Here is a 72,089-nt window from a genome sequence, read left to right as displayed (position 1 = left end):
CAAAAGTTGAAGATTTTGGTGTTTGAATCAATTGTTGTTGTAAAAGGAGTGATTAATTTTTGTAGTGAGGAAGTTTGGATTTGATTTTGTTGAATTTGGTTGAGGAAATTTGGTTTTGTTCATGTAGAGGAGGACGGTTTTGGGGGGTTTTCGGTTTTGGCTAGTGTTTGAATGTAGAAGAAATGAAAATGAATGAGGGAAAAGGGTTTAAGAGACCCGTTATATTTGAAATAGCATCAGGGGACGAGCGGACCAAGGACTGGGACGCTCGGATTCTTCGTGTTTTGTCTCAGGAAACGACGCCACAGGACGAGCGTCTTTCGGCAAAGACGAGCGGATTCTTCAATTTGAGACGAGCGTCTTCCTGGACGGACGCTCGGATTCTGTTACAGGGAGATACCTTAAAAGTCAATAGCAGAAAGACGAGCGTCTTCTCTGTAAGACGAGCGTCCTGAGTTAGACGAGCGGATTCTCAATTGAGATGCTCGGATTCTGTGACAGACCATTTTTTTGAATTCTGCAGCTCTGCCAGCCGTGTGGATTGTATCTTGGACGCTCGGATTCCTTGACGATGAGCGGATTCACTTTTGGCTGCTCGGATTCCTCCTTGTCCACACGTATTCAAGTCCATCCGTGGGCGCTGCATAACCCGTAACATTTTCATTCTTCAATTCTCGTGTTCTTCATTGTAGGGGCACTACAAAGGCATGAATAGCTTAGGCAATTGCTATCCCCACACTAAGTCAAAGCACTACACATTAATGAAATCATAAGTCCCTCCCTCACTTCTCTCAAAATGATGAATATCTTGATCAAGGCACAAAAATATAAGTCCAAAAATGACAAAAATGCAATGTAAAAATTAAAATGCAAGTTAGGGACTTAGAATATTTACAAATGGTGGTTTAGGGAGGACTCCACCAAACTCTCATCCAATGTGAGATGTCAAGGGGGCATGTTCAAGGTGTTATTGATGTTACTCAACACCTTGAAGAAGTAGTCAAAAGCTTGTTCATTGTCATGATAAAGGTTCCCAATAGATCTTTGCACTTGTTGTTCTCCGTGATGGTCTTGGTTCATAGCATTACCAATGTAGGGATTGAATATCCCTTCGAACTCATCATCCCAAAGACCACAAACTTCGTCTACTTGATCATTAAAAATTTCTTGAGTTGATAGAGACAACTCTCTTTCTTTCTTGTTTTGGCCAATGAGGCCATCCTCTTCACTTGTCATGGGTGAGATTTTCAAGCTCTCTTTGTTGCTATTCCCTTGCTCTTTTGATGGAGCATTATCAACTTTCTTTTTCCATTGGAATTCCGACTTCTTCTTATCATCCTTCCGGCTATAGTGATCAACCATAAAGCATGGTTCATGCAAACGGGGAGCTCTCATGGTCTTGTCAAGATTGAAAGTTATGGTCTCGTCTCCCACTTCTAGAGTAAGCTCTTCGTGCTTCACATCTATCACCGCACCCGCGGTGTGCAATAAAGATCTACCTAGGATGATCGGAATATTGGAGTCTTCTTCCATGTCAACAATGACAAAGTCCACCGGGATGAAGAATTTGCCGATTCTCACGGGAACATCTTCCCATATCCCTAACGGTGTCTTCGTCGATCTATCGGCCATTTGGAGTGTGATGTTGGTACATTTAAGCCCTCCCGTCCCTAGCCTTTTACTAATCGAATATGGCATAACACTCACGCTTGCTCCTAGATCACACAAAGCCTTGTTTATCGTGGTGTCGCCAATGGTACACGGTATTGAGAAGCTTCCCGGGTGTTTAAGTTTCAGAGGTGAACTCCCTTGAAGGATTGCACTACTCACCTTAGTGAAGGCGATAGTTTCAAGCTTCCGGATCGAATTCTTTTTCGTAAGGATGTCCTTCATGTACTTTGCATAGGCCGGCACGTGATTGATTAATTCCGTAAAAGGAATCGAGACTTCCAAATTCTTCACAATTTCCATGAATTTTCCAAGTTTGTCATCAAACTTAGGCTTAGCTTGACGGCTTAGGAATGGAAGTCTAATCACAATGGGCTCCTTCTCCTTGGCCTTTTCTTGACTTTTCCTTGAAACTTCTTCTTTTGTTGGTTCATCTTCCTTAGAGTTTTGCACAACTTCTTCTTTGTCACTAGCTTTCACAACTTCATCCTCAACTTGCTTCTTTGGTCCTTCATATCTCGTACCACTCCTCAAGTGAATGGCACTAACCGTTTCATGTTTTGGGGGATTATCTTGAGGTGGTAATTGCCCCTTTTGTCTTTGAGAGTTTGAAGATGCTAGTTGGGTCAATTAAGTTTCCAACATTTTTGTGTGGGCAAGGATTTGTTGATGGTGATGTCCTTTGCTTGGCTATCTTTTTGCATTTGAGTGGAAAATTCTTGTTGACTCTTTTGCATTTGGAGGACCGCTTTTTGAACTTCAAAACCTTGGTCATTTAGTTGATTGTATGGAGTTTGATTTTGGTAACCTTGGTTTTGGTTGAAAATGGGTTTTTGATTTTGGTTTCTCATGGGAGGTGGGGTGTATGTTTGTTGAGGTTTTTGAACATTTTGGATTTTGTATGAGAGATTTGGGTGGAATTTGGTGCTTTCATTGTAATAGTTGGAATAAGGGGTACCACTCGTGTATGCTTGAAAAGCATTCACTTGTTCATTTGTTCCCCTACATTCACTTTGGTCATGTCCCAAAGTTCCACAATTCTCACATATCCCACGTGGGATTGATGAAGATGCTACCATGGCATTAACATGATGCTTTGGTGATTTTGAGGCTTCTTCAAGTTTAGCCATAGCCTTCTCAAACGTTAAGTTGATGGTATCAATATGAGCACTAAGTTGAGCACCCAATTGAGTAATAGAGTCCACTTCATGCTTTCCTCCTCTAGTAGCCTTGGGAGATCTACTATATTGTGAATTATGGACCGCCATTTCCTCAATCTTGTTCCAAGTTTGATTATCGTCAGCTTCGCTGAACATACCATTTGATCCCATGTTGAGAATGTTTCTTGAGTCTTCATAAAGACCATTCCAAAATTGTTGTACCAAGAACCACTCGCTAAGTCCATGATGAGGATATGAGCGACAAATTCCTTTGAACCGCTCCCAAGCTTCATACAAAGATTCTTCATCCCTTTGCTTAAAACCCGTAATTTGAGCTCTTAGCATGTTAGTCTTTTCCGAAGGGTAGAATTTTTTGTAGAAAGCTAGAGCCAACTTCTTCCAAGAGTCAATTCCAAGAGTAGCCTTATCAAGGCTTTTCAACCATTGTTTTGCTGTGCCGATTAGAGAAAAAGGAAATAAGACCCATCGAATTTGGTCTTGAGTCACACCGGTTTGTGAAATCGCATCACAATAGTCACAAAAAGTTTCCATGTGAGAGTGAGGGTCTTCACTAGGCATCCCCCCAAATTGGCTTCTCTCGACTAATTGGATAAATGCGGATTTAGCAATGAAATTTCCGGTTAAGTGTTGTGGTGTGGGAGTACCATTGGGTAGGTTCTCCTCGGTTGGTACGGAATGTGATGAAAATTTAGGCATTGTGGGTTTATTTTGTGATTGATTTGGTGTTGGGTTCTCCTCACCTTCTCTTGCAAAAGGGTTGATGAACTCAATAGTATTTGGTTGAATATCTACAACCTCACCAATACCTCTCAAAGTACCTCTAACAAGTCTTCTATTGGTTGTTAAAGTCCTTTTAATTTCGTGATCAATGGGTAACAAGTTACCTTGTGATCTTCTAGACATGCAAAATATCAAACAACTTGAAAACAATTAGAATAAACCTTGAGGATTTTTACTTCCCCAAGGCAAAGAAAGACACAACTAATAACAATCTAAGAAAATTAAATCAAGTTAACACCATCCCCGGCAACGGCGCCATTTTTGGTCGGACTCACTTGGAGCTTAATTTTCGGTTACTTGTCGTTAGGAGCACCTAGACCAAAACAATATTTATAACTTCACAAACAACTCTTACTATTAGTAAAGAGGTTTGTAAAGGTCGGATCCCAAGGGACGGGTATTGATGTAAGATTTTCGATTGCAAGTAGCGGTGTCTAGGGGTGTCACGATTTAGGTTGAGATAAGAAGATCACTAAACTAAATAGCAATAAAAGTAAACAAGCAAGAGATTAAAATGAGATGTAAACAATTGATTAAAAGCACTAGGGTGTCATGGGGTCATAGGGGATTCATGGGAATTGATCATACAAACATATTCTCAAATTATAAGCAAGCAATTATTGTTGTGATGGATCGAGTTGGTTTATATCTTACAATCCTATGAAGGTTTGAGTCCCGGAGCTGAATCGATTAGATTGTACAATACCTACAAGTCGACTTAATCCTCCCTACTCAACTATATGCATGGTCTAATGAGACTCGAGTTGGTTTATGTCTTACAAGTCTCATTGAAAAGGTAAGTGATGGGTAAAAAATGCAAGGATTCATAAGCTCGCATTTCATCAAACATAACATATGCATAAGTTGAGATCACAACAAACAAGCAAGTAAATTATGAAAACATATTAAATTAAGCATGAATCATCCCCCAAGTTGGTTTCCCCTAATTACCCATTAACCCTAGTTAAGGAAACTACACACTCATTGTCAAGTTTAGCATGTTAACAAGGTTGTCAATCATATTAACAAAGCAAAACATGATGAATAAATGAAGATGATTAACAATAATTAAAAAGGGATTAAGAGAATTATACTTACTAATAATTCCAAAATAAAGCTAAGAATAATAGAAGTACTTGATGAATGATTGGAAGGTTGTCAATCTCCCAACAATAACCCAAATAATCTTCAATTACCCAAAATAAAAGATGAACAAAAGAGAAATTAAGGAAATGAGATTTGTATTAATATTTGATTAGAAGTTGATTACAAGATTAAGAAGAGATTAGAATGATATAAACTATACTAAAGATTGATAAGAATAACATGATTAATCAAATTAGACTAATGGGGTATTTATTGTGGGGATTCGGTACACAAATTAGGGTTTACTAAGGGCTTAAATGACGATTAAGTCCTTGAGGAATCGCTCCTCTCAGAAAAAGATTCGGGTCTCCTTTTTGCCGGTCTTTCAAAAATATGTGCATCTTTCATGGAGCAAGAAGAGGACGTATGGGCCTGTAAGATAATCCGGGCGTCAAAGGGTCAGGACGAGCGGATTCTGGGGTGGCTGGACGGGCGGATTGATGCTTGAACGAGTGGATTGGGGCGTGGTTAGACGGGCGTCCCTATGGCAAAGACGCTCGGATCTTTGCAGTCTTGGGCGGGCGTCTTTATGGTTGGACGAGCGGATTGGGTTCCACCCTTCCTTTTCTTCTTTTCTTCCTCTCTTCTTCCAATAATCCTCCGGGATTTAGTCGGGGATGAAAGGATTTCTTCATCATTGCCCATCTACTATTATATGTACAAAGGCCTTCTAGTCTTGTCTTCTCTTTGATGCTTGGTCATTAGATTCGATCAATTTAGCTCTATTTTGCCATGAAAATGCAAGGTTTGCACTCCTCTCCTACCAAGGAAACAAAACCTCAAAGAATATGCAAAAGAAAGGACTAAAGATAGTAAATGACCCAAATATGCACTAAAAAGCATAGAAACGAGGCTAATTCAGGGACTAAATATGCTCAAATGATGGTCACATCAACCGTACTGATGGCTGATCTTACTGTATCACGGCCTTTAGGTGTCTTAGAGGACATACCTGTTAAGTTCAGGAAATTCTTTATTCCCGTCGACTTTGTAGTCTTAGATATCCCCGAAGACTCATATACTCTTATAATTTTGGGACGACCATTTCTATATACCGCTCGTGCAGTAATGGATGTCGGGGGGCAGACTTTGAATTTTCAGGTAGGTGATGAGGAATTGACCTTTTACCAGTCTAGTTTTCGTAGGGCGCATATGCAAGTCAAGCCTTGCAATACTATTCCCTCTATAGACCCTAATACGGAACCTCCAAATGACAATATTGAAACATGTGCGGCCATGTTAACACCTCCGCCCCAGATTGGGAGCAATATGGAGGACCATCCTGTCATTTCTGTTGTTACAGGTCTTGGCGGATTGGACATTGGAGATCCCGGTGGTGAGAGTACATTGCAATTTGAGCTTATTGCTAAAGACGGTGTCGAAGATAAAGGCATTCAAGCAGAAGAGAAGGACAAGCCCGACAAAGTAAAGAAGAGAGTAAAGGCATATGTAGATGCAGACTACTCTCCTTAGATCAATTCAAGTACATGGAGGACTAACGGGACGGTCCGTGATGTTGAAGGGACCTCTTCCAGTCAGAAGCCCTTATTCGGGTTGTTCAAGTATTTCGGAAGATGAGCCGTAGTGCTATTCGGCTTATAAAAATAATTTGTAAATTTGAATTTGTTAGACATTTTTATTGCATCTAGACATTAGGAATAGACGTTAGTTTAATTAGCTTAGGACGAATTTTGACTGCGTAATGTTATTTTGGTATTTTTGCGGGAAGTATTTTTGCGTAATGTGCAGGTTTTGGGAGATTTTTTATCATCGGGAAGCGTGCCCAAAAGAAAAGCCCTCGATCGAACACTTTATGTGCTCGATCGAGCAAAATGCCAAGAGAAAGCCTTCGATCGAACTGTTCAACGTTCTCGATCGAAATGGCTTACTTCAGGGGTTCTCGATCGAGTTGTCCTGTACTCGATCGAGCAGAATTGAAGTGGAAAGGTTCTCGATCGAATAACTTCAAGGCCCTCGTTCGAGCAAAGTCTCAAGTGAGAAGAAACGTTCTCGATCGAGTATGTTACAGCCACTCGATCGAGCAAAAGGAGGAATAGAGTTCTCGATTGAGTAGTTTAAAACCACTCGATCGAGCAATTTCTGCGCATATACACGAGGGAGTACCTTCTTTTCCCTTATTCTATTTTCAATTTATTCTCTTTTGTTCTTCCCCAATTCCTCGACACCCCCTTAATCCCCAACTTAAATCTCCATTTTCTTCCCCAAATTTACCAAATTAATTGCCCAAATACTTTCCTAGTGTCAATTAAACCATTTCCCCCTTGTTTGCATCAAAAATTTTCGATTTAAATTGCGATTTACAAGCTAGGGTTTGCGAAAATCGAATTTTTTTCGATTAATTTGAATTGCATCAGTTTTAATTGCTTATTATTGTTGGGTAATAATTCAAGTAAGTTCCTTCCCCTTATCTTTATTGTTTAATTGCGATTTTACCTTAGTTTTATTCGAATTAGGGTTCTAGAAATAGATTTGGGAAAAAATTTGAATTGGTTGATTATTGATTAGGAACTTGCTTTTGTTGTAGTATGGATAGTACTAAAGAAACCGGACCCAAGAAACCTGTTTCCGACACCACTCTATCTACTTCGCACACAGTGGCCCCTGTTGCCGCCACTGTCGTTGTCACTGCCGCTACTTCCGTTTCTACTGCGGTCGTTACTGTTTCTCCTATGGTGTCGACCCCTGCTGTGTCAACACCAGCCATGACTAATGCCCTTGTTCCTGCTGTTGCTGTTACTGTTCTTCTCAGAGCTACTGGTTCGCGCTCTGGGATGAGTACGGGGTTTCGTGCTGCTGCTTTACGTGCCCCTGCTAGGCATAATGCTGACATTTCCACGGAGACTTTACCTGAGTTTCCGCAGGTACGTTTTATATCCCCGTCCCATCGCACTCGATTTTTAAATTTGATGGAATGTGACATGACATCGGCCCGTTTCCTGTGTCGACCTTCCTTAGAGAAATTGGGAATCTTAGAGCCCGTTTTTGAGCTGTTTAACAGGACGGTAATGTCGGGGTTGGCCACCATGAAAGAGCTCACATATCGATAGTCGACCTTAGAATTTTTCAGCTCTTTCGAGTTTCACCCTGCGGCCTATGCGACCGACCGTGGGAGCAAGTGCATTACTTTCAGACTGTTTAACACCACCTTTACTTGGACATTAGCTGAGTTTGGGGACAGGTTAGGTTTAGTTAGTGATGGTTTTCTTAAGCCTCCTAGGAAGCTCGTGTCTCAGATTTGGCCTACACTTCTACACACTCCCTTCGGTCAGCGACGTGATACTCACGTCCACTTACACTCAGCCCGTTACTTTCTCCGTCTACTAGGAGAAACCATTTTCGGTGGTCATGAGCCTAACAACGTTAATAACATTGAGCTGTCCATTTTAGCCGGGTACCTGAACATTGATAGCGGTGCCTCATTTGTTTTTAACATTGCATATCTGACAGCTCAGCATTTTAACGTTGTCGGGTTAAAATCATCGGGCACGATAGCTAGTGATGGGTTAGTGACTCGCATTGCCCGCGGCCTATTCCCCGATTTTCCCCGTGGTCTTAAATTTATAGATAAGGATAATTTCATCGACATTCTAGTTATGTCTTTTATGAACTGGTTAGCAGCTGACCATCGGACGTGGAAGATAGGCACTTCCCCGTCCATGACTTTACCTTCACCCTCTCTACCCCCTCTTTTACCTTTGACTACTGTGACGGGTAGACTACCACCACCTCCACCTTCTTACCTCCTTGACTTCACTCCTACCGTTTCTACGAAATGGAAGAGGACTTCCCCTGCTATTCGGGAAGTTGGAGAGGGGTCTCGACCTACACATGCTGGGTATACGTCCAAGTCCACGCCTACGCCTACGCCTACACCTACACCCTCTGTCGCTCAGCCGGCTTTACCGGCTAATTTTGTTGCACCTCCTACTTTTGAGGCGCCCGAGGTCATGGACCAGGGGCGTAGTGATGGTTTGTTGTTGGATATGTACAGGAGGGTGGCTCGTATGGAGCGGGATCAGCCTCTTGCCGTATTCCCTCTTTACGAGTACCACATGATGCGAGGTTGTCCTGTTCCAGCTGGCTGGCCACACCCTTCCTTCTACCAGTACCCGGTGTAGGGGTACCCACAGCCTGAGAGCGAGGAGGACTCGGAAGAGAGAGAGGAGAGGCTTCGAGCTGAGTTAGACGCGGGAGATCGTCAGAGGAGGAGAGGAGAGGAAGAGGAGGACCCCACCTACCAGGTGGTTGACGAGGAGGGTGGTGACAAGTAGCAGCTGGCTACTCACTTCCCCAGTTTGCTGAATGGTTTGGGGAATTTCATCTTGTAAGTATTTCTTGCTTTCATTCTTTTTATCTCCTTTTTCGTTTATTTCATTTGTTTGCATTTGGTTGTATTTTTTCATTTCCTCTATTATTCTGCTGGTGTATGATGGAGGACAATGAGGGCATTGTCCGTTTTGGTTTGGGGAGGGTAATGCATCCTTTGAGTCTGCATTTGCATTTGTTTTGCATTCACTTTTATTGCATTTTTGTTTGCATTGTCTTTTATTTTCAAAAAAAAATGAAAATGAAAAATTAGAAAAATCAAAAAATTTCACGTTTATTTTTGCATATAGGTTGAGTCGGAACGGTATATTTTGATGATGAAATTGCACTATAATTTGTCATTTTGATTAAGCCTTGCGATAAATTAATATTCTTTTAGCATTGTCTTATTGCATAATCTACGAGTTAATGTTAAAATTTAGCTGTTAACGAATAGACTTGACCTGAAATTTTGGCGACCTACTCATATTTTCTAAGTTTTAGAGCCTTAAAACTCGTGTCATTCATGACCAGTTCATGTAGGATTGTGAGTAGTTATTCCTTACATAACATGTATCATTGATTTGCACAAGTATGAAATTCAATTTCTTATTGTCTGCATACATTCGGGTTAGTGGTTGGTGTCACATGCAGGGAGGTGCTTATTTTCCCTTTTCTTCCATTTTTACCCATGAGCTTCACATAGCCAAATTGACTTGTTTTGACCCTCTTAACTACAGTCCAAATTTAGCCTGCCTTGTCAAGCTAATTTAGATTGTTTTTGCGGTATATATTTATCATGCCAATTTGGTTTGTATTAATAATCGGAGTTGGTAATATGGAAAAAGAAGGACGATGAAATGAAAAAGAAGTAGAAGAAAAAAAAAACCGAGAAAGAAGAAAGAAAAGAAAAAAATGAAAAAAAAAAAGAATTTGATGAAACGGTTTTTGCTCCTATATTCTTACTCTAAATTTTATGAGGAGTTATTTGATATTCAGTTTGGTTAGTTTGTATGCGGAATAGAGGGCATAGTGCTTATTTTTGATGGATTAAGTGGATTTGTTTAATTTGGTTTTGTGTAGGTAGCTAGCTTGGCTATTACCCTCACATTCCCTTAAATGTTTTGCCTTTCTTACCCATTACCTCACTTTTCCATACTTTTATAAGCCCTCGGCTGTGACAGGACCTTGTTGGTTGGAATGTATGTGTACAGTAGCTAGAATTGTCTACCATACTATATTGCATGCATGTTTATGTCGGTCGTATTTTAGGTGAGCGGCTATATTTCTTGCTCTCTTACAGTTAATTGCTTACCGTTTTCTTCATGAGAGAAGAGTGACCCGTGAGAGTCCATTATCAAAGGTCTTGCAAGGTCGACGGTTTAGCTTTATTATAAACATCCTACAACTTGTTTGCATTTGACAGTTTTTGCTATAAGTATTAGTTTGCTTGCATTAAATCGGTTTGAGTAGACTATTTCTAGCTAGCTCTGAGTTTTTATTCCGCTCCATTAGTTAGTTTCATGCAATTTGCTTGGTGATACGTGCATTTTGTATAGTCTTTTTAGCCAATTTTAGCACGTATTTCTATGTACTTTCGTACTGTCTATATTGCATTTTGCCCCGAATTGGCTACTTTGGTTCGTTTTGTCCGTTTTGTAGGAATGAACGTAAAATTAGTGGAATCGTACCATTTTCGTCCTTTTTGCATGCATTTTGAGGTGACCGGATTTTCCAGAGTGAGATCTTGCATTGGGATGCGTGAAGGAACGGTCTACAAGGCAGTCAGTCATGAGTTTGAGCTGTTTTTGAGGAAGAATACTCGATCGAGCTGTTTTATCACTCGATCGAGTGGTTTCTATGGCATTGGTTGGTCGATCGAGTAGTATTATGCTCAATCAAGAAGCGCTGGAATTAGAGGTTACTCGATCGAGTAACAATTCTACTCGATCGAGTAGATTATTTGGAGAAATGCTCGATCGAGTGGTTTCAGACTACTCGATCGAGTGGTTTTGGCTTTCATGGGCTTTAATTAGTCCGTGAACGTGTTTTAGCTTATGGACTTAGTAGTTTTTCTATTTAAGCGCATAATAACTAGGTCATTAGTATCTAATCTATCCAAGTTTTATCTTATCATTCATCTTCACAGTAAAAATACTGCGTTACTTTTCTTCCTTCCACTGTAACTTTTGCTTTCGTATTTTCTCGCTCGGATTTGTTTGTTCTTTACGCAAGATTCATGCGATTGTAATCTCTTTCTCCCGTTTAATATTAATCTTTCTTTCATTCATCTTAATTGTTTGTTTTGCTTCATTTAATTCTCTGCCCTAATTACCTTTTATGCAATTTTATTATTGTCTCATCATGTTTAATATTAGTTTATTCATCGTTATTAGTTTTGACGATACTGATAGCATGAGTAGCTAATCTGTTTCATGTTAGGATTAGGGAATCTGCGATAGAAATGTGATGATGTAGTAAATAAGTTGGATGAATTATTTGTGAGATTCTGTCCCCATAGCAATATAACTGTATTTACCGACTTAGTTGAGTGCACGCTTCTGAGTCACCTTTTTAATCTGGTTAAATTTAATCCTGGATCGGAAGATTGGACTAAATAGACCTTCTATGAACAGTAGACTACCCTGACTAGGACGGAAGTTAAGTTAGTGGGAGTCTAGGGTAGAAAGTGGACCGGAAGGACCTTTCCATATCCGTCTCGCAGTAATTTATCTAAGTTGTTTACAGTTGAGTCACTGGACTACCGTAGTGAACCGAAATCCTGACATGTCCCCTCTTGATTGATAGTTTATTTCTATTTTCTGCCTTAATTGCTCTTTCCTTATTTCTCTTGCCTTAAAGCTTTTAGTTTAGGAAATCAAACTACAACGCCCCCCCCCCCTCCCCATTTGTAACCAAATAGACTGACTCTTACAGATATCTTGCCTCCCTGAGGAGATCGACCTGACTTCCCTAGCTATATAGTTAGTTTAGTTAGTTATTTTTGATAGGTACACGACAGCCCTGTCAAATTTTGGCGCCGTTTTCGGGAAGGCAATTGCCCTATCTGTCTTTGTTTTGTTTATTATATCCGTCTCAGGGAATTTTTATTCCTTGAGGCAGTTCTTATTCATTTTCTTTCAGTGTTGTGTATTCCCAGGTCACATAGGTTGGAGTTAGTTTCAGTTGATTCTGAACCAGAGAGGCTGTTCAGGCATAGACTCCGTCGCAAAGAGAATCACGAAAGGAAGCCTTGAGTACTTTCGAACCCGAACTTCAGCATTTCCTTTTTACATAAAATCCATCTTTTGAAGAAGACACTTTCAGTTCTGTAAACCAACCAGTAAAAATGCCGAACATTGCCAGTCATTCGGAGCCTAAAGCATCATCAATTCCAAAGGGTTTCAATCTCCAGACTGAGGATGAGAATACATTTGACATCCGTCCGTCCTATATCAATCTGGGGAGAGAAATCTCTTTAGAGGTGTGGCAGGTGAAGACCCGAGGAAGCCTATGGAGGTATTTACGGACTACTGTTCTACTATCCCCTCCACAAAGGGGGTAACTCAAGACAAGATTAAGGAGGTTCTGTTTCCTTTTTCTTTGACTGACTCAGCCAGGGAGTGGCTGACTGATTTGGACCGCACGGCCGCGGGGGTCACAGACTGGGAGACCCTTGCTCTTGCTTTTTATAAGAGATATTTCCCTCCGCAGCGCACTAATCAGCTGAGGGCCAAGATCACAAGTTTCAAAAAGGCACCGGATGAAACTTTATATGAAGCTTGGTGCCGTTTTAAGAGATTGGTGAGGTCTATTCCTCACCATGGTTTTAATCCGTGGTTCCTGTCCGATCAGTTCTACAATGGGCTATACGATGATCATAGAGCCATACTTGATGCATCATCCAAAGGAAGATTCCAAAAGAACACTGACAATGATTAGGGATGGGCTCTTATTGAAGAGATGGCAACCCACTGTGCTGAGTATGGAAACCCGAGGGATGGTATTAGAACAGTTCATGCAGTCGATAAGCAAGTTGTGGCTCAGCTGGAAGCCATGAATGCTAAGTTTGATAAGCTGGAGCTGCATTCTGCTGGGGAGCCTCAGACTGTTCATTTGCTTACTAGAGGGGAGACTGTCACATGTGAGAGGTGTGGGAGCAACGACGGTCACACTGCTGTTGGTTGTCTTACGGAGAAGGAACAGGTCCTTGCTTTTCAACAATACAGACAAGGAGGGGGTTCCTACTATAATAACCAAGGGGCAGTCCATCCCAATTTGAGGTGCACAAGTCAAAATGTGCTCAATCCTACTCCTCGTCTGTAGCAGCAGCAGCCATATGTCCCTCCGTATAAGGCTCAACAAGGCTTTCAGAAGCCTCATTCCTTTCCTACACCTAATCAAGGTGCATCATCTTCTGGTGGGGTAAGTGAGATAGGTGAGTTGAAGACGATGTTGCAGTCTTTTACAAAGCAGTGGCAGCTAAGTGATCAACAAAAAGATGCATCTATCAAGGCACTTGAAACTCAAGTTGCCCAGTTAGCCGCGAACCAGTCTACAAGGAAACCGGGACATTTGCCGTCACAAGCCGATAAGAATCCACATGAGACGGTGAATTTAGTTAATTTGAGGAGCGGTTATTCATATGAAGGACCGAAATCAGACAGGGTCAAAATTACTGCTGATGAACAGTATTCTGTTGAAGAAAAAGAGCTGACGACAAAGAAAGTACTCGATCGACTAATTTCTGGAGGTCGACCGAGTAAAACTGCTGAAGAAAGGACTCGATCGAGTGAACAGGAAAAAGAAGTGCTCGATCGAGTAAATAAAACTACTCGATCGAGTGAATTTGCTGAAGAATCTGCTCGATCGAATGATATTTCTGGTCGATCGGGTAGTGCTGATAAAGAATAACTCGATTGAGAGCCTGCTAGTGCTCGATCGAGTGAAACATCGCCTGAAAGACCTCATTCGAGAGGAAAGAAGCGTTCGAAGGATTTAGAGCTTGATCCGGCTGACACGTTAGAAGAAGGGAACAAGGGACTCGAGATACCCATCACGGTGCCCTTCCCGAGGCGTTTGCAGAATACTAAGGCTAATCAACAATTCGGCAAATTTGCCGAACTCCTGAAAAGCTTGCAAGTCACTGTGCCATTCACCGAACTGCTGACACAGGTACCCTCTTACCTTAAATTTATGAAAGAAATTTTATCGCGTAAGAGACACATTAACGACCATGAGACGGTAGCTTTGACCGAGGTAGGGACGGCCCTAGTTCAGAATAAGTTACCTCCCAAACAGTCAGATCCGGGTAGTTTTTCGATTCCGTGTCATATTGGTACCCATTTGATTGATAACGCGTTATGCGATCTTGGCGCTAGCGTGAGTGTCTTACCGCTGTCTCTGGCTAAGAGACTTGGTTTGACCAAGTTCAATTGCACAAATATGACTGTTCAGATGGCCGACCGTAGCATATCACGGCCACTAGGTGTCATAGAAGACATACCTGTTAAGATCGGGAGGTTCTTTATTCCCGTTGACTTCGTTGTACTTGACATCCCCGAAGATACCCATACCCCTATTATTTTAGGGAGGCTATTTTTATTCACTGCCCGTGCAGTGATAGACATCGGGGGCAAGACATTGACCTTTCAGGTTGGGGACGAGGAATTAATATTCCATCAGTCTAAGTTCCGAAGGGCTCCCATGCAAGCTCGGCCTTGCAATGCCCTCTCTTCTATTGACCCTCCTACTGACACTCCAACTGAAGATTTGGAACATTGTGATGCTATCGTGACCCCTCCGCCTCAGGTTGAGAGCAAAAAGGAGGAAAGTTCGTCTGTTTTCCTTGCTGCAGGTACAAATGAAAATAATGAAGGAGCTGTCAATGGTTTTTGTGCAATTAATGTCAGTCAAGGTGGGAGCGATGATGCTAAAGCTGGTGAGAAAGGAGTAAGGACGAGAAAATTTCGCGCGTATGTGGACGTCAACTATTCTCCTCCTAACAATTCAAGTTCAAGCTCCTGGAAATTGAAGAGGACGATTAATGTTGCTGAGATGACGTCCTCCAGTCAGGAGCCCTCCAAGGGGCTACTGAATTGCTTTGAGAAATGAGCGGGGAAATGCCCCGTGTACCAATTTGTATAAACAATTTTTAATTTCCGTCGGACTTGTTTATTGCTTTTATTTAGGACAATTAGAATTTAGACAATTTTTAGCGTAGATTAAGGACTATAGACTGTTACTTTTCGTATTTGGTATTTTGGGATATTTTTGCAAGTGTTTTTATGCAGGTTTGGGGAATTTTACGTAAATTCAAGAGCTTCCACGAGGAAAAGAGCTCGATCGAGTACTAAAGTACTCGATCGAGTGGAATTTGTTTGATCGAATGGTTTCCAGTTACTCGATCGACAAAAGCTGAAAAGGGGAGTTCTCGATCGAGTAACTTTTTACTCGATCGAGTAGATGAATACAAGAAGTTCTCGATCGAGCAGTTCTAAACCACTCGATCGAGTAAAATTGCAAAGACCACGCAGGGAGTCTCCTTAACTTCCCTCTTTTTCACTTCTAATTCATTTTATCCCCAATTTTTCGACCTCTTTCCTTATTTGCGATCAAAATTACCCTCAACATCCTCCATTTTCTTGCCCATTTGCCAAATCTGCCACCTACATTTTGTTTATTGTTAATTAGTCGTCATTTGCCCTCTATTTTCCCTTTGATTTACGCTATTTTACACGGTCAAATAAGAGAATTAGGGTTCCGCGGTTTTTCGACCAAAAATCACCCAATTTGCTTGTTAGTCGATTAATTGCTCAATTTGTAGATTCCTAATCATCAAATAAGTAATTCCTATACTTCGTTGCATTTTAATTTCATTAATTCTTGTTTTTATGAAGTGAATTAGGAATTAGGTTTTGGTGTTCATACTAAGTCGAAATTTTCGACTACAATTTTGATTTAATGCTTAGTTTGTCTTACTTGATGCTTAATTCTTATACCTCATTGATGATTCACATGTTTAATTCGAATTTTTGCGAGAAATTTGCGATTAGGGCTAATTACAGTCGAAATTTTCGACTGTAAACTGGTTTTTGCTGCTGGTTAGGCTTAATTTGTCTCATTTGTTGCTTAAATGGCTACTTCTGTCATCTGCCACCCCGCCCCTATCGCTGTTTACCCGCTATCATTCGAATTTTTTTGAGGTAATTTGGGAATTTTTGGGCTGTAGTCGAATTCGACTGTTTAGGGGAAGCTTCATGCTGTTTTCACGCTGATTTCTAATCGCTTTTCCCCTGCCTTTTTTATTAGGATGGATTCTAGCTCTGTGCCCTCCACTAGCTCGACTTCTAGTCCGTCTTTGTCTGAGACGGTGGTCCCTGCTGTCACCACCGCCTCCACTTCTGTTTGTACCGCAGCTCCCGTGTTCTTAGTCTCTCGCCGGTACTTTTTTACGCCCGCTAGCATCGCTTCTAGCCCTGTTTCACCTGCCACCTCGATCCACAACCACACTACTATCGCTAAGACCGCCGCTAGCCTTTCTTCCTCGTGGCGGTCACACTGCGGCCACGCCTCTACTTCACCCACGGTGAGCACACGTGGCGGACTCACCCGATCGCACTGCTCTACGGGCGGCTCTAGTTCCTCGTACCGTCAGTGGACGGTCTTCTACTTCAGGTTCTAGAGGTCGGGGTCGCGGTCGTGGTCGTGCTACACCTGCTGCTGGCTGTGTTACGATCCGAGTGGACGACACTCTTGACTCACACCCTGAGTACCCGCAGGTAACTTTTATTAATGGTATTCATCGTGAGAGGTTTTATAACTTGGTTGACTGTGACTTTCTCCCTACGCACTTTCTTTGTCGTACGTCACTTCAGAGGCTCGGCTTCTACGAGCCAGTTTGTGAGCTTTTACGGGGCACGGGGATGGTCGAACTCATCACTATGAGCGGCCACACTTTTAGGGAGCTGAGCCTTGAGTTCTTCAGCTCCTTTATCTTCTCCTCAGGGGCATAGGACGCTGTCCCTACTAGTCTTTCTGTGTCCTTCCAGTTGTATAACCGGACCTTTTCTTTGACACTTGAGGAGTTTGGTACCCGACTCGGCCTTTCCTTTACGAGCACCACTGTTGTCCCTAGGAAGGTCAGTAGTCTTCTTTGGCGGGCTTTGGCACAGACCCCTTTTCACGAGCGGAAGCTCACTCAGGTCCACCTACCCCCCGCCCGTTACTTTCTTAGACTGATGGGGAGCACTATTTTTGGCCGAAAGGAGTCAAACAACAACAACAACAACAACGAGCTCTCCATCTTAGGCGATTACCTGAACATCGACGGTGAGGGTCCCTTTACCCTCAACATCGCTTACTTGACCGCCAAGTACTTCCAGGCTCAGGGAGAGAAGCTTATGGGCACTATTGTCTGCGGTGGCATAGCCACCTTTCTTGCCCGTTCTCTCCTCACTGTCTTGCCTCGTGACTTACCTTACATAGACGGTGATAGGTATCTGAGCCTAGCTGCCATGCACTCTCAAACTTGGCTGACCACAGACTACCGGACATGGAAGATAGACGGTTCCCTATCCGTCGACCTTCCTTGTGACACCTTACCTCGTCTATCCCCTTTGCCCACTGTTGCATGGGGCGCCCAACCACCGACTCTACCTCGGTACCACCTCCAGGTCCGCCCACCTACTACCTTACCCGCCGCTAAGAAGCGGCGTAGACTTGAGACCGGAGAGGGATCCGCACCTTCCACGGGTGGCCAGACTTCCACGGCCACACCTACCCCGATCCCTACTCCTACTCCTACTCCCGCGCCTGCTGACCAGACACAGCCGGTCCTACCGGCTAATTTTGTACCTCCACCACCCTTTGAGGTGTCCTCGGTCTTGGACCAAGGGCACAGCGACGGTTTGTTAGTTGAGATTGCAGAGAGATAGGCTCGTATGGAGCGGGGCATAGCTTTGACTTTGTTCCCTCTATACGAGTATCACATGAGGCGACACTGTCCGATCCCAGAGGGTTGGCCACACCCTTCATTTTACCGGTACCCAGCTGAGGGGTACCCGGAGTCTGCTAGTGAGGAGGAGGAGGACGAGGACCCGGCGGCGTCGGCGGAGAGAGCTCGAGCTGAGAAGAGGAGGAGGAGAGAGCAGGAGGTAGATCCGGACTTCACGGTGACGGTGGAGGACGTGCGTGACAGTGACGAGGAGGCTGACGAGTAGCTGCTGCTCTACTTACTTCCCCAGTTTTCTGGCTGGTTTGGGGAAGTTCGTGTTTTGTATGTTTATTCTCGCTCTTTTATTTATTTTGTCTCCTTTTTATTTTATTGTTTTTCATTCTTTATTGGTTGTATATTCCCGTTCCCCTGTATATATCTCGGGTGGTGTATCTTTGGAGGACAACGAGGGCGTTGTCTGTTTTGGTTTGGGGAGGGTATTTCATCCTTTTGAGTCTGCATTTGCATTTGTTTTGCATTCACGTTTATTTATTTCAGCTTGCATTGTTTATTTATTTCATTGAATATCCAAAAAAAACCAAAAAATTAGAAAAATTCAAAAAATTCAAAAATATTCACGTTTATTTTTGCATATAGGTTGAGTCGGAACGGTTGACTTCCGTGATGATATTGCACTATAACTTGTCATTTTACATGAGCCTTGCACTTCTGTTGATGGTTATTAGCTTTGTCATACGCATAATCTACGAGTTTTTGTTCAAATATAGCTGACTGTCTTGACCTGATAAATTGGCAACCTACTTTACAATTTCTGAGGTTTAGAGCCCGTAACTGGTGACATTCATGACCAGTTCATTAGGAATTGAGAGTAGTACTCTTTGCATAGCATGTTCATCATTTTTGCACTTTTATGACATTCGATTCCTTGTCAAATGCACACATTCGGGTTTGTGGTCGGTGTCACATGCAGGGAGGTGCTTGCAAATTTTTCCCTTTTCTTATATTTTTCACCCATTTAGCTCCACTTAAGCCAAAACTTGCCTTTTTGACCCACTAGCTACATCCCAAACTGAGCCTGCCTAGTCAAGCTAGTTTAGCATGTCTTTTGTGGTATATTTTTCCGTCTGCAGTTTGGCCCGTGTGTATATGATTGGAGTTGGTGGAAATTAAAGAAAGAAGAAAAAGAAAAAAAAAAGAAAAAAAATTGAAATTGAAAAAAGAAGAAGAGAAGAAAAACGAGAAAAATGAAAGAAAAAAAAATGAAAAATGAAAAAAAATCACGTTTGTACAGTGAAGAACCAGGAACAGAAGGTTTGAAAAATTTTGAGCTGGTTTGCTTTTTGAGTCCGTCTGTATTCACTTTTATCTCGTGACGGTCTCACTCCTCCGTTTTATTCCATATTTTTGAGGAGATTGTGTATGTGATTAGTGAGTTGTGTGCCAAATGAAGGGCACTTGTACTTTATTTTTCAGTAAGTTGAGATTGGACGGTCTTATATGGTCCTGTTTAAGAGCTAGCTTGGCGCTTTTACCTCCACATAACCATAACTTGTTTTGCCTTTTCTCACCGGAACCTCACTATTCCCATATCATTTGTAAGCCCTCGGCTGTGACGAACATTAACGGTTGGAGTGTGTGCATTAGTACTTGAATCGTCTTTCATTTTTGTTGCATGCATGCTATGTAGGTCGCAGTTAGATGAGTGACTGTTTCTCTTTCTCTCTTTCACATATATTATTCACCCTTTGCTTCATGAGAGAAGAGTGACCACGTGAGAGTCCGATTTTGTTGGTATTGCAAGGTCGATAGGTCGGCTATATTTCTAAACAACTTATAACTCGTTTGCATATTGACTGCTTAGCTATGACTGTTAATTTTTGTTGCATTAAATTGGTTCAAGTAGACAAGTTAAGCTAGCTCTGAGTTTTCATTTCCGTTCCATTAGTTGCATTTTAGTTTACTCGAGGACGAGTAAAGGTTCGGTTTGCGGAGATTTGATACGTGCATTTTGTATAGTCTTTTTAGCCTATTTTAGCACGTATTTCTATGTACTTTCGTACTGTCTATATTGAATTTTGCCCCGAATTGGCTATTTTGGTTCGTTTTGTCCGTTTTGTAGGAATGAACGTAAAAGTAGTGGAATCGTACCATTTTCGTCCTTTTTGCATGCATTTTGAGGAGACGGGATTTTTCAGAGTGAGATCTTGCATTGGGATGCGTGAAAGAACGATCTACGAGGCAGTCGGTAACGAGTTTGAGCTGTTTTGGAGGAAGAATACTCGATCGAGCTGTTTTACCACTCGATCGAGCTGTTTTACAACTCGATCGAGTGGTTTCTATGGCATTGGTTGGTCGATCGAGTAGTATTATGCTCGATCAAGAAGCGCTGGAATTAGAGGTTACTCGATCGAGTAATAATTCTACTCGATCGAGTAGATTATTTGGAGAAATGCTTGATCGAGTGGTTTTGGCTTTCATGGGCTTTAATTAGTCCGTGAACGTGTTTTAGCTTATGGACTTAGTAGTTTTTCTATTTAAGCGCATAATAACTAGGTCATTAGTATCTAATCTATCCAAGTTTTATCTTATCATTCATCTTCACAGTAAAAAGACTGCGTTACTTTTCTTCCTTCCACTGTAACTTTTGCTTTCGGATTTTCTCGCTCGGATTTGTTTGTTCTTTACGCCGGATTCTTGCGATTGTAATCTCTTTCTCCCTTTTAATATTAATCTTTCTTTCATTGATCTTAATTGTTTGTTTTGCTTCATTTAATTCTCTGCCCTAATTACCTTTTATGAAATTTTATTATTGTCTCATCATGTTTAATATTAGTTTATTCATCGTTATTAGTTTTGACGATACTGATAGCATGAGTAGCTAATCTGTTTCATGTTAAGATTAGGGAATTTACGGTAGAAATGTGACGATGTAGTAAATAAGTTGGATGAATTATTTGTGAGATTTTGTCCCCATAGCAATATAACTGTATTTACCGACTTAGTTGAGTGCACGCTTCTGAGTCACCTTTTTAATCTGGTTAAATTTAATCCTGGATCGGAAGATTGGACTAAATAGACCTGCTATGAACAGTAGACTATCCTGACGAGGACGGAAGTTAAGTTAGTGGGAGTCTAGGGTAGAAAGTGGACCGGAAGGACCTTTCCATATCCGTCTCGCAGTAATTTATCTAAGTTGTTTACAGTTGAGTCACTGGACTACCGTAGTGAACCAAAATCCTGACATGTCCCCTCTCTATTGATAGTTTATTTCTATTTTCTGCCTTAATTGCTCTTTCTTTATTTCTCTTGCCTTAAAGCTTTTAGTTTAGGAAATCAAATTAAACCCCCCCCCCCCCCCCTTTGTGACCAAATAGACGGACTCTTTCAGATATCTTGCCTCCTTGAGGAGATCGAACTGACTTCCCTAGCTATATAGTTAGTTTAGTTAGTTATTTTTGATAGGTACACGACAGCCCTGCCACTTGGGGACAAGCAAAGGTTTGGTTTGGGAAGATTTGATACGTGCATTTTATATAGTCTTTTTAAGCCTCTTATGCACGCATTTCCATGCAATTCCCGTAGTGTTAAGCTACAAATATGCCCCGAATAGTCTACTTTGGTTCATTTGGCTTTAATTGTAGGAATGGACCTTAATGTAGCGGAATTGCGCCTTTTGTTGTCCGCTTAGCATGCATTTAGGAGATGGAAGAATTGAAGCGGAGATATCACTGTCTCGGGATGCATGAATTCACCTTGGAAGAAACATCATACGTCCCTGGCATATTTCAGTAGCAGTTTTCTCGATCGAGTGATTTTTTTGGCTAAGTTACTCGATCGAGAGCATGTGGATGGTGAACAGACCTCGATCGAGACCCTGATATGCTCGATCGAGAGGTGGCTTAATGGAGGTCCTCGATCGAGAAGAGGAAGTCCTCGATCGAGAGGTTTTGCTTGATGTTTCCTCGATCGAGAGCATTGAAGATGCTCGATCGAGCACTTTGCTAGCCGATGCGAGATTTTCTCGCATAATCTTATTTATCTTAAGTTACGTGTTTAATAAATATCTTTCCTATATAAAGGAAAGACGTCATTAGGTTTAGGGTATCGAATTATCATCTTTATCATCTCATCTTTACCTTAAACATTCAGTTTACATTAGTCTGTAGTATTAATCTTGTCAACGTTACTTTGCTCTTCATTTTCCGAATCCGAATCTTTGTAATCTTTCTCTCTCTCTTTTATTCAAGAATTATTTCTCCTTTTGCATACCTTTATTATTGTCTTTTAAATTCTGTTTTTGTTAGTATTGTTGTTAGGTTTATGCTATTTTTCCTTAATCATCTTTATATCATGTTTTCTATTGCCTTATTAATCGTTGTTAGTTTTATTGTCGCCATGAGTAGCTAATTTCTTAATTTCTAGGATTAGGGGAGCCATGATAGTAAAATAATGATGCTTTAATTAGATTAGGAGGTTTACATGTGAGAATTGATTCATAGCAATATTATTGTAATTGTTTAGTTGAGTGCACGCTTCTAAATTAATTAAACCGGTTAAATTCGGACCTAGATCGGAAGATTGGAATGAATAGACCTGTTATGAACAATAGACTACTCTAATGAGGGCGGAAGCTAAGTTAGTAGTATTTTAGGGCGGATAGCGGACCGGAAGGACCTTTACTTTACCCTTCTCACATCAGACCGACTGACCTTACCTTTAGCAGAATTGTGTGATATCATGGTGAACCGACATCCTAGCATCTTTTTCTCTTTTTGATCACATCTTATTTCGCTCTTACTAGTTTCATCTGTTATTTCTCTTATTGCTTCATATTCAGTTCAGTAGTTTAGTTAAAACAAATCAAAACCCCCCATTTTGTGACCGTGACGGACTAGATAACAAGTAGATACAATAGCCTCCCTGTAGATACGATACCCGACTTTCCTCTGCAATATTAGTTAGAGCCGCTTGGTTTATTTTTGATAGGGTTGCGACAGCCGTGTCAGTAATTAAATGAGAAATAAATTGGTTACCCGTGTTATAATCTTATGAAATTACGTAACATATCTCATGTGCGGGTTATAATGTATTCATTTTTTATTTATTTAACGTATCTCGAATATGAATGATCTAATTTAATTAATTACTTGAGTTGATTAGTATTTTCATGAAAATGTCATAATGCTATACTTTCTTGTTTGACTTGTCTTTACGCTTTATTTGTGCCGTTCTGCCAAGTATTGGTTAACTCGTGCCTTTCCGCCTCTTTCGTGTCGTTCTGCCGAATTTGGGGTACTCGACTTCCGTTCTGTCGATCGAGTCTTGGATGCAAAACGTGCATCGCATGTCGAATCGGATAAAGTGACCTTCCCAGAGTCTGGCCAGATTTAGACTAGGACCGTATTATATTATCGTCGTCCTACCGGGAGGATTAGAGCCTAAGAGTAGTAAAGGTCTCGCATTATTTGGTTAAGTGCATATGACGTGTTTCATTGGAAATCGTGCTAGTGAATATTTATCGTATCTTTGTATCCATTTTGTCATTTGCCTCATATGTGAGATAAGTTTATGTTATACCTGTATTATCCTATCGTACTTTCTCTCATTGATGATATTTATGACCCCATGTTTATGGTTATTCAAGTTAACTATATTTGTTTGATTGTCACGTTTAATTGAGTTCCTTTTTATGTGCCTTTTGATATAATGTGGCTAGGAGAACCCTGAGTTACTCCCCACTGACTGTGGCATTCATATTTCATGAATGACAGGTATTAGTCGGTGCAATATTGGGGTGAAGACGTGTGAGCTAGCGAACACTTGATTCTCGGACTTTATTTATCACTTTACTAGACTCACCTATTTCGACTTGTTATTCGTGGGATATCTTTTTCCCATGTTGCTAAACTTGGTTTGTGTTAACCAAAGTTTACTTATCATCGCACTTATTTTGTTATGTTAGTGAACCCTCGCTTTTAGACTCAAAAAGGTTTTAAAAGTCCGTGATTTCCGCTATTTTTACTTGTCTTATTTTCCGCATTTTCGCGGGGGTTTACAGTACTTGTTCGTCTTGTATGTAGAGTCAATTAGAATAACATCGGGCCACGCTTTTAACATCTCTACACCCTCAGGATGAGCAAACAAAACATGTGTAAGAGCCTTTGATTCCCCCTCCACCATGTATTCACTGAGATAATTAGCTTCGTTCGCTAGATGTAACATATATTGCACACTGTTCCTCCCATCCCTATCCTTTGCACTCAATCGGGCATTCTCATTGTAAATTTTCAAAACTGGGGCCGGCTGATCAGGAAACCTAAGCGTAAATGCATGTCTAACCATCCCCGGTTTCACATGAGGCTGTCGTTGTTGCTTAATAAATTTTTTCTGTTCATCGGTTAACTTTGCTCTACGTGTATGACCTTCAAGAAACTTTCCAAAATTATGATTATGAAACCCGCACTTAGGAACTACTTCACACAACAACACTTCTATTTATCACCCCTACTGCAAATGGACACTGAAATCTCTTCGTTTTTGACTTTCTTTGCGGTTTTACGGAGGACTTTTTTCCATGTGATACTTGTATTTTATCCGGTGAAACCCTAACCCATAAGCAACATCATTAATATGATCAAATGCTTCTTCGAAAGTGTGAAAAGTATAATCAAATACAAATTTATCACTATAATCAACACCGTCTCCTTGGGCTTCCTCAGCATTTTCCTAAATTAAAAAAAAATAAAGAAAATATTTTTTTTTTTAAAAAAAAACGACGAAACATGTGAAAAACACGAAAGGGCCTGGGCCAAAACGTGTGAAAAACACGCACATGCCTGGGCCAAAACATGTAAAAAACACGAAATAGCTTGGGCTTAATCGTGTAGATCACACGTTTGGGCCTAGTCTGTTTCGTGTGATCCACACGTTAAGGCCTGGTCCCTTTCGTGTGGTTTACACGATTAGGCCTGGGCTTAGACGTGTTTTTCACACGTTTTTTCCTGGGCAAAATCATACATCTAACCCGAATTCAAATTTTTTGCAAATCGACATATATAAAAAAAACCGTGATTAAAATTATGATCCTCGATTAATACCTTATTTTCCGTGTTGCCCGTGTTGTTATTATCTTAACCAAAACCGCTTCCCTTTTCCGTCTTACCCGTGTTGTTATCATCGTAACCATAATCGCTTCCCTTGCCTTGATCATAACTATCATACTCATTGTAATATCGATAATGTTGTTCGGCATTCCAATCATTTTCGAATTGCTTTCCGTCGTAATTTTCATTAGTATACGATTCACACATGTATCGGAAAAATGGGTTATCGTCACCCATTTCCGACTTATCAACGTCACCCATTTCCGACTTATCAAAAAAAAATGTGTTGAATATTTTTTTAGAGAGAGAAGGGCAAAGTTGTCAAGTTGAAATGAAATTAGGGGCGACGTTTAGTAAAATAGGGGCAACGTTTAGCAATTTTGCAAGGATGGAACCAATTAAGGAAGAGATATATGTTGGGTAACATGATACACGTAGGAATGTAGGGTCCAACAACCATACTGCAGCACATGACCGCGAATCACTATGACGCAGAGACGTACACTAATAATTATATATGACACAAATTCTATCTCTTAGATTCCGACTTTCATTAAGCCTCGTCCTAAGGCTACTATAAATATCACGCATTATCAGACGAAAGATAATTAACACAATAATACACCGAGAGATCCAAGCCAATACCACACATACTCATACAAATTACCGTCTCAAATATTCTGTCCCAGTTTCAAATCAAACCATATAAATAATCGTCCCAGTTTCCATATAAGCGCATAAGAGCCGTTGATTTACGACAAAGTCGAAATTTTTTCATAGTCAAAATCCAAATAGGCCTAAGGATACCGAATCAAATAAGTTTTCTTTATTCTTTTTATTTCGTTCTTTTATTTATTTTCTTTATTATCGTATATTTGTATAATTTTATATAAACTAACCTAATTAACTCGTCTTTGTATATAATTTGTATCCTCATGTCTTGTGTAAAATTGGTTTTTAACATTCTTTTTAATTTACTTTCGTCAAATATATAATATTACAAATAAATAGTAGAGGCCGTCAGTTTGATGGGTGGTCCGGGTGCCTAACACCTTCCTTGACCGTACCTTTACCCCCGAATCCACAATCTTTGGCTTAGAACGGAGTGACAGATCAGTCCCCATACCAGGGATCAAAAGGGGTCTTTTCCGTTAAAATTGTTTATATTTTTTTTTATAAAACCTACTGAGGACTCCATACTATTATTTATTTTAAAAAAGGAGATTTTTTCAGGGACCTCACAAATACTTAATTCGTCGCAAGCTTGCGCGACGGATATACTGTAACACCCCACGATAATTGAAGAGGTTCAGTGATAGGTTTAAATGACTAGTCCTTAAAGGGATTGAAAGAACAACTCATATCAACAAACTGCACTTTCTTTTATGGTCATCCGTGCAAAAAAATTCCACAGTTAAGTGTGCTTGGCTGGGAGTAGTCTTAGGATGGGTGACCTCCTGGGAAGGTTCCCGGGATGCGCATGAGTGAGCACAAAATGCGCTATAAAGGACCCGTGTTGATCTATGAGTCATGTACACAGCCTGGTAAACTATCATACGTAACCGCTCCTGACCCGATTTAAGCCAAGGTGTTACATATACCGTCACAAATGAAAAATTTGTGCATGCAATATTTTAACTATAATAAATCGTGATCGTGCATGGTGGGTGAGAGTGTACGGGCCAATCATGATTAATGCGTGATTGTCATTTTCACTTTATTGGGACCCTGATTGCCTTAGCCACAAATAAACGATTAACATTTGGCCGTTAGTAACCCTATTACTTCTCAATCGTAATAATTGGTGAGTTCGAGCAAGAAACAGAAGGAGAATAGAAATACCAGTTACCACTCCCAGGAGGTTATATCTTGTTGGGTCATATTTCCTCCATTTACCACCACACTATTACTATATTTTTTCATGTATGTCAACACGTATTTTACATGATAAATATCGTTAACTATGTGTTATTCGAAAGATGCAGAAACAGAAGGAGAATAGAAATACCAGTTGAAGACGAATTATAAGCGATCAGAAAATAAAACCCGTAAGTAGTGTCGTGGTAGAAGCCACTGCCTTGAAAACTATTTCTCCGGTACGACCGTGGTGGCGATCAACTAGTGCCGGTAGTTCCCCAAGGATAACACTATAATCTCCACGCAGTTCCGCCCACTCGGAAATGTGAGACTTGGAACGAAAATTAATAACAGTACCCAGAAACTTTAATATTGAGCAGAGAAGAGAAAAGAGAGAAGAGAGTGTGATTTTTGTTGTGTTTTGATAGAGAGGTCAGGCTCTTATTTATAGCCAAAACAGAAGCAACAGAAGCAGTTTTGTTTAGCAAAACGTGCTCCTAAGAAGTTACAGTCAAGGGCACAAAACGTGGAGCATGACCCTCCTGTTGACAGTCAGTTGGACTGACTTATTCAACTCAACACACAAAAACACAGCCCAAAACAAAACTCGGATGCGGCCCAAAAAGATAGGCACAGCCCGCCGCAGGCGATTACCAAATCCCAAATCCCGAATCACGAATTCGGATCCGGGCCGGGCCGAGCTCGGGCACGGCGCACGCGCGCGTGTGCGAGCTGAATTAAGCACCTCGCAAGGCTTCCACAAAAGCCTCCCTTGACCCACTAGTGATAGTGTAAGGTAAGAGGACATATAAAAACACATGAAACTCTCTTTTCCTCACCAATGTGGGACAATTGGAAAAAAAGAGAAGCCTCACAAAGCCCCTATTTCCAACAATCCCCCACTAGGGGCGCCAGAGACAAGAAGAGAAGAATTCTGGGTAAAGGAAGGATTGGATACTTAGGTATCAATATCTTTCGATTTGATTTGATACTTTAGTGCAATGAGGAAACAACTTACTTACAGCGAGAGAATATCTTACGATTTGAATTCCTAGCTGAGCTTCGGTCGATACCCCCCACAACACATATCATACCTTCAGATTAAGATCGTTCCGCGAAAGTGCAACGCGCTCTATTAGAGCTATGCGTTTACCTCGATACTAATAGATGTGTTCAGAAGACTTCTTTTAGTCTAATGATCGTTACACCTACGTAGGTGACTCAAGTGCTTCTCAATAGCACTTCTCACATGAGTCATTAAAGACTAAGTCCAACCTGGTGTATGATCCATCTAATGCGTCTCAATAGCACCACCATAAAGGCTATGAATCATACAATGCCATAGGAATAGAAGCTTTAGAACTAGTCAAGTCTCACTCTTGACCTAAGGACTTAAGCCCCATTCCCCTCGACGTATCAACGACTAGTCTCCTAGCCAGCCCTTTAGTAAAGGGATCAGCAAGATTGTTTTCAGACTTCACATAGTCCAAAGCAATCACTCCGTTGTCTTGGAGTTGTCTAACTGCAGCGTGCCTTATTCGAATGTGTCTCTTCTTTGAATTGTAGACACTATTCTTTGCAACACCAATAGCAGCCTACGAGTCACAGTGCAGGGAAACCGGTGTTAGCCGTCCGCCCCATACTGGTATATCAGCTAAAAGGTTTCTCAACCATTCAGCCTCTTGTCCTGCCAACTCAAGAGCTATGAACTCAGATTCCATGGTAGAGCGTGCGATACAGGTCTGTTTAGAAGACTTCCACGATATAGCACCTCCACCCATGGTAAAGACATAACCACTAGTAGAACAGATCTCATCGTTACCGCAATCCATTCGCATCACAATATCCCTCTAACACAGCAGGAAATTTACTATAATGCAAACATAAGTCTACTGTTCCTTTTAGGTATTTTAGTAAACGACGAAGAGCATTCCAGTGTTCATTACTAGGGTTATGTGTATAAGGACTCAGTCTACTAACTACATAAGCAATATCTGGTCGAGTACAGTTCATTAAAAACATCACACTACCTAGGATTTTAGCATACTCTTCTTGGGAAACACTCTTGCCCAAGTTTTTACATAAGTGTACACTAGGATCATAGGGTGTTCTAGCAGGCACATCATCAAAGCAGTTAAACTTTCTCAACACTTTTTCAACATAATGAGATTGACTTAGACAGATTCCATTGGGGTTTAGGATGACCTTAACTCCTAGGATAACGTCAGCTTCTCCTAAGTCCTTCATCTCAAATTGTGATGACAAAAAATCTTTGGTTCTAATTATGACCTCCAAATTATTACCAAGTATTAACATGTCATCAACATATAGGCATATAATTACACAATCAGATTCCATCTTTTTTGAATAAACACATGAATCAGAATTGTTAACCACATAGCCATTACTTATTAAAGTGTTGTTAAATTTCTCATACCACTGTTTAGGTGCTTGTTTCAGTCCATAAAGTGACTTGTTCAGTTTACACACTTTACTCTCTTGACAATCAATCACAAAACCTTCAGGTTGATACATATAGATCTCTTCCCTTAGTTCGCCATTCAAAAAGGCAGTTTTAACATCCATCTGATGTATAACAAGGTTATGAATAGCAGCTAAGGCGACAAGAGTCCTAATAGTCGAAATTTTGATCACGGGAGAGTAAGTATCAAAATAATCAATACCCTTCTTTTGTGTAAAGCCTCTAACTACAAGTCTAGCTTTGAACCTCTCTATTGTACCGTCAAGTCTCATTTTCTTTTTAAAGATCCATTTACTTGTAATGGGTTTACTACCTTTAGGTAAATCAGTCAACTCCCAAGTCTGATTTGACACAATAGAGTCAAGTTCACTTTTAATAGCATCTTTCCAAAAATTAGCATCAATGGATTTCATTGCCTCACTATAGGTTTTTGGGTCATCTTCTATTAAAAAGGCCGAAACAAACTCATCACTAGCACAAACAGTGTATCCAAGTTCAGACAACATAGTTGTATTATAATCATCACCGAAGTTCTTTGGGCATCTAGGTCTTTTACTTCTTCTAGGTTCAATAGAAACATCAATAGAAGTGCTAGCACTAGCATGTGAAGACAAATCAGGAGATGCAACAGATAAACTAGGAGATGGTACAACAGTTTTCTGAAAAGGAAAAACATGCTCAAAAAATTCGGCAACTCTAGCCTTAGATATAGAACGGTCACTCAAAGACATAAATCTATAAGCAGAGCTATTTTGAGCATAACCTATAAACACACAATCATAGGTCTTAGGTCCAACGGTAGGTCTCCTAAAATCAGGTAAACCCACTTTAGCTAAACACCCCCATACCCTAAGGAAGCTCGGGTTAGGAGGATAGCCCTTCCAAATCTCGTAGGGTGTCTTGTCAATTTTCTTATGAGGTACACGGTTAAGAATGTGACAAGCTGAAAGAATTGCTTCCCCCCACATATCGTCAGATAGGCCAGAACTTAAAAGCATAGCATTCATCATTTCTTTTAAGGTTCTATTTTTACGTTCAGCTACACCATTGGATTGGGGTAAGTAAGGTGGACTAGTCTCATGTATTAAACCGTTTGCAGCACAAAAGTCAGCTAGATAACTTGATTTATACTCACCACCTCTATCAGACCTTACCCTTTTAATTTTCCTGTCAAGTTGGTTCTCAACTTCATTCATAAAGTTTATAAAAGAATGTTCTGCTTCATCTTTAGACTTAAGCAAATAGACACGGGTGTATCTAGAACAGTCATCTATAAACGTAACATAATAATTCTTGCCACCTCTACTTGCAACATTTTAAAGTCAGCTAGGTCGGTGTGAATTAACTCAAGAAGACTCGTGTTCCTAGTAGTCACAGGTTTACTAGGCTTCTTTGTAAACTTAGCCTCAACACAGCTAGCACATTTAGAGAATTCTTGACTCGTCAAACTCGGAATTAAACTCATAATTCTAAGTTTTTTAATGTAATCCACATTCACATGACCTAACCTACCATGCCAAACATCAATAGACTCAGCGATATAAGCAGAAGAACATGCAATATTATTAATAGCAGATTCAGTGTTCAATACAAAAAGACCCCCAGAAAGATAACCCTTGCCCACAAATTCCCCATTACGCGACATTACCACCTTGTCAGCCTCAAAAACAAGTTTCAAACCAGCTTTGTTTAACAAGGCACCAGACACAAGGTTTCGACGTAATGAGGGTACAAATAAAACATTACTGAGAGCAAGTGTTTTCCCCGAGGTGAGTTTGAGAAAGATCTTGCCTTTGCTTGTGATCTTTGCAGATGAAGAGTTACCCATGTAGACGCATTCCCCATCAAAGAACTTCCTCGAACTCAAAGCAAATAAACCCTATCAAAGACACAGAGGTGTCTCGAAGCTCCAAAGATTCAAGACCCATTCAAAGAACATTACCCACCAAATTAGTTTTCACAACCACAACTGCAATAACATCATCAGTCACAACAACATTGGCCTCAGCAGATTTCTTCTCAGAGCATTGGTAGGCTTTGTGCCCATGTTTCCCACAGACATACCAGACAATAGGACCCTTAGCAGCTTTCTGAATCTTAGGAACCGATTTGGTATGCTTCCCTGGACCATTCTTCTTTGCAGGACCCTGGTTCTTACCCTGACCAACCTTGGCCTTACCCTTACCCTTATATTTCTCAGCATTAGACGGACCACCGGACTCAACCGGATTAGCTTTAACAAAGAGCAACAAGCAGAACGATCCACAGATTGACTAGCAGGAAGGTCTTTAAGGCGATTAGCCTCCTCAGTCCTCATATGTCCTATAAGTTCTTTAAGGGACAAGTCTTTCTTTTTGTGCTTAAGTTGGTTTCTGTAATGAGTCCAGGAGGGAGGGAATTTATCTAGCAGAACATTAGCTATAAAGATATCATCAAGTTTCATGCCTTCATTCACAACATCAGCACATAGGTTTTCATAGACATGGACTTGATCCATGATAGGTTTCCCGTCAGCCATTTGAAATCCCAACCATTTTCCCACAACATACTTCGTTTTCCCCGCATCATCAGCCCCATACTTAGTTTCTAAAGACTCCCAAATAAACTTAGCAGACTTATTCACAGCAAATAAGTCGAACAGGGTGTTTGTCATATTATTCAGAATGTGCCACCTAGCAGTTTTGTTGTCCTTGACAAATTTTGCAATATCCTCTTCATTGGACTTAACATCTTTAGCAGCAGGAGGGGTCGTCTCAACATCAGTAGGGGTGATAGGTTTAGGCGGGTCATTAAATAAAACATAATCAATTTCTAACTGCTCAAAATACATCAATAATTTCTGGGACCAACGCTTATAATTATGACCATCTAACGATTCCAGATTCGCCAATTCAGGAACAATTTTCGAAATAACAGACATGTTGCAGCAACAAATAGTTTTCAAATTGTTATTCGAAAGATGCAGAAACAGAAGGAGAATAGAAATACCAGTTGAAGATGAATTATAAGAGATCAGAAAATAAAACCCGTAAGTAGTGTCGTGGTAGAAGCCACTGCCTTGAAAACTATTTCTCCGGTACGACCGTGGTGGCGATCAGTTAGTGTCGGTAGTTCCCCAAGGATAACACTACAATCTCCACGCAGTTCCGCCCACTCGGAACTGTGAGACTTGGAACGAAAATTAATAACAGTACCCAGAAACTTTAATATTGAGCAGAGAAGAGAAAAGAGAGAAGAGAGTGTGATTTTTGTTGTGTTTTGATAGAGAGACCAGGCTCTTATTTATAGCCAAAACAGAAGCAACAGAAGCAGTTTTGTTTAGCAAAACGTGCTCCTAAGAAATTACAGTCAAGGGCACAAAACGTGGAGCATGACCCTCCTGTTGACAGTCAGTTGGACTGACTTATTCAACTCAACACACAAAAACACAGCCCAAAACAAAACTCGGATGCGGCCCAAAAAGATAGGCACAGCCCGCCGTAGGCGATTGCCAAATCCCAAATCCCGAATCACGAATCCAGATCCGCGCCGGGCGGGGCTCGGGCACGGGCACGGCGCGCGCGCGCGTGTGCGAGCTGAATTAAGCACCTCGCAAGGCTTCCACAAAAGCCTCCCTTGACCCACTAGTGATAGTGTAAGGTAAGAGGACATATATAAACACATGAAACTCTCTTTTCCTCACCAATGTGGGACAATTGGAAAAAAAGAGAAGCCTCACAAAGCCCCTATTTCCAACACTAATCATTTACAAAATTTATAAAAGTTAGATATTTTTAATTTAGTCGTAAAGACGAATTAAACAAGATTTCACATAAATATATTTTTAATGTACTTTAGATGAACATCAATCAACTATAAAATTAATACGATATTGGAGTAAAATAGGTCAAGTGATGGCATTTCTTGGGGTAATTTGCCCCCTTCCATAACCTTACATGTGTCAACTTATAATTGGTCGACACTATTGTGGAATGAAAGACAAGATTGGCGGAAAAAGTGAGTAGCTCCCAAATTGTCGCAAAAAATTGTGGGAGGAGAAGAGGGTGAGAGATCGAGCTCACTAAGAACAATTAGTCTCATTGTAGACGGATATATCCGTCTAAAGATGTAAATGGGTCAAATATGTCACCACTTTCATAATAAGACAACCCCACTATCCCACTCGTTGTTTGTCTTATTATGAAAGTGGTGACATATTTGACACGTTTACAATTTTAGACGGATAGTGTCCGTTTAAAGTGGGATTTTGTGCACAAGTATAGAAGAAAGGCACTTGGGTTCATGTTTTTAGGGTAATATTACCAGTCTCTGCAACATCAGCTTTCTACTAACCTTTATTATTTTTTTATTGTTCAAACTCACCTCAGACTTTATACATTATTCGTCAGACTCAACTCAGCCTTTACTTTTCTATTTTACTTTATTTTTACAAACTTATTAATTAGTTTTAGTTTCTAGAAAGTGTGGTCAAGACTCGCCCAAAATCATAACTTTTTTGATTAGTTTCGTCAACTTTATAAGACGGTCTTATAAAATAGTTGATTTATTTATTTTTGACAGATGTCAGGGCGATAGTTAACTCTAAGGGCTTGTTTGGAATGAGAGTAATTATTAAGGGAGTAATGAGAGTTAAAATAAGAAGAAATAGGAGGAGATTGATGGTTAGTGGTGGTTGTGGAGGGTGAAAAGAGGAGGTGAGGGAGGAATTATTACCTCCTTATGGAGGTAATGCATTATTTGAGGGGAGAGGTATGGAACAATTACTCCCTTAATGGAGGGACTATTACTTTATATTTCCCCATTCTATCTATTTCTATCTCCAACTCCCATCCATTCCCTCCATTCTTTAGTTCATTTTAGTTCTATTACTTCCTTGATTATTACTCTCATTCCAAGCAAGCCCTAAGTTCACATCATCCTTGTCTTTATGGACACGCACCAAAACAAAGTGTTGAAGTATATCGACTATTGAAGCCCAACTCACAGAAATATCACTTTCACTTCAAAATGTATCATGCTCACAAGTCATAACTCATAAAGTCCACCACTCCTCAAAACCGTGTTCGCTAACTTCGTTGGACAACTTCACAACTAGGAGCCTAAATCACCCCTTTTAATAAGAAATCGTCTATAATCAAATGGGTTTGGTGTGATGTTTGCTCACTTCATCTCTTAACCATAAGGTCAGGGATTCGATCCATGCCTATGGGAATGGAGCAAACTCTTTGTCCAGCCGTTTACCTCTTTGTGAGAGCACCCGCGGCGAAGGGATTATGATTATACACTATTGTCGACGGTGGACACCCCGATTTACACCAAAAATAAAATAAAAAAATCGTCTAACAACATCACTTCTAATTAGTTTAGATTTCACACAATATTTAACTCTTAGTTATTCATCCCTCTCTCCTATCACCAAACTCCACTAAACTCTTTTACTCTTATTTTATTCTTCTCTTTAATACCGTGCTCTGTGCCCACAAACAATGGGAAGAAAATATGGAATTGGAGGGAGTATTACTTATAGATAAAATTGATACTTCATTAATTTTCAAATTTCACCTAGATTTACTTTGATTCGAGAAAAAAACTGACATGCAAAACTACTCTGAAATTTTGAGTATTGTTAGAAATATTTATTTTTAATAAATTTAATTATAATAACAATTTATAGTTTTGCATAGAGTAGGTTATTGAGAGGTCAATTACAAATTGATGAAAAAATGGTACAAAAACCAGTATCATACTATGTTGAAGTGTCATTTACGCAAAAGATAATCATGATTTTATCATGAAAGATCTTTAAACTACATCATACATACGGTATCAATATTATACTGAGTTGAACTGTCATCGAGTATCTAAGGAGTGTCAAAATAAAAATATTAATAAAAAATAAGACACGGTTTGTTAAGTGTCTGACACGTATTTACATGTATCGTGCAAACGTCAGCACCTGACACCCGCAAGTGTCGATGTGTGGCGGCATGTAGAGCTGGCAAGTCTGACCCGACCCGACCCGAACCAGAGCAAATCCGATTTGGCATAACCCAAAAATATTGTAACCCGAAATCGACCCGATGACGATCTGTAACCCGACACTACCCGATCGATGATCACTGACCCCAATCAGACCCGACCCGACCCGATTGATGACCCGACTATTATTAATTTTTTTTTGTACATAACAATTATTAAGCTTAATATTATTCAAAATGAAAGTGATCTACTGTTTAGATTTATACGTTTGACTTAATAATGAAGTAATTAAACCAATTAATGGTTAAAAACTAAATTTAACAGTAAAATATTGAAATAATGCATTAAATTAACCGGACTCGACAACGACCCGACCCAATACATCATTTGACCCGAAATAACTTGCTTTGATAAAGACCCTGCCCGAACCCGACTCAGGCCAAAAGGATAGGCTGACCTAATATAACCAAACCCGACCTGAGTGACCCGATTATCACCTCTAATGACATGCTATCGTACACAGACAAACCAAATGGTACAAGTGTTCATACTTCATCATGTCAACCATCTTTGAAATTACAAATAATTAATGTAACAAAAAGGGAAATTTTTCATGGTATCTATTAATTTTGTCAAATTTCTCATGTTACCTTTACTTTTAAGAATTTGTCTATAGTATTCTTGAGGTTCCATCTTTGAAATTACAAATAATTAATGTAAAAAAAAAAAAGGGAAATCACAAGAGTACTATGGAAAATGTGAAAACTTTTATTTTTTTCGACAAATGATAAATATTAAATTATTTTTTCCTCCAATGTTAATTAATAATTAATATTGTCACGTCATCAAAACTTAACTTCTATTTAACGACCGTTACATTAAAGGTACCATAAGCATACAAATAGAATCATGCGAAATTTTCGGGAAAAAAAAAAAAGCTATTCTTGAAGTTGGAGGGCAAAGTAGTAAAGTGCCCCAACTTCAAATCGAAAATTCACCTGGGAGATTTATAAATGGGGGCCATTGATTTGATCTCCGAAATTCAGAAATGGTATGAAACATAGAAGAAAATGAAAGAAAAGGAGAGAAAAGTGGAAGAACAAGTCTTGTTTTGAATGCCACATACAAAAAACCAGCTAAATTTCCCATCTCTCTCTCTCTCTCTTCAATATCATCTGATTTTAGACAATACCCATTTCATTCCACTAACAAACATCATATTTTGTTGCAAACCCATTTCAATTTAGATCAAACCCATTTCTCAATCATTCTAAAGTTTCAATCTTTACCCATAATCACCAGTTTTTTTGTATAATTAGTTATAATATAAATAAAACAAAATGTCATGTTCATCATCTTCTGGGTCAGAGGAAGAGGAGGAGTTTGAATCTTATAGAAAGGGAGGTTATCATGCTGTTAGAGTTGGTGATTGTTTCAATGGTGGTCGTTATATTGCTCAGAGAAAACTTGGTTGGGGTCAATTTTCTACTGTTTGGCTTGCTTATGACACTCAAACCTCTGTATGTTTTTATTCTCTATTTAGTTCTGTTATTGATCTTCTTTACGACAACTATAACATTACCCCGGTGCCTCAATGAGTCCCTCAAATTGCAGGGTAAGGGGATCGGATGTAGGCAGCCTCATCCTAAATGTCTGTTTTTGTCTGTTATTGATCCTTCATTGCTGTTGAAATTCTGTTCAGGAAGTTTCCATCTTTGATTTGAGAATTTTAATTTAGAAAGTCTTCATCTTTGAGTATTTGATTTGGTAATCATGGTATAATCATTAATTATTTGTTTGATTGTGGAACATATTGGTGGGATCATGGAGTTTTTTGGTAGCTTGTTAATGATTTGAGTTTGGTGAGAAATTAATTAAATGGGGTTATCTTTATGTTTTGCTTAGATTGCAATTAATTATGTGGTTTACCAGTTTTACCTACCTATGGTAGTTGCTGATCATCAAAATGGTTGGTTCGATAACATTGGATTCAATGATATTTTAGTGATCGCATCCTCCTCGCCATGTAAAGGGAAGGAAGGGACAATATCTACTTGAGTTTCGGGTTTTGAGTTATTCGATCCATAATGAGGGGACAAAGGAAAGGTCTTGGTCACCTGTAATGGATCAATGTACGATTATGGACGAATTCAATTTGATACCATGATTTTTAATGTTTTAATTGTGTGCAAATTGAGATAGATACACTTGATGAAATGTGGTTATATATTCGGTTATGTGTTTGTTAGGAAACAGTCAAATCAACACAAGGGGATGCCAAAAGCGTAGATGTTTCAGCTGCTAAATTGTCTATTCCGTGCCAAACTTTTCCTGTTTTTCCAATCCCATTAAAACCTAAATTCATGCTTCTTATATTATAAAATAGCCACGGTTGACGTTGTTCTCGACCTAATTTTTAACATGGTTTAACCAAAATAGTCTTTAATCTCTCTGCATTTTCAGCATTGCTCATAGTTGCAAACATCCGACCCCTATTATATGATAAGGGGCCTTTGAGGCGGTGAGGCATTGTTGTGGTTGTGTGCTAAACTTTCTCAGTGCTCATTCACGTCATTGTTACTGCCAACTACGAAGATAATGAATTTTCTTTTTTTAGTCAGCGGGATCCACAAAGAGCAATATTGATGAATATGTGTGAATGTGTCTTTTGTTGTAGTATTGAGTATTGGATACCACAGTAACCCATTCTGCTGAGGATGTTAGCTACCTGACATCTGCAGAAATAGACATTGTTAAGTTGTAGTTTTTTTATTTTATGGAAATTGCCACTATTACCAGATTTCATTAACTAGCAGCAGTGGTCATTGAAACTAGAGACAAAAAGAGTATCCTCCTATGAACCACCATTGAATATTGCTCTATATGTTGCAGGCTTTTGTGGCTTTGAAGATTCAAAAGAGCGCACCGCAGTTTGCTCAAGCTGCTCTTCATGAAATTGAATTCCTTTTAGCTATAGCAGATGGAGACTCATCAAATTCCAAGTTTGTTGTCCGATTGATTGATCATTTTAAGCATGCAGGACCAAATGGGCAGCACCTATGCATGGTCCTCGAGTTTCTTGGAGACAGCTTATTACGATTAATCAGATATAATCGTCACAACGGACTAGATTTAAATAGAGTTAGAGAAATTTGCAAATGTGTTTTGACGGGTTTGGATTATCTCCATCGAGACCTTAATATAATTCACACAGACTTGAAGCCTGAAAACATCCTTCTAATTTCTCCCATTGACTCTTCTAAAGATCCAGTCAGATCTGGGCTTACCCCAATTCTTGAAAGACCCGAAGGAGGAAATCCTAGCAGCGGAATCTCTATGAATTTGATCGAGAAAAAACTAAAGAGAAGAGCAAAAAGTGCAGTGGCAAGGATATCAGAGAAAAGGGCCTCAATGGCAGGCCCGGGGGAGAATATAAAGCCTGAAAGATCATTATATGGGATCGATATGAGGTGCAAAGTTGTAGACTTTGGGAATGCTTGTTGGGCTGATCAACAGTTCATGGAAGAAATACAGACAAGGCAGTATAGAGCTCCGGAAGTTATTCTTCAGTCTGGCTACACTGCTTCTGCTGACATGTGGTCATTTGCTTGCACCGCATTTGAGCTTGCTACTGGCGACATGTTGTTTGCTCCTAAAGGTGGACAAGGCTTTAGTGAAGATGAGGTAGACATTCCTTATTATCACTAATCTTGATCATTTTGATATCCTAATGACCATGCTTTGCTTGTGCATATTTATTGCTGGATTGCATTTTTTTTTCTTTTTGAAATCGCTAGATTGTGTTTTTAAATATTAGTCTACTGTTGTTATGGTGTATTTATTTTTTGTTATCTCCGTATATGTTATAAGAGTTTATTCACAACTCCCGCCTTAGAAAAGTCTCATTTTCAGAACTCCCACCTTTCATAAATCATAATTTTTCTTACAAATTCTTACCTTCTATAAACATTTCCTTTAAAAGTTCCATCAAAATCAAATTTTTGCCAAATTAAGAGATTTTTAGATAAGTCCATTGTGAAATATCTTCATTTTTGCTGAGAGTATACTTCTGGTAGAAGGGAATGTCTAAACTCAATTGTGAAATATCTCATGATGCAGTGCTATTATTTTTTCCATGGCTCTTGACTTATAAAGGCGAAGAATGCTTTATAATTGGATCTAATTTGCAATCTGATGCTTATCACGTTTTCTTACATACTAATAACATTCTCTTTTCTTCCCTCAGGATCATCTTGCCTTGATGCAAGAACTCCTGGGAAAAATGCCTAAAAAGGTTCACGTCTTGCATCACAGTCCTTCCATCATTTATTTTGATTTTCTCAGCACTTCTAACACAATATCATTCCGAATGTTTTGCTCGAGCAGATAGCCAATGGTGGAGTAAAATCAAAAGACTTCTTTGATAGGTATGGTGACCTCAAAAGGATTAGAAGACTCAAATTCTGGTCACTCGATCGACTCCTTGTTGAGAAGTACAAATTCCCGGAAATTGAAGCACGGGAATTTTCTGATTTTCTTCGCCCGATTCTCGATTTTGCACCAGAGAAGCGGCCTACAGCCCAACAATGCCTACAACACGCTTGGCTTGACTCAAATCCGTCCCCTAATGACAACTCTAATCACGATAAACTGAGTGCCAGAATGAATAACCTTAATGTTTAGGTGAATTAATCACAAGAGACCATCTAATATATGCAGGTTTGCTGTTCTTTCATGCTTCCTGTGCAAAGTGAAGAAAGTAAAACTGCTTCAAGATTTTTTATTTTTTTTTTAATTTTTTTTTTTTCGGTTAAGCTCTAATAAGAATATATAATCTCCCCCTCCCCCATTTTCTCATTCTCCAACACAAATTTAATCGCCCCTAATGTGACATATGTGCTTCATTTTTGATCGAGTTATATTAGTTACCAAAGGATGTAAATTTTGGCTACTATGAATGTTAAAAATGATCTCTCTTCATACTGAACTGATGTACAACATTTATCATCTCTTGATTGTCAACTTCTCTTGTTCCTGTTCCCTTGTAAACGTTTTCTGAATTATTGTTATGGACAGCGTTCTTAGATTTTTAGTAGGTCTCCTTTCGGCCAGCTTCTATCTCCGACTCTCTGAGGACTACAGACTCCAGCGAAGTTTTCTTTCTGTGACTCCTTTCTTACTTGGTAAGAGACCAAAAGAGACAAAAAATTCAAGCTTTTCCAGGGCAATATATTTCCGTAGGATTTGGAGGACTGTAAAGTTCACTAGTAATGTTTCTTCTTGACCGCCTGCTCAATTCTAGAAAAACAAACTCATTCTATACCCACGTCTTGTGTCGATTGATGTTTTCTAGGGTTTGTTACGAAAAACTCAGATCAATCACAACTTCGATGTTAAATATCCGAATGATCATTTTCGTTTATCAAATTGTAGATCTTAGAGAGGTAATTAATTTTTTTTAAATGGCCAGTTTCGATTTGTGATCTACGATTTATGCCTAACAGAAGATTTTAAAAACGATAAAAGTGCACGTTGTGCTTGAAAATCAAACCTCAAGAAGATTATGTGCACGATATTCTACATGGTATCCCTTAATTTTTTTGCTTTCTACATGGTATCCCTACACTTTTTAAAACATACATGGTACCCCTAATTGTTGTCATTATTACTAAGTGTACTTCTAAACTTTATTTTCCGTCAATAAAACTCAGTTTTAGGCGTTAAGTGATTACTTAGACACGTAACCAAGCTTGTCATTTATCATCCCATGACATAAGGACTCTATTAGGCTCAATATCCATTTTTGTACGTGATAATTTGGCAAGGAATCAATAAATTTTCCGTCAAAATTTTTTTAGCTCATATATATCAATAAATATTAGGATCGAGATGGATATTGAGCCTAATAGAGTCCTTATGTAATGGGATAATAAATGACAAGTTTGGTTACGCGTCCAAGTCATTACCTAACGCCTAAAACTGAGTTTAATTGATGGAAAATAAAGTTTAGGGGTACACTTAGTGATAATGACAACAATTAGGGGTACCATGTATGTTTTAAAAAGTGTAGGGGTACCATGTAGAAAGTCGAAAAATTGAGGGGTACCATGTAGAATATCCCAACTTAAAAAGTTGGAAATTATGTGCAAAATGACAAAGTTAAGGGGATCCAAGCAAATTTGTTGATATAATTACATGTTAGGATTCACTTAAAACTACTCCATACTAGGTAGGCGCAGCCTGTTTTATAATTTGATTATTATAATTGAAAAATAATATAATTCATATATAAGCTTTAATATTTTTACTTATAAATAAAAATAAATTTTTTTCTCTCAAATTGATTCTTTTAGGTTTAACTTCAATGTTTTAAAATAAAATAAATACAATTTTAATTAAAACTAATAAGTTATAATTAATTATGCATGATCAACGTTTTATAAATAAATTTATGACTGCTCAAATATCATATTAATTAAAATAAAATTTATTCGAATAATGAAACAATCAACAATAAGTTCTCAAATCATATCATTTCATGATACGTTATGTTCAAAACCAATTAAAATTGTTCAAAATTATGTGAATAGGATTTTATGTAATTTTTATTTTTTTATGTATAAAGTGTATGTGATATTTATGTATCAAATATATAGGGTCCAAACTCAACTTATTCAAATGTTTTAATTGTATCTTGCATAATTGCATGTGTTATGTGTCAAACATAGCTGTAAGAAATTTATTTGCACCTTTTATTTTTTTAAACAACTATATATAATGACGTTTAAGAGTTTACCTATAAATAAAATAAGTTGAACTTTCTGAAATATTATTTTTTGAGGTTTAACTTCAAAATATTTAAAAGATAACATATAAAATATTTAACTAAAAGTAAAATATTTTAATTAGTTGAAATCAATATTTTATATTTGACGTATACATTTTTAATTGAAGATGTTCCGGGTGTAATTCCAGAGCAAGTATAGTTACCACCCGTGGCTTGTTGAATGATGTCTTGAGTTGGATTCTCCTTTGGTCTTAATCGTTCCTCTCGGCCTCTCCTGCAACAATGAACGAACTGAGGGCTTGGCTTTGTGCCAAGCGTACTCACTCCGACGCTCAAGTCAGTAAACTTAAAGGATAAGTTGTTACTTGGCTGAATGTATATTGTAGAGAGATAAGGAAGATATTACCAGATGAATAGTGTATTTAGGTTTAGTTGTGTACTTGATGGATCCTTTCCTCAATGAAGTTTGAGGAGTATTTATAGGCTTTCACCTTTTGTCACGTAGTGGCCAAGTGGCTAGCAGGTGGAAAGACTGATCTACCCCTCGGCCGAGGTTTCTATGGCAGGCCGGCGGGCCCTGTTGACTCACCGCCGAGGGGTCTTGGATATGAGTACGCGGGTATGTGCCCCTACCGGGCAAGTTGTCATGCCGAGACCAGCCGACAGCCGACGGGTCGATCGGCTAGGCTATCTAAGTCGTTGACTTGCTGTGGATATCTTTGACCTTGCTCAATATGTTGACTTGGTCAGCGGTGCAGAATATGCCCCATCAGAAGATATTAAAGAAAACTGTAAAGTGTTTTCTACTTTTTCATGTCGTTTATAATACTATATTACTTAATAATTATTATTTTTGTTTTGATTATTCAAATGTAATCGCGATCACTGTGTACATTTATACTCGTACACATACTCGTTATCACACTATATAAACCAACCAAAATCTCGATCATATGTATTCAATGTAACACCCCCATACTCCAAGTGCCTTACCAGGATCACTCAGGTATGAAGATATTACCATCTCGGTTACCCGAGGCATGATATTCATAAGACAATAACGAAACAACTTAAATGATATAACTTTTAGTGAAAAGTACAACTGAAACCAAATCCCACAATACGGGTACAAGTTCTTAAAACCAATCGTCTCATCAAATACCGAAATGTCATAAAACTAAAACACTACAAATGCGGAAGACTTCTATCGTCGACGGTGGCACCTCCCAACTATCCCAAGACTAACTCAAACTCGCTCAATTACTACTCACCATCCCGAATGGATCACCGCAGGTTTTACAAAACAACAACCGGGTCAAGACTAATCACACAACTCAATATATATCATCAATAAGATAAAGCACGCCTTAACCGTCACACACACAACCACACCAATTCCAACAATCTCAATCACCGACCGTCCACCTGGACCGATCCCGCCGATGGGGACCGCACTGTACCCACCAAATCCCCGCTCCTCATAACGAGCGATAACCCTGTCCATTAATGTGCACATCCCCTTCCGTGGCGGGTTCCACGAAGGGCGAAACTAGGGCGTGAAACCACTCCCGCAAGTGACCCCACTCAGCCGAGGACACGCCTCGAGAACCAGAGACAAACAATCACAATCAACAACCGTCACAATACAATTACTATATTATTCAATCAACCACAACACATCAACAATCATCCCATTATGGGACTAATACTGAGTAGGAAATCCTACCTGGAAAGCACAACTATCAGACGGTCTCTACAGCTAAATCAAAAAGCTTCTTCTAAGAACCATCCTCCTATCATACAACATACAAATGCTACCAAATCACAAACTACTCAAAAAACCCCCAAATCCCTAGATTAGGGTTTAACCAACTTAAAGGAAAGACAACAAAAAGGGTACATAGATCTTACCCTTGACGCAAGGATCTCAACGGTATAACAAACGATGAAAACCGACCTTCCAAACTCCGGGATTTGCTAACAATGCGATTAAGATGATGAACGTACTTGCTTTCTCTCTTTGACAGTAAATTAGGTTTTGCAAAAGTGTTTAGCATAATGACGAAAAAGGTTATATATCTTAATCGCATAATTAACAAAACCCGAGAAAAACTCCCCGTAAACCGGCTACTCGATCGAGTACCCACGGTACTCGATCGAGTACCCCCTTACTCGATCGAGTATCCTAGTTACTCGATCGAGTACCCAACAGGTCAGAAACTATTTTAAAACGCAACTCACCCTTACTCGACAGAGTAAGGCCTACTCGATAGAGTACCTAAAGACTCATAAATACGGAGTAATACAGTCTTCCCTCCTTAAAAAGAACTTCGTCCCCGAAGTTCAAACCACTACTAAACAAAGGTACTCCCTCAACACTTCCGACGCAACAACCAAAACAAAACTCAACATAAAACGTGTTACTAACCCAACTCATCCCGACACACATACCGACACAACATACAAAAAGGGTATGAAACTCTTAAAAACTCGTCGCGATCATCTCCTACCCCCCTAAAAGAAACAAGGTTACGTCCCCGTAACCATACATACCTGATTAAAAAGAAAAGGGTAACGCTCTTTCATAGCTTCCTCTGGCTCCCATGTAGCTTCCTCAGTCTCGTGGTTAGACCAAAGGATCTTAAGCAAAACTGTCTCACCACTCTCGGTCTTCCTAACCTTTCGGTCAAGAATCTGCTTAGGCACCTCAAGATATGATAAGGACTCATCTAGCTCTAAGTTCTCTGCCTCTAACACATGTGACGGGTCACTCACATACTTCCGCAGCTGCGATACATGAAACACATTATGTCACTACTACAAATCCAGGCAACTACAACGCCCCTTTAACAACGATTATTCACGAAAATCACAATAGACGTTGTAGAATGTATGGCGCGAATTTTACTAAACTTAATTACAACGGGTATGGTTATAAAAACCGTTGTTATTAGTTTTAACAACGGGTCACACATGCACAACCGTTGTTAATAATTTGGCGCAAAATTGGCGCAAAGTTAGTGAAAAGTAATCACAACGGTTACTTTTGTAACCCGTTGTTAAAACATATTTGACAACGGGTGTTTTTTACAACCGTTGTTAAAACTTATTTGACAACGGTTGTTGTTTAATAACCGTTGTCAATACCTTCCATACTATAAACCACACAAACACAAGTCTGCTGCAGCCACAAAACACAACCTTTAATACACAAACACAAACACAAACACAGCAGACAAACAAACACAAAACACACACTTTCTCTTTCTCTCTTTCTCATCGTCGCTTTATCTTCTCGCCGTCACTGTTGATTTCATCGTCTCTTACGTTCTGTATTTATCAGGTAAATCTCGCCGTCACTGTTAGTTTCATCGCCATTATTTTCTTTTTCTATTTATTTCTTTTGCATGTATGTATTTTTATCGACTATTATGTTATTTGTTTAAGTATTGTTCGCATAATTAGTTAGTAAAAAATGAAGAAGCAAGATGAAGAAGCAAGATAAACATAATTAATATATATATATATATATATATATATATATATATAGTCAAGTTCGTCCACCTAAAATGGTGAGTCCCTAAGTCCTAATCTAAGCCATTGAACTTCTAAGATTAATGGTTGAGATTTGAAACTTTTAAACAATTTCTAAATTGAAACTCTAATGTTTTAAAAGCGAAACTTTAACCTATGAATGTAATTTTAATGCTTTACAAATGTAACTTTAATTTTTTTAAAGTCATTTTATATATAAAAATTTTAATTTTTAAATTTTTGAATATAACTTTAATGTTCTACGACTGAAACTTTAATAAAAAAAAATGGAACTTAAATTTTTTTAGGCCATTTTTTAATATAAAAATTTGATTTTATGAAATAATTTAATAAGGACTAATATTTATTTAATTTAACTATTTTTGTCTGAAACCTTAATAATGTACAAGTAAAACTTTAATGCTTTAAAATGAAACTTTAATTTTTTTTGGGTTTTTTTTTAATATAAAAATTTGAATTAATGTAATAATTTAATTGTAACTATTATTTATTTAATTTTACTTAATTATTTAATTTAACAAGTAAAACTTTAACGCTAAAAATTGCAACTTTAATACTAATAATGTAAAAATGACTTCCATTGATTTAATTTCACTAATTTATGAATATAACTTTAATGTGATACGAGTAAAACTTTAATGATAAAAATTGGAACTTCATTTTTTCTAGGCCATTTATAATTTTAATTGTTTATGTAACTTTAGTCCTCGTTTATGAAACGTTATTCTTTTAGAAATGAAACTTTAACCCTTGACGGTGAAACTTTATATTAAATAGGGTGATTTGGATATATTAATTTGAATTTACGTAAATTTTGTGTCCGTGTTATTTTAGTCCTTATCCTTGTAACTTCATCCCATATCGATAAAACTTTAATCTCAACCACCGCCATTGTCACCCAACTGTCCAGCAATCTGAAACAAAAAATCAGAGGAAATATGCGGTAGAACTACTGACCGCCAATCTGATACTGGAAGAAAAGAAAAAAAAACGGCTGACCACAAATCTGAAAGAAAGAAAAAAAAATGAGAAGGCCACGACATCACCACCACCGTCCCATCCCCATCCCCGCAAATAACCCACCACCAACAACCACTTTAGATCTGAAAAAACTAAAAAGAGAGAGAGAGGCGGCAGTCAAACCGCCACCAACACCTCCACAACCCACCAGAGCAAGTCGACAACCACCACCTTAAACTGAAAAAGCAAAAAAAAAAAAAACGGAGAAAGGAGAGGCGGCTGCCGCAACCGCCACCAACACCCCACATGACCCACCAACGAAACCACAGCCATAATCGAAAAAAAAAAAGAACCGAGAAGCAAGAGAGACGGTAGCCATAACCGCCACAAACACCCCAATATGACCCACCACACACCACAAACACGAATCCTATTATCAGATTTCGGGAAAAAAAAAGAAAAAAAAACAAAGTGAAAGGACGGCAGCTGGCGGCGAAGAGTAGGTTGCCGAGGGTGGCAGAAGGTGAAGGCGGCGTCGGGAAGATAGGCGGTGCTGTGGTGGCCGGCTGGTGTTGTCGGGGTTGGTGAGATGAGACGGAGAGAGAAAGGGAGGAAGAGAGGGAAAGGGAGGAAGAGAGAGAAGTTGCAGGAATAAAATGAAAGAATTAGGGTTTGTGTGTTTTATATAGGGCTTTTATTTTCAGATTCAATCTTAGCCCTTGATTTTGTTCTAATCTAACGGATTAGATTAGGACTTATGGACTCATCTAAGGATGGTGGACTCATTTGATCCTAATTCTATATATATATATATATATATATATATATATATATATATATATATATATATATATATATATATATTTATAAATACATAAATTAAAAAAAAATTACATATATAAAAATACAATTCTTATATTTTCATAGAGGATCTTATTCTGCTCTATCGTATCCGTCCTCTCCTCCTTGGCTATTTGGAGGTTCCGTTCGGCCAGCTTGTTATATCGTCATATAGCCGCAATCGCCGCTCCGTCAAGCCATCTTCTTTGGCGTGCTTGGTGCGGATCGAGCATCCGCAAGGTAGCTCTGAAACTTTCCTCAATATGGAGGAACCGGCGGATGAAGCTGTTGTTGTTCTCGATCATAGTAAGAGTCTTAAGGATGAAATCATTCATTTTGTTGAAGTTTGGAGTTTGTTTTGAAAGATTAAGTAGAGTTATTTATTTGGAGTTTGTTTTAGCAGTTAGGGTTTGGAGATGTATATATTGAGATAATGGAAATGTTAGTTGAGATAATGCAATGTATTTATACTAAGCAATGTGTGGGTTGAGTTGTTTTTTAATTAATATATATGTTAGGAAGTTGTGCCATAATCATCATCATATCTCTCAATGCTGCTTCAAATCTTATTACGCTAACCCTTCTCATTCCATATTGTCCGTTCATATGCACAGTGATGTCAGTAATAATGCATGCATCGGAATTCTAACGGGCCGTAATTATGCATACATCTAGTAATATTTAATTTAATTTTTTTTTTATTTTTTAAGAACAAACAAGAACGGTTATTTACAAACAACCCGTTGTCTTTAGTTATAACAATGGATTTGTATATTAAAACCCGTTGTTATAACTTTTCCCCCAAAATTGAGTCACACTTTCCACAACGGGTTTTGATATTTTAAACCGTTGTTAATAGTTTTAACAACGGTTTCTTTAAGAAAACCAACCGTTGTTAAAACCTTTTACAACGGACGCTTTAACAACGTCCGCTTTTTTATATAACAACGGTTTTTGACCGTTGTTATAGCCTGTATTTGTAGTAGTGTGTACTCTCTCTAGCGCAGCTGGTAAAGCCAGACGATATGCAACTTCCCCAACTCGCTCTAAGATCTCATAAGGCCCGATAAACTTCTGACTTAGCTTGCCTTTCTTCCCAAATCTCATAACTCCACGCATAGGAGACACTTTCAAAAGAACCTTGTCCCCCACTTGAAACTCTATGTCCCGGCGATGTAGATCTGCATAACTCTTTTGCCTATCCTGAGCTGCCCTCATCCGTTCCCTGATCATCTTAATCTGTTCCACCATCTCATGCACCATCTCTGGTCCTAAAACCACTGCCTCAGCACTATCGTCCCAACAAATCGGACTCCTACATCTCCTCCCATACAAAGCCTCAAACGGTGCCATACCAATACTAGTGTGATAGCTGTTATTGTAAGAGAATTATATCAAGTCCAACCTCTATTCCCAGCTACCACCAAAATACATCACACAAGCTCGCAACATATCCTCAAGAGTCTTGATTGTTCTCTCAGTCTGTCCGTCTGTCGCAGGATGAAATGCTGTACTCATCTTCAAAGTTATTCCCAACGATTCCTGCAACTCTTTCCAAAACCTTGATATAAATCTCGCATCTCTGTCAGACACTATGTCCTTAGGGACTCTATGCAACTTAAGCACGTTCTTTCGATAGGCCATAGCCAATTGTGCTTTAGTCCATGTATCTTTCATTGGAACAAAGTGAGCTGACTTGGTCAGTCGATCCACTATTACCCAAATCATGTTATTACCTTGTTGACTCTTTGGCAAACCCACGATAAAATCCATGGAAATGGATTCCCACTTCCACTCAGGTACCGTTAAAGACTGAATCTTACCTTGTGGTCGTCGCTGTTCCCCCTTAACTCTCTGGCATGTCAAACAACGGGCCACAAACTCAGCTGTCTCTTTCTTCATCCCAGGCCACCAAAACGTGTTCTTCAAATCCTTATATAGCTTGTCACCACCTGGATGTACTGAATATGGTGTACTATGTGCCTCTGTCATGATAGTCTTTTTCAACTCCTCATCATTAGGAACACACCACCTACCGTCAAACCTCAAACTACCATCTGTGTGAATGGAGAATCGAGACACTGTCCCTTTCTCTACTCCAGCTCTCCACTCCACTATCTTAGGATCCAACGCCTGCTTACTTCGAATGTCATCATAAAACTCAAGTTGCACTGTCATATCACCCATGGCATCTCCTTTCTGCATCATATGTATCCCAAATCTCGCTACCTTATCTCTCAACCTCATCAAAGATAGAGTGCATACGAGAATGTACACTCTTCCTACTCAAAGCATCAGCAACTACATTGGCCTTCCCTTCATGGTAGATAATTTCCATGTCATAATCGCCAATCAGCTCCATCCACCTCCTCTGTCTCATGTTCAACTCCTTTTGAGTGAAAATATACTTGAGACTCTTGTGATCAGAAAATACCTTAAAGATTGCTCCATAAAGGTAATGTCTCCATATCTTGAGAGCAAACACCACTGCACCCAACTCCAGATCATGAGTAGGGTAGTTCTCCTCATAAGGCTTCAATTGCCTAGAAGCATAGGCAATCACTTTACCGTTCTGCATCAACACACATCCCAACCCGTTCTTTGAGGCATCTGTATAAACCTCAAAGTTCTCGATCCCTTCAGGCAATGCTAAGACAGGAGCTGTGGTCAAACGCTCCTTTAACGTTTGGAACGCCGTCTCACAACTCTCATCCCAACGAAACCTATTCTCTTTCCTCATCAACGCTGTCAGAGGTCTAGCTATCTTGGAGAAATCTTTCACGAACCGTCTGTAGTACCCAGCTAAACCCAGAAAACTCCTGATCTCAGCAACATTCTTTGGTGCTTCCCACTTTGTCACTACCCCAATCTTCGCCGGATCCACAGCTACTCCCTCCTTAGAGATCACATGCCCCAGAAAAGCAACCTTCTCTAACCAGAACTCACACTTGGATAGCTTAGCATATAGCTCATGCTCCCTCAAAGTTTGCAACACGATCCTCAGATGCTCCTCATGCGCCTTCTTAGTCTTAGAGTAGACTAAGATGTCATCGATAAACACCACTACAAACTTGTCCAAAAACTGTCTAAAGATCCTCTTCATCAAATCCATAAACACTGCCGGTGCATTAGACAACCCAAACGGCATCACCACATACTCATAATGGCCATACCTCGACGTGAAAGCTGTCTTTGGTATGTCCACCTCTCTAATCTTCACCTGATGGTACCCCGACCTCAGATCGATCTTGGAAAAGACCGATGCACCACTCAACTGATCAAACAGGTCATCTATCCTTGGCAAAGGATACTTGTTCTTCACCGTCACTCGGTTCAGCTCCCTGTAATCTATTCACAACCTCAAACTCCCATCTTTCTTCTTCACGAAAAGAACTGGTGCTCCCCACGGTGATACACTAGGTCTAATGTATCCCTTCTCTATCAGATCATCCAACTGTTTCCTAAGCTCCTCCTGTTGGGGTTGGTGTCCTTAACAGTTAGTGCAAGGACTTATAAACCTCTAAAAGGATCAAAGGGCATACTTTGGTATTATTATCAGTTGATCCACGTTTATCAATAACGGTTGGCTTGCTAGATAAGTTTGACGTTATTGTCATACAGATGGCGGTGATCAACTGGTCCCTAAAAGTCACACCTATAGGATACGTTTGAGAGACGTGAAAGATGGAAATACAAATCATGTAGATGCCAAAATTGACTAACCAGTTAGTCCGAGTTATTTGACTAGTAATTAGTCAAATATGTGATGTTGAGATATTATATTTAATACGGATTAAATATCATGGGCTATGGCGAATTAACCAGTTAATTCGTAAAATTAAATATAAACGATTTATATTTAATTAAATGTATATTGAATATAATTATACAATACTGCTTTGTCGGACACGAATTAATAATTCAGCTAACCCGTATTATTAGCTGATGCCTTAATTTCCGATAACCGATAACAGTTTATAATATAAACCCGTCATATACATTTTAGCATTCGCGAATCGGACCTCGAGCTAAAATTAAGAGGAAGTGGAAGCCCACTTCCCCATGCATGCACTCGGTCCGGCCGAACCAAACAAAAGGAGAGACTCCCTCTCCTTTTGACCTAGACAATTTCATTTGCAGAAAAACTAGGGTTTTGAAGAGCATTCTCCTCTGAAAAACCTGAGATCTCTCATCTCGACAAAACTCACATCAGTTCTCCCTATATTGCAAGGCAATCGGAGAACACCATCTAGCCAAGGGCATATCTCGGACAAGTCTTGGGTGCAACAATTAGGAGGGAATCTCGTTTGATTTCTGTTCTTTACGCCGTGCATCATAAGGACCCGAGGTTATTTCTTGTTCCTTATCGTTTCTATTGTATTTATGTTTTATGACTATAATCACATGTTTAAATTTACGTTATAGTCCTAAATTTAAAGGGTAGTATACGGATATTAACCCACAAGTGGTATCAGAGCGAGGCCACGTGAATTTTTCATGTGTTTTTCATAAAACGTTTTTGAAACGATGATTTTCTGCTTTGAAAACCGTGCCTAGTATACACTATAGCTTTTTTTTAAAACCGTGTCATGTATTACACGGTAATTTCATGTTCTTTTTCGATTTGGTTTTTGCATATTGTTGTTTTATACAGAGATTATAACAATATGTCATGTTTTGTCAATTGTCAAATTTGTTTTAATGCTTTTTTGATCGAATTTGCAATTGATTTTGTCTTGAAATATGTTTTCACGAGGGTTTTGAATTTTCCAGAGACTTTTGCACTCGATCGACCAAGTTTTCAATCGATCGAGTGGCTTTTCTGTATATTTTTTGCTCGATCGAGTCCCTGATGTACTCGATCGACCCTGTTCCAAAACCTTTTTGCTCGATCGAGTCCTGCGTACTCGATCGACCGCTTTCAAAACCCTTCCGCTCGATCGAGTTGTCCTCGTACTCGATCGAGCAGATTTGTCGATATAGGTACTCGATCGACCTACAGGTTAGTCGATCGAGTACTCCCTGATTAGCATACCCCTCGATCGACTTGATTGTCGATCGAGCCCTTTTGTTCCTCGATCGAGCACTTGTGTCCCTGGATCGAGGGATTTCATCTTTACTTGACTTTGAAAATTTGTTTCTTTTGATTTAAATTTTCTTTTGGCTTCTATATGTACTTTATACGGATATAGTACACTCGCTTAATAGTGAATCGGTTCACTCACGTACCATATAGTTGTTTTAAAGCGTCTTTAAAATGACGGATTATAATGGATTAAAATTAAATGATAGAAGCGGTTTTATCACATGAATTTTAATCATTAAAAGGTGGTTTGGATAAATTTAACATAATTACGGAATTATGTCACGAATGAATTTGTTTTTAGTTGATGCATTTTATTTATCGTTAATTATGAATGCCGTGAATGCCTTTTTATTACGTATTTAATTTTTACAATTGATTGTAACTTAGTGTGGCCTTAGTAGAACGTGTTACCGTAATGATGGAACACGGTCTTGGTTGTATTTTGAGATCTCGCATCTCCGTTTTGGATTTTTCACTTGTAATTACAGTTTTAATTAGAATGTAAATAGGTTTATATTTGTAATTTTAAATTGTAATTTTTTGAGAAGACCAAAGATGGAGACCGATGCTCACTCCCGCTACTTGGATCAAGATGGAACATCAAGACAAGCTTTTCGGGTCCAACGGTGGATTCCAAAGTTGTATTTTGTTCTTATACTAGGATAGGCCACACTAGGAAATTTTTATTTACGTATTGCATTCCTTTATTTATTTTTCGCAACGATTATTTGCATCATATTCCGCCTAAAAACCAAACCACCTATAATTTATTGCATGAAAACTGACACATATAGAGGTCACGAGTTAGTTTTCATTGACATTCTCATGTCACACGTTTTAAGCCATCATCCAAATAAATTCATTCACGACAGACGCTAGTTATTCGTTCACTTAAAATGAATTATAATTTAGTTGATGGGATCTTCCTCGTATAAACTAAAATTGAGAACGGTCTTTATAGGTCAAACTCCAATGAGTCCCTTCTTCGTCGGTAGGCATACTATGACCCCTTCTACGTCGGGTAAGTTGGAACCAATTGACCTATTTTATCTCAACACTATGGTCACTCGTACGATCCTTGATCATGGTGGACTATAGATAGGATTTACGGAAATCTATCGACCAAGAGTTCTTACGGAAGAATTAGCTAAACAATTGGCTTATCAATTTACGGAAATTGAGTCTTGGGATCACTTGTATCATTCTTGAGGGAGATCAATTATGCAAGTGCAAGAGTCTACATGTTTAAAATGAATTTTAAAATAGACTTAAATCACCTCGATGAGTTGCTTATTTCGTTTTGTTTTTCTTCTTTTTCAGTGTAGATCACGTATTAAATCGCTAAACAACAAATGGCTGGTTCAAGTGATAACCCAATGCCAAGTGCCACATTGGACCGTGAGTCCTGGCTTAGGATCTTCATGAGTCGGGATGAATCGGTCTACTCGGATCGAAGAATGACGGATCCAACTTCATGGATCGGGAGGCGGCATTACGGAATGCGCGCCGCGACGGAAAGCTCGGATATCCGCTGAGCCCATGCCGTTAAACCCAGGCCCCACGGCTGGAATAAACGAGATCGACAAGTATAACGATTTCGCTTTAGAAGCGGGTGCGGTAAAGAACGTACTTATTTTTGCAATGGAACCCAATTTGCATAAACGCTTCATAGCCCATGGTGCAAACAAGATTTTCACCACGCTCACTAAGGAATTCTCGAAAGCACCGAGAATCGTGACCTATGAGCATACCACTCGCTTCTTTGATGCGAGACTCTTGAAGGGCCAACCGGTTAGCCCACACATTCTCAGCATGATTGAGAATGTCGAGAAACTCGGAGACCTTTAATCGTAACATCAGCGAGAATATTGTTATCGACCGTATTCTTCACTCACTCCACGATGGTTATTCGCAATTCAGAGCGAATTACTATATGAATGATTTGAAGAAAACTCCCCATGAATTGCACTCCCTCCTCGTACAGCCCGAGAAGGACATGAAGTTCAGTGGGAGTTCGAAACAGGATGTTCTCGTTGTGTCAAACAAAGGGAAAGGTAAGGGCAAAGCTCCAAGCAAACCTAACAAAGAGGTAAGGCGAAGTTCAAGAAGTCGGGTTCGGGGAAGAGTGGTCCTGGTGAGGCGAGTAACTCATCGTGCATGACAAAGAGCAAGAGTGAAAACATGGAATGCCATCATTGCCACAAGACTGGGCATTGGAGACGCACATGTCCTGTTTATCATGAGGACTTAAAGGCAGGTCGTGTTAAACCCGTTGGTATGTCTTCTCTCTCTTCTACTTTTATTCATATGATTGAGATTAACCACGCAAGTTACGGAACTTGGGTACTTGATACCGGTTGTGGTTCTCATCTGTGTAATCATGTGCGGGGGCTCCGAAACATCGAACCCCTCGTAAAGGGTGAGGTGGACTGCGTGTTGGGAATGGAGCAAGAGTAGCCGCCATCTCAAAGGGGACATATGTGATCCGGCTTCCAAGCGGATTTGAGTTATCATTATATGATTGCTATTATGTTCCTAGTCTTTCCAAAAACATTATTTCGGTTTCTGCGCTTGATAAACTTGGTTTTTCATTTGTAATAGAAAACAATGCTTGCATTTTCTCATTACACGATATGATTTCTACAAGGCGTTTCCATGAACGGAATTTATGTTTTAGATCGACCTCGGAAATATTACACGTAATGAATAAAAAGTTAAAGGTTGGTGACAAAGATCAAACGTATCTATGGCACCGCTGTATGGGACACATTAATGAGAAACGCGTAAAAACAGCTCATCAAACATGGAGCTATCTCGGCCTTTGATTTTCAATCATTTGGCACGTGTGAATCATGTCTCATCGGTAAGATGACTCAGATTTCCTTCAAAGGTGTTGGAATGCGCGCTGCTGACCTATTAGGGCTCATACACACGGATGTATGTGGTCCTATGTCAATCACCGCACGAGAAGGCTATAGGTATTTCATCACTTTCACGGACGATTTGAGTAGATATGGCTATGTCTACTTAATGAAGCACAAAAGTGAATCCTTTGAGAAATTCAAGGAATACCAAAATAGGGTACAGAACCTATTAGGTAGAAAGATTAAAACACTGCGTTCAGATCGTGGTGGCGAGTATCTTTCTCACGAGTTTGATCAACACCTAAAGGATTGTGGGATTGCCCTACGATTAACTCCACCTGGAACACCTCAGTTGAATGGTGTGTCCGAACGGAGAAATCGAACACTACTTGATATGGTTCGATCCATGATGAGTCACACGGTTTTACCTGATTCATTATGGGGTTATGCTCTATTGTCAGCCGCTCTAATACTTAACCGAAGTCCGTCTAAAGCTGTTGACAAGACTCCATATGAACTATGGAAGGGAACGGTCCCTAACTTGTCCTTTATACGGGTTTGGGGCTGCGAGGCTTATGTCAAGTGGAGACACGAGGATAAGCTCGCCCGCGATCGGTCAAGACATACTTTATAGGTTATCCTAAAGGAACACGTGGTCATTACTTCTATTCGCCAACCGAACAACGTGTTTTTGTTGCGGCTAGTGCGACATTCTTAGAGAAGGAATTTCTCGAGAATGCAAAGAGTGATAGAACCTTCGACCTGTCGGAGATTCCAGAACCAAACACCGAGCAACCATTGGAGGAACCTGTTCCTTCAATCCCGGCTGCGGTGAATATTCCTGAGGAACCTAGGAGGTCGGGAAGAGTCTCTATTCCTCCGGACAGATACATTGGTATGGTCGAGGAACATGATATAGATGACGTTCTACTCTTAACGAGTAGTGAACCCGCAACCTATAAAGGTGCCATGACAAGTTCTGACTCAAAGCTATGGCTTGAGGCCATGCAATCCGAGATGGACTCCATGTATGAGAACAACGTGTGGGATCTTGTTGACTTACCTGCTAAGGTTCGTCCCCTTCAATGCAAATGGCTTTACAAGATAAAGCATTCTGTGGAAGGTCATCAAGATATCTACAAAGCACGACTAGTTGCAAAAGGTTTCACCCAAGTGCCAGGTTTGCACTACGATGAGATTTTTGCACCCGTAGTTATCTTTGCGTTCCATTCGGATTATCTTAGCGATCGCCGCTTTCATGACTATGAAATTTGGCAAATGGATGTGAAAACCGCCTTCTTAAACGGCTTTTTGGAGGAAGAGTTGTACATGGTACAACCCGAAGGTTTCATCGATCCTGAACATCCTAAGAAAGTATGCAAGCTTAAGCGTTCCATTTATGGACTTAAGCAAGCATCAAGGAGTTGGAATCATCGCTTCGACCAAGTGATAAAAGAAAATGGATTCACTCGATCGCCGAGGAACCATGTCTATGTATCAAGTCGAGTGGGAGCAAGATTGTCTTCCTAATATTGTATGTTGACGACATACTCCTGATTGGGAATGACATACCTCTCTTAACTTCGGTGAAAGTATGGTTGAAAAACCATTTCCAGATGAAAGATCTGGGAGAGGCACAGAGAATTCTAGGCATCCGTATCTATCGAGATAGATCACGACGGATGTTATCTCTCAAATCAGAGTCTTACATAGACAAAGTCCTAGAGAGATTCAGCATGACTAACTCCAAGAAGGGGTTTCTTCCTATGGCTCCAGGGGTGCATTTGAGCAAGTCTCAGGCACCAGAGACACCGGAAGAGAAAGAGCGCATGACACGGATTCCTTATGCTTCGGCTATAGGATCAATCATGTATGCCATGATATGCACACGTCCGGACGTGGCATATGCATTGAGTATGACAAGTCGATTCCAACAGCAACCAGGTGAACCACATTGGTTGGCTGTCAAGAACATTCTTAAGTACCTCCGGAGGACTAAAGATTGGGCATTGACTTATGGAGGCTCCCAAACGCTATGCGCAACCGGTTACGCAGATGCTAGCTTCCAAACGGATCGTGATGACTCGAAATCTCGGTCCAGATTCGTTTTTACTCTTAATGGCGCCGCATCACTGGAAGAGTTCGAAACAAATCACATAAAGCAGATTCTACGATCGAGTCCGAGTACTATGCCGCGTCGAAGCTACAAAGGAAGCGATATGGATGCGTCAATTCTTACATGGACTATCCGTAGTGCCTAGTTCGAATGACCCGATCACCATCTATTGCGACAATAGTGGTGCCATCTTCCAAGCTAAGGAGCCTAAGTCTAGCAACAAGTCTAGACATGTACAACGGAAAGCTCATCTAATCCGGATTACGTGGAGCAAAAGACAAGATGTAGTGATAGAAAAGATTGCTACAGATGACAACATAGCAGATCCTCTCACTAAAGCATTACGACAAGATAAGCATGAAGGGCACGTTAATTCCATGGGAATCAAACGTGTTCCCAAGTTGTAGTACTCTTTTATGGATCAGATTCATTCTCCTTTGTACTCTATACGACATCATCGTTTTGATATTTTATATATATATTTTGTTTTTCATGTGGAATTGTACGACGATTTTGAACACCACAAAGTGAATCGAACAAACATCATATATTGTTAGTCCTTAATTGCCCACATGAGCTGATAACTCGGCAATTATTTTGTGACGTTGGTTGATGGTGGGTTCAACGAGCCATAAGTCAACCGGTTGGCTGACCAATCACAGAGGCGATTTATACGGATATTTCGTAGGACACAATTGTGACATCGACGTGGAGTCCTAAATGTTTTATAACATTCGTTGCCCGGTCGTGGATAGGACTTCCATGGTGATCCTTAGAGTCGAATCTCTTGACTATCGACTGTCTCTTGAGACTACGGCAGATTTTGGGTGACTTTGGTTTCTTTCTCACGGTCATCCGTAACAGGGGCCAAGTAGATTTTTTCTGGGTCATTTCATGTTGTGCTTAGATCGGAAGGAGTCGAGTTGAAGGAAATATTCAGCCTTTATCGGGTACTCGATATTTCTCAGGGCCACTCGAGGAGTCAGAATCGAAATGCATGGCCATGCTCGGATACGGATTCGTTTTATCAGTTAAGTTACTCTCTAGTCGGGGAAACCACTCTAGATACAGATCGATTGTAAAATACGACCTTTGCGGATCCAGATCTGCAAATTGTTTTACATTGAGTGGGAGAAATTTTTAAATGAATATGAGAATCGGTTATCGCACATACACTTGTACGGACAAGTGGGAGTTTGTTGGAGCTTGTGTCCTCCAGTTAGTGCGGATAACGTCATTGCACATACACTTGTACGGACAAGTGGGAGCTTGTTGGGGTTGGTGTCCTTAACAGTTAGTGCAAGGACTTATAAACCTCTAAAAGGATCAAAGGGCATACTTTGGTATTATTATCAGTTGATCCACGTTTATCAATAACGGTTGGCTTGCTAGATAAGTTTGACGTTATTGTCATACAGATGGCGGTGATCAACTGGTCCCTAAAAGTCACACCTATAGGATACGTTTGAGAGACGTGAAGATGGAAATACGGTCATGTAGATGCCAAAATTGACTAACCGGTTAGTCCGAGTTATTTGACTAGTAATTAGTCAAATATGTGATGTTGAGATATTATATTTAATACGGATTAAATATCATGGGCTATGGCGAATTAACCAGTTAATTCGTAAAATTAAATATAAACGATTTATATTTAATTAAATGTATATTGAATATAATTATACAATACTGCTTTGTCGGACACGAATTAATAATTCAGCTAACCCGTATTATTAGCTGATGCCTTAATTTCCGATAACCGATAACAGTTTATAATATAAACCCGTCATATACATTTTAGCATTTGGCGAACTGGACCTCGAGCTAAAATTAAGAGGAAGTGGAAGCCCACTTCCCCATGCATGCACTCGGTCCGGCCGAACCAAACAAAAGGAGAGACTCCCTCTCCTTTTGACCTAGACAATTTCATTTGCAGAAAAACTAGGGTTTTGAAGAGCATTCTCCTCTGAAAAACCTGAGATCTCTCATCTCGACAAAACTCACATCAGTTCTCCCTATATTGCAAGGCAATCGGAGAACACCATCTAGCCAAGGGCATATCTCGGACAAGTCTTGGGTGCAACAATTAGGAGGGAATCTCGTTTGATTTCTGTTCTTTACGCCGTGCATCATAAGGACCCGAGGTTATTTCTTGTTCCTTATCGTTTCTATTGTATTTATGTTTTATGACTATAATCACATGTTTAAATTTACGTTATAGTCCTAAATTTAAAGGGTAGTATACGGATATTAACCCACACCTCCATCTCCTTAGGACCCATACGGTACGGTGCCTTAGAGATTGGCCCCATCCCTGGTTTCAACTCTACTGTGAAATCTATCTCTCTTCTCGGCAGCAACCCCGGAATCTCCTCTGGAAACACATCCTCAAACTCTCCCACCACCGGTATCTGATCAACTGTCGGACTCTCTATCCGGTCATCTCTCACATGGCACAAGATCAAAGGACATCCCTTCCTCAGGTAAGACTTCAAAGTGACAGCTGCAATCAACTTAACTTTGGGTTTGACTAGAAACCCACGATAAGACACACTAACACCCTTAGGACCTCTTAAAGACACTTTCTTTTGATGACAGTCTATCTTAGCTTTATACTTTCCCAGCCAATCTATCCCAACTATCATCTCAAAACCGTCAAAAGGAAACTCTACCAAGTCTACAGGGAAATCAACTTGCCCAACTATCATAGGTGCATCCCTATATAACCTCTCACAAGATACAGACTTACCCGAAGGTATAAAAACTTGCTCACTTACAGACTCATATACCCTCAAACCCAACCGTTTAACATGACTCGAAGATACAAACGACTGAGAAGCCCCCGAATCAAACAAAACAAAGGTATGAATACCATTAACAAGAAAAGTACCGGTGATAACGTGTACATCCTCCTCACCGCTTTCTTCTCCATCATGAATAACTTTCCATCGGTCTTCCGTCCACCTCCTGGACAAGATCTTGTTGATGTGGTCGGCTTAGCACCCGACCCTTGATTGTTGTTGTTGTTCGTTGGTGGTTTCTGATAAGAATTACCGTCGTTGCGGTTTCCTCCACTGGTAGCTCGACTTCCCCGGTTTGGCCATGACCCGGACCCGGTCTATTGCTCGCATAGCTCTGCGAGCTCTCTCGGAAAGTTCCGGTGCACTTGTGCACTCATGTCTCTTGTGGCCTACACCACCACAACTATAGCAGATCACTCCCCAACTACCACTAACACTTCCACGGCCACGCCCAAAGGAAGCCCCAAAGATCGAACCCCGACCTTAAGAAAACCCTTTAGATCGATTGTGGTTGCCTTTCTTGTGATTAGATTGGCCACCACCCTCGCTCTCGGACTTCCTTTTCTCACCACCGACCTCTCCGAGCCATCTCCACCAACCTCTCGGCTCTCTCCCACCCTCTCATAAGCTTCCTTAACATCGTAAGGACTCCCACGGTAAATTATCCATAATCTTAGGGGTCAACCCCTCTCAAACCTCGCGCCAAATTCTCCTCACTCAAACCCATATCCTCAAAGATACCTAGACTTGTCATTGAACCGCCTCGTAGTACTCGGCCACGACATCTCGGCGGTCATCTTAAAACCTGTCAAACTCTTCCCTCAACTTACTCCTCACATGCTCCGGTACAAACTCTTTTCTCATAGCCCTACGAAACTCTTCCCAAGGTATAGCAGATAAACCTTGGTTCACATATAACTCCTTAGCACTCACTTTCACCGTATCCCACCACTTACCAGCTGCCTCCCTCAGATAGAATGCAGCCTGTTCCACTCTCATCTCATCAGGACAGTGAATCAAATCTAATATGTTCTCCATCTCTAAGCCGCTATCAAGAAGGTTCGGCTCCCCAACTCCCTTGTACTCTTTCGGGTTAAACCTCGCTATATAGAGGCTAATTTTAGAGTGATCAACCTCTTTCTCCTTATCCTTATCCTTATCTTTCCCCACAGTCTTTAAAGCCTCAGTAAGAGCATCCTGATGCTCCAACATCTTAACGATGTCATCTATGTTCATAAGCTCAGCTCTCGCATACAACGCATTCTTCTTGGGCGGCATCTTGAAACTATAACAGAAAAAGGGGTGGATATAAACATACGCGCCAAAACATCAAAACACGAAAACAAGCTGCCTAGACCCTACTCGATCAAGTTCCCAAACATACTCGATCGAGTAACAGGCTACTCGATCGAGTGCCCACTATACTCGATCGAGTGCCCCAACCTCAGACCCCAAACAGACCTTCTGATCTCTAACATACTCGACCGAGTGACCCCCTACTCGATCGAGTGCCCGAGGTACTCGATCGAGTGCCCAAAAACACGATTCTGGACTCAAAATCGTCAAAAACCCACCCGATCAAGTCAGTCCCACTCGATCGAGTCATGCTAACTCAGAAACGCTACCCGCATGCTATATCATATGCTAACATGCTAAAAACTTTATAAAACGAACATTATATCATAACTAAGCATATAATGCTACGCATCTTTTCATACGATCTACGAAATCATTATATCATGTTATTAAACGCCACATTGTAAACACCCAACATGTTTTCGTTCCAACTACAATTCTACATATATCATCAACCTTTCTTTCACATTCCCAACTTCCTACCGCAAACACCCAACAGTTACACACACTTCATCACATTCACACACCAGCTAACCAAACAACGCATTCGACCTTGACATACACCCCCCATGTGACCGGTTCAAAATTGTAGGGCGAGTTCGCGACTTCAGGACGTCTCCCAATCCTTTGCATTAGCTCCTACAATCTTTACCCCGGGTTCATTTTAATTGACTCCCTATGTTCATTAGGTTCATTGGTTACAGGTTTCAGGATCATCGCTCTGATACCATTTGTAACACCCCCATACTCCAAGTGCCTTACCAGGACCACTCAGGTATGAAGATATTACCATCTCGGTTACCCGAGGCATGATATTCATAAGACAATAACGAAACAACTTAAATGATATAACTTTTAGTGAAAAGTACAACTGAAACCAAATCCCACAATACGGGTACAAGTTCTTAAAACCAACTGTCTACTGAAATACTGAAATGTCATAAAACTAAAAGACTACAAGCGGAAGACTTCTATCGTCGACGGTGGCACCTCCCTGCCTATCCCAAGCACTCAACTCAAACCGGCTCAATTCATCGCTCACCATCCCCGAATGGATCACCGCAGTTTACAAAACAACAATCGGGTCGATTACTAATCACACAACTCAATATATATCATCAATAAGATAAATGACGACTTAACCGTCACACACACAACCACACCAATTCCAACAATCTCAATCACCGATCGTCCCCTTTGGACCGATCCCCCCCGATGGGGACCGGTACGTACCCACCAAATCCTCGCTCCTCATAACGAGCGATAACCCTGTCCATTAATGTGAACATCCCCTTCCGTGGCGGGTTCCACGAAGGGCGAAACTAGGGCGTGAAACCACTCCCGCAAGTGACCCCACTCAGCCGAGGACACGCCTCGAGAACCAGAGACAAACAATCACAATCAACAACCGTCACAATACAATTACTATATTATTCAATCAACCACAACACATCAACAATCATCCCATTATGGGACTAATACTGAGTAGGAAATCCTACCTGGAAAGCACAACTATCAGACGGTCTCTACAGCTGAATCAAAAAGCTTCTTCTACGAACCCTCCTCCTATCATACAACATACAAATGCTACCAAATCACAAACTACTCAAAAACCCCCAAATCCCTAGAGAGGGTTTAACTAACTTAAAGGAAAGACAACAAAAAGGGTACATAGATCTTACCCTTGACGCAAGGATCTCAATGGTATAACAAACGATGAAAACCGACCTTCCAAACTCCGGGATTTGCTAACAATGCGATTAAGATGATGAACGTACTTGCTTTCTCTCTTTGACAGTAAATTAGGTTTTGCAAAAGTGTTTAGCATAATGACGAAAAAGGTTATATATCTTAATCGCATAATTAACAAAACCCGAGAAAAACTCCTCAGAAAAGCCTACTCGATCGAGTACCCAAGGTACTCGATCGAGTACCCCCTTACTCGATCGAGTATCCTAGTTACTCGATCGAGTACCCAACAGGTCAGAAACTATTTTAAAACGCAACTCACCCTTACTCGACAGAGTAAGGCCTGGCCTACTCGATAGAGTACCCAAAGACTCATAAATACGGAGTATTACATTTAACTTCTCGTATTATAATTTTTTTCATTCCACACTATAAAAACATATCTCTTAGTAGTTTTCTTTAAGTTCTATTTTTAATAAATACAATTACTCTTTCAAATATATTTTTCTAATGGATTTAATGGTCTAAGTTTTATAACTTTCTCAAAATGTTTTATTTTTACGTAAATGTAAAACATTGTGAGACACTGACTTTAATCATCTCTACATATCAAAATATTTCAATAAATGTAATGAAAATTATGCTCATATGAATGCATTTTTCGGAATAAACGTATTTATTTACATTTTAGAATTTTTATCAAAAATTCTTTTAAATTTAAAATCAAATCACCATAATTATTATATTTAATTTTATAATACATTTATTAAATTCTAATTAATACTTTGATGGGATTTATATATCATTTATTATGTTTATATTTAATGTTCAGCTGTAATTAATACTTGTATTTAATGTTGGGTGGATATGTGGCGCATCCACAGCGCTTCAACCCAGTTTTATATATATACTAGATTTAATGCCCGTGCGATGCACGGGCCTATTTATAATGTTCTATTATGTACTCCCTCTGTTCCAGTGATATGTTTAAACTTCTTTTATTCTGTGAGGGGAAAATAAAGGAAGTGTAAATATATCATTTAAACGGAAGGAGTAGAATTTTCTCGAAAAATGTTTGTATGCTCAAAAATATGTGTTCTCAATTATATACGGAATACGAACGAACAATAAGTACCCCTATAAAAAAACATACACAGCTTAACGAATATTACTATCATGTTCCTACTCCCTCAATAAATCTTAAGGCTCCTTAAGACCCCGTAAATTCATACTTGTGGTGTTAAACTTCTGATTAAATACTTGTATATTCTATCATCTAATCGGTGTAATAAAAAATTATTGATTTTATATTACATTAATTGTGTTGGCAAATTTTTCATCAATAATATTGTAAATATAGTTGATAATTGACTATGTTATATTAGTGTAGGCAAATTTGTAAATAAAGTTAATTTATTGCTCATCGCGCCCTTGCAGAAAACGTAGGAGTTGAAATTTTTTTAAATATATAAATAAATAGATTTAATAGTCGTACGATACCCGATTGACGAAACACTAAGTAAAGTCTAGAGTAAATTATCAATAACTCCCTTTTAAAATAGACTTTTTAAAATTTACTCCCTTTTAAAAAAAAGTTTTAAAAAAAAGTTTAAAAATTACACCCAAAATATTGCAAAAATTTAAAAATTGCTACCACACCCCAAAAATTGGATTTTTATGACAAAAATACCCCTTTTTTTCATATTACTACCCAACTCCTTTACAACTATGCCCACCCTTCAACCACCCAGAACTCCACGGCTAACCATCACAATCCTCCGCCCAAACTTCACCACCGTACTCGTCATATAAGAAATAAAATAAGGGGCATTTTTGTCATAAAAATGCAAAAGTAGTGGTTTGGTAGCAATTTTTAAATTTTTGCAATATTTTGGGTGTAATTTTTAAACTTTTTTTAAAGGGGAGTAAATTTTAAAAAGTGTATTTTAAAAGGGAGTTATTTATAATTTCCTCTAAAGTCTATTATAATCTGATACAATTTCTAAACATTCTAACACTGTACTATTATTACACTTAACCATTCTAGGCCTCATAATTTTATTTGCGTATCATTGATAGTGGTGGAGTAAGAAGGGCTAGTAGAGGTGCTCGCCCTACTGATGTTTGGAAATTTCGATTTTTTTAAAACAACCTTATAATATTATTCGTAGGCCCCAATTCTAAATTCTGGCTCCGTCATTAATCCTTGAGGTCTTATCATAGTTGCAACTTGCAACAACTGATCAAAATATGTGGATGATAATTAATATTGTGATGGGTGTGAGTCTCTGAGAGCATAGACGTCAATTAATAACGGCAAAAAGTTGAAAATTATTATGTGTGTTATGTACTTCATGTAAGTAAGCAGGCTGCATGATTGCATGAAGGAGCTTGATCGAACTTGAACCTTGGCAAAGATTATGAAGGTTTAGGCTGCGATAAACTTGTTACACTGAAAAGTTAAGAAAGAATTAAAATATTAGATTTTCATGTCAACTATTAAAAACATGCATGAACACATCTAAAATTAGTTTATAATTGTCTTATGGCAAATTTATGATATGATCAAATGGTATCTTCTCCGTGATTATTTAAACTTCTTACTAAAATTGGTATGGAGTGCATCCAGGATTGTAATATCGCTCGAATAACCCATCCAAGGATACTCTAATATCGCTCAAAAGAATTTCATGACCTGGAAGTTGGACTCCTTATAATCGCTTGAAAAAACTCACTTTATTATAGGAAGACAGATCATTAGATAGATGCATGTAATATCATCTAATTCGCTTTTTTAGGCAAAAAATTTAGTGCAATACAATAATACATACATATATACAATCGGTGCATATAAAAGTGTGTATACATATCTACACAATAAATTTGTATGAGAAACATAATACCGAGTAAAGTAGGAAGAATAACAAAATCATAGTTATAAATCTTCATGAAACAATAAAACATAAAAGCTACGCAAGGGAAGACTTCAATACCAGACTATATGTATCAACATAATTGTCCTGCAAAAAGAAAAAAAGAATAATTAATATCATTATTTATAGAACTGTTACAACCAAAGATGCAAACAATAACAAATAAAGACGATGAACAATTTCACAAATTTAAAATCAAAATATCTAACAACACAAAGAACTAAGATCGTTGTTGAATTGACTACAATATACGGAGTATTTATAATGGCAATTATCAATGAGTTTAATGTGTGATAGGAGTTTGTCTTAGGCAAGTGTTTGAGATATAGTCCACCTTGGTTTATTTGCTATGTATAACAATCCCAAGAATTTGAATCCATCGCAAACTCGTAGCTTTTTATCTCTCATTTCATGTAGGCGTAGCTGCAAAACTTCAATAGAGAATTATATGCAATTCTTATCTACTACTATAATATATATAAAGATTTCTTATATAATTGGTTGATTATTATCTATATTATAATGCAGTAATTATTTTTTAATCTGAGGTGTTTTGTCAATGTTGGAGACTCTATAATCGCTCGAAAAAAGCTTCCTTTATTAATATAGATAGATATACTAGGTAGTATCCCCCGCTTCGCACAGCCTGTTTTAAAATTTTATTATTATAATTGAAAAAAAATAATATAATTCATATATAACCTTTAATATTTTTACCTATAAATAAAAATAAATTAATTTTTTTTCTCAAATTTTATTTTTTTAGGTTTAAGTTCACTGTTTTAAAATAAAAAATATATAATTTTAATTAAAACTAATACTAAGTTATAGTTAATTACGCATGTTCAACGTTTTACAAAAAAAAATGTAACTGATCAAATATCACATTAATTAAAATAAAATTTATTCAAATAATGCAACAATCAACATTAAGGTATCAAATTATATCATTTAACAACTATATATAACGATGTTTAAGACTTTACTGTAAATAAAATAGGTTGACTTTTCTCAAATATCATTTTTATAAGATAACATATAAAATATTTAAATAAAAGTAATATATAGTTAGTCATAACTAATGTTTTGTTCTTGACGTATTTATATTTAACTAAAGATATTAAAGGAAAATGTAATGTTTATTCTACTTTTTCATGTTGTTTATATAATAGGGTTTTTCTACATGATACCCTTATATTTATTCGAATTCTACGTGATACCCCTCGCTTTTCAAAAATACCCGTGGTACCCCTAAACATGATAAAAATATCTTAAAATAGCAAAAATGCTCTAATCCGCCTCTTTAAAATGTTTAATTTATACATTTTTTATTGATTTTTTGGCAATAATTTGTCATGTCATTAACATAAATATCGGCTACTCAATTGTAAACATATTTTCTTTACAAAATATAACATATTAAAACGTGATTTTTAGTAGGTTGGGTATTTTTAGAATATTTTACTAAATTTAGGGATACCACTTATATTTTCAAAAATATAGGGGTACCACGTAGAATGCGAAGAAACACAGGGTACCACGTAGAAAAATCCTGTATAATTATATATTACTTAATAATCATTACTTTTCTTTTAATTATTCAAATTCATTCGTGATCACTGTGTACATACATACTCGTTATCACAATATTTAAACCCCTCAAAATCTCATATGTATTCATTTTGTCGCAATATAATTTTTTCATTCCCACACTATAAAAACTTATATCTTAGTAGTTTTTTTTTAAGTTTTGTTTTTAATATATACAATGACTCTTAAAAATATATTTTTCTTAATAAAATTAATGGTCTAAGTTTAATAACTTTCTCAAAATATTGTTTTTACGTAAATGTAAAACATTATAAGATGCTCACTATAATCATCTCTACATATCAAACCATGTTAATAAATATAATGAAAAGTATACTCGATTGAAAGCATTTTTTCGCTAAAAACGCTTTTATTTACATTTTAGAATTTTTAATAAAATATTTTTTTAATAAATTTAGAATCAAATCAACCTAATTATTTAATATAATTTTATAATAAAATTTATTAAATTATAATTAATATTTACTGAGATTTATGCTTCATTTATTAAGTTTATATTAAATATTCAGCTATAATGAATACTCGTATTTAATGCTGGGTTGACACGTGTCGCATCCACAACATTTATATATATATATATATATATATATATATATATATATATATATATATATATATATATACATAGAGTCAAGATCAGGTGAGAACGAACATTCGGTGAGAACGCATATCTACCTTTAGATTAGACTAAAAAGCAAGGCTGGGATTAAATCTAAAATAATCCCATCAATTCATAATTTACTACCTGCATTTACCACATAGAGACACAGTCGCCGGAGCTCCGACAAGATCCTCACCGGAGAATCTCGCCATCCCCAACTTATCGTCGCCGGAGCTCCGACCAAGCCCATCGCTGTCGTTCCTCTTTGTATGACCCTTTTTTTTATCATCGCACCACAACAACCAACAATCATGCTACCAATGCCGTCACATCGACATATAACAGTTTCGACAGGCGATCGCACTTCTTGGCGTACAACCCCACCGGAGCTCCGACAATTCACCACCGGCTGTAAAACATTTACAATGTTTCTCTTTCACTTCTCATCTCCTCTCACCTCGATGCCCTTCAACCACCTTTATCAGTCCTCGTCGGAGGTATAGCCTTGCTCGCCGGAGTTATTGTTCCTACCTCACTCCACCTTTCACTGGTAAAAATCTTCACTCACTGGTTCTTAAACCAACTTTGACACAAGTGGCAGATGGCAACTCACCTTTCTAGGTTCCTCATCTATTTCAATGTATCTACACAAAAATTTGATGTATCTAGCCACTATATTAATGTATCTTAATATAGATACACGAAATTAGTTATTAGGTACATTAAAATTGGAGTGGGGTACATTAATATAAAAATCAGATACACTAACTTTAGTTGAATAACACCACAATCAGAGCCGTCGGAATATTTTGAACGGTTTAATAGAAATGAGTATGTTATCAATCTAGTTTCTAATCACCTGTTTCAAACCCAATTGGAGGCCATTTTGACTTTCTCAGCTTTAGTCCCAACATCTCGCATGTTCACTTCTCCAATCTAGCATGGCTTTTTTTATCCAATTCTATTTGTTACTGGACAGATCTACAAATATGCCAAGAAATTTAGAGAAAGTATGACCCAATTAGCACTTGTCTTGTGATTTCGAATAGTGTCATTATCGGTCAAAATAATGTCTCCGGCAATTGAGAATCGACGATCGACGGTACATCAAAGATGAGTGTGCATACATCAAATATTAGTGTACATACATCATTTAATGGGAAGGAGAAGTTGGCAGGGGAAAGTGCGCCGGAGAAAGGCAACCCATGGTCGTCGTCGGAGTGAATTTTCGTCATTGATGTTGTCGATGCTTGCAATATGCGTCATTTAATGGCGAGGAGAAGTTTGCTGGAGAAGTAGTGTATGAAGTGGGAGAAGAATGGAGTCGGTTTCGGTGGATGTTGCCGGAGTGGGAGTCGGTGGATGCTGTCGGAGTTGATGTTGGTGGTCGTTGACGGAGTGGGACAGGGACAGGTGGTGGATGTCATGTGGGGTGTTAAAGAGAGAGTATGAGTATTAATGTGTGAGTTTATTTTTGTACTTCTGTATACGAGTATTAGTTATTTAGTTAGCATCCCTTAGGTTAGGTTAGCTTGTTCTCACCGCTTCACCGAGTGTTCGTTCACCTAGGATCCTAAATCTATATACATATATATATACATATATATATATATATATATATATATATATATATATATACATATATATATATATATATATACATATATATATATATATATATATATATAGAGAGAGAGAGAGAGAGAGAGAGAGGCGGGATCTCGTGAGTTTGGTTCTTACGGTGAGTTGTGAGTTCGGAAAATCTCAGCCATTAGATCAAAAGAAACCAACGGCTAAGAATAAATAGAAAAATCAAACAACAAACAAAGCCTGGCATATTAATAAACAAAAACCTTCACACAGACGATTCCCAATCCATACCCCGACTATTAGAGAATATATTATATATTAGGAAAGATATTATTATGGGTATCATAATAGTATCCTATAGAATATTATTTAGGAATATGGTTGGAGTATCCTCCAAGACGGTCTCCTATATATTGTAACCGATCTCATTAATAATGATCAAGTCATTCAGTTATATCTCCCTTCTATTATTAACACCGACCTCCCTCCACTTTCCTCTCTCATCACCCATCCTCACCTGCTGCCGCCGACGAGATACAACGACGTCGGCGCACCACTGGCGATCAGTTGGAAGCCTTATACCACATTATACACCAAAAAAAGTACCAAAAAAACAATATATACCAAAAAAAAAAAAAAATAATCAACAATGTGACACGTAACATGCACGCATAAATAGAAAAATAGAAGGAAAAAAATCAAGAAAATAAGACCTTGGGGCTAGTAAGACCAGCTCTAATCTTGGTATTGATCTAAACGGAGGTTGGTTTAACAAGAGCAGTAGTTTCAGGCGCCATTGAAGTAGAATGATGGAGACCAGTAAAAGACTTGAACGCCATTGATGAAGCCATCACATACAGATATATAAAGGGTTGAATACCGTTAGATTTTGAAAATGGAGGGTTGTGATTAATTTGGGAGATTTTGGTGATGGGTCCAACTGTTAAAGGTTTGGTGCATGACGAAATTTGTCACTTTTCTTTGCTTTTAGGATGGCTCACATTTGAATACGTCTCACGTCTCTAATATCCATGCTCCTTTGTCCTTGTTATTTGTCCCTTCTTACTTGTCACAAATCGTTACTCTACGAGCGAATATTATCAGACAGTCTTTCAAGAGATTTATATTATTTAGCTACTTTTATTGTATTACTGTAAGTTACTCCTTATGTTTAATTTCGAGTATTAGAAATTGAATAGAACTAGATTGGAATGGAATATTTGATTTTGAATGACAAATTGAGTTTTTTTCCAATTTCAAATGAAATCGATATGGAAACTGTTTAGTAGTGCATTTATGTGAACATTATTGTTATTCTTATTGGTATCAATTGCAGATAAAGGTAAATGAATGAAAACTCGGTGAGGAATTTGGTCGATGTTTCCAATGGCCTCACTCTGAGTTTTTGATGAACGCGTCTTATTTGTCGAAGATGTTTATGTTATGCTTTCTTAATTCTGTATAGTACACTTAAATCAGCAGAATGTGTGAATAATGTGATGAATGTGTTTGATTAATTTTGTAGGATAAAGACGGAGAATTAGTTCTACTCTTACTACTGGCGACTTGTTGTAAAATTGGTAAAAAAAGAGTAAAATTGGTGTCTTTTGTCATTTATTTGGCAGGAATAACATCACATAACTCCAGAATAACCTCACAATAACATGCGGTAAAAAAAAAGAGTAAAAATTTAAAGTAGTAAAAAAAAAATCAAAGTGACACCGGAATAACATCACAACAACAGCAAAATTACAGTAGAATAAAAGCACAATAACACGTGGTAAAAAAAAAGAAAAAAAATCAAAGTCGTAAAAAAAATCAA

At 38.9% G+C, this 72,089-nt stretch overlaps 2 protein-coding genes and 1 non-coding gene across 3 annotated transcripts; 2 read left to right on the top strand and 1 right to left on the bottom strand.

Annotated features, from left to right (window-relative positions):
* The first annotated feature begins 3,066 nt into the window (after positions 1-3,066).
* LOC141634600 (small nucleolar RNA R71) lies at positions 3,067-3,173 on the top strand. The gene has a single exon (XR_012539327.1). It is a non-coding gene; the product is annotated as a small nucleolar RNA R71 (small nucleolar RNA).
* Positions 3,174-31,427: 28,254 nt separating this feature from the next.
* Positions 31,428-32,419, bottom strand: LOC141628702 (uncharacterized). Its single transcript, XM_074441806.1, has 2 exons — positions 31,685-32,419; positions 31,428-31,589 (listed from the first exon to the last, which is right to left on the bottom strand). Exons 1-2 carry the CDS (start codon positions 32,417-32,419, stop codon positions 31,428-31,430), a joined length of 897 nt encoding a protein of 298 aa, XP_074297907.1.
* Positions 32,420-36,515: 4,096 nt separating this feature from the next.
* Positions 36,516-40,519, top strand: LOC141626700 (uncharacterized). The gene is made up of 4 exons (XM_074440378.1): positions 36,516-36,998; positions 38,371-39,162; positions 39,725-39,772; positions 39,865-40,519. The coding sequence occupies exons 1-4, from the start codon at positions 36,819-36,821 to the stop codon at positions 40,159-40,161; spliced, it is 1,317 nt and encodes a 438-aa protein (XP_074296479.1). The 5' UTR covers positions 36,516-36,818; the 3' UTR covers positions 40,162-40,519.
* Positions 40,520-72,089: the final 31,570 nt, after the last annotated feature.

Source organism: Silene latifolia, chromosome Y, assembly GCF_048544455.1.
Source record: "Silene latifolia isolate original U9 population chromosome Y, ASM4854445v1, whole genome shotgun sequence".
NCBI classification, from domain to species: domain Eukaryota; kingdom Viridiplantae; phylum Streptophyta; class Magnoliopsida; order Caryophyllales; family Caryophyllaceae; genus Silene; species Silene latifolia.
Note: the sequence above shows the minus strand (reverse complement) of the source record. Positions and strands in the feature narration are given on the sequence as shown.

Coding starts and splice junctions, on each gene's coding strand:
- LOC141626700 (XM_074440378.1), top strand. CDS start 36,819: ATGTCATGTTCATCATCTTCTGGGTCAGAGGAAGAGGAGGAGTTTGAA. Junction 39,163..39,724: donor AAGGCTTTAGTGAAGATGAG/GTAGACATTCCT, acceptor TTCTTCCCTCAG/GATCATCTTGCCTTGATGCA. Junction 39,773..39,864: donor TGGGAAAAATGCCTAAAAAG/GTTCACGTCTTG, acceptor TTGCTCGAGCAG/ATAGCCAATGGTGGAGTAAA.
- LOC141628702 (XM_074441806.1), bottom strand. CDS start 32,419: ATGTCTGTTATTTCGAAAATTGTTCCTGAATTGGCGAATCTGGAATCG. Junction 31,590..31,684: donor TAATGCTGAGAAATATAAGG/GTAAGGGTAAGG, acceptor CCTAAGATTCAG/AAAGCTGCTAAGGGTCCTAT.